General features: G+C 33.8%; 1 long non-coding RNA gene and 1 pseudogene across 1 annotated transcript; both read right to left on the reverse strand.

The window, feature by feature from the left end:
* Nucleotides 1–30,885: 30,885 nt before the first annotated feature.
* LOC115208888 lies at nucleotides 30,886–31,004 on the reverse strand (annotated as a pseudogene).
* Nucleotides 31,005–35,486: 4,482 nt separating this feature from the next.
* Nucleotides 35,487–60,367, reverse strand: LOC118762318. Its single transcript, XR_004998069.1, has 3 exons — nucleotides 60,335–60,367; nucleotides 51,269–51,271; nucleotides 35,487–35,605 (listed from the first exon to the last, which is right to left on the reverse strand). It is a non-coding gene; the product is annotated as an uncharacterized LOC118762318 (long non-coding RNA).
* Between the last annotated feature and the right edge of the window lie 3,275 nt (nucleotides 60,368–63,642).

Below are 63,642 nucleotides of genomic sequence, written 5' to 3' on the forward strand. Positions count from 1 at the left end.
TGTTCCTCTATGTTTGCATTTGGGCATTAGTCGTGTATGAATAGATAATTGATAAAATTGGTGTCAAATAGAAGGAGTAAGGCTGGACATTTATTTTTTAATCACTACAATTGTTTCTACGCAGCGTAGTTCTCCAGGTGTGCAGGTACTTGATTATGCAACCGTTTCCCTCGTTTATGATATTTAATTGTATTTCCTCAAGTGATAAGTAAATATTCTCTACACATGTTAAAAACCCTCGGCTGAATTTAATGGTAATCACTGAGCTTATCAGGGTCTTCTGTTGCTGCAGGGCCTTTGGCAAACTCCTTTGAATGTGTAGATGTAGTGGGATGGTGATTCTGCTACTGTTAAATTGGATGCCGTTCTAAAAGAATTTGCATTTGATTTCTTTGTACTGTTGATTTGTTCTTCTTGGCTGGTTACACGTGCGATTGTCCTTAGCTGACCTTTAAGATTCGGCCTATATTTACAGATACGTGTTGGTTCACATATACTTCCATATACGTACTAACACTCGGACACATACACACACGCCCACACACACACATATATATATATATAAACATTCACATAATATACGTATATACACACACACACACACACACGTATATATATATATATATATATATATATATGTGTGTGTGTGTGTGTGTATGCTTATATATATATATATACACATGAATATATATGCGTTTATGCACACACGCTCACATATAGGGATTTGTACGCGCACTCACATACATATGTATATAAACATAGATATACTCGAACGCATATATACACATATACTTGTTGTGAATACACATGCAGATATAAATATATTCACACATATACATATATACATATATATACATGTGCGTGCGTGTGTGTGTGTAAGTAAATATATATACATATATATATATATATATATATTATATATATATTATATATATATATTATATATATATATATATATATGTATGTGTGTGTGTGTGTGTGTGTGTGTGTGTGTGTGTATAGTGACGTAAATTTGCCATCACGATGTGTTGTAGCTACTGTTTACAACTCGCTCTGATATTTATTATTGCTTATATATATATATATATATATAATTATAACAATAAGGGTTTGCAACAGGTTGCATGACCACATACCGAAAATTTTAGAAATAGCAGCCAAAGGACTAAATTTGTTCATTTTATTAAATTAATCATCTTTCACCCTATATCTGTAATGAATATATATATATGTATATATGGGTGTGTGTGTGTGCGTTTGCACACGTGTATACACACACATACATACATGTATATATACATACATATTTAATTGGTTTTGTTAGTAAATGCTTAAAGGAAAATCTGGATAAACTGGGATTTTCAGAAAGTGAAATCGACCGGCTAATTCGTACATTACAAATGCAAGACTTTTTTCATGTTACAAATGTGGATTTATCAGTGTTAATTACATCCCAAAGATGGAGGCTTTTATCTTCGTTGGAAACCGGCTCTCTCCTCAGTGGAAGATTTATAATAATTAAAATATAGAAGAAACATACATACCTTTCGGTTGCATTCGGACTTAATAAAAACCTTCTGCTGCGAGAAGAGTAACTTGATATAAAAAAAGAAAAATGTCCTCTTTGACATTTTAAAACCTGTTTTCAACTGCAAAAGATATCAATGGATTCTGAAAGAACAAGGATTATTTGTGTAAAGGACAAAAAATACACACTCCTAGGTTATAGCAATTACTCATACTCAGTTAATTCATTTTTGGAAAAAAAAAAAAAAACGTGAAATACAAAATTTACATTCCGCTTAAGTTAATTTAATAGTGCTTAACGTGCTTTATGTTATAACCTTAAATGAAATAAATCTTATCACACAACATCCATAAACGTAAATTTGGTTTTATGTAGCATAAAATTGGAAACTTTAACATTGTGTAACCATTATTCAATTTTGAGAGAAAAAATCCCCTTCTGATAAGCAATAAAAGTTTAATAAGGTGTTATATTCTGTATAACCGAAAAGGTCTGCTGCTTTCACCATATTTTCTGATCCCATTATAAGTATACTGATATCCGTAATGTAATTGGATTTCTCTTTCCGCAAAATGAAACTTCAACGATCTCACTTTTACTAGAAATATACAAAATAAAATAAAGTAAAAATGTTCTCAATGTAACGGCAGGGTACCTGTTCGTATAATTTTCCCTTTAAGAAATGGAATTTTCACATGTTATTCGTAAGTTTGCCATAAGCTTCGTGATTTATATCCAATGACTTATAAATAGGTGTGTCCGTGTGTGTAAATGTGTGTCTGTCTATGTCTGTGTGTGTGCACGCGTGCACATGTTTGTGCGTATGTGTGTGTGCATAAACAGATATATAGATAGAGAGAGACAGACAGACAGATAGACAGACAGACAGATAGATAGATAGATAGATAGATATATTTTTATCATTTACTCTTTTAAGTCATTAGACTGTCGCCATGCTAGGGCACTGCCTATATATATATATATATATATATTATATATATATATATATATATATATATATATATATATATATTATATATATATATATATACATATACAGGCTAAATGTCACTGGTTTATCAAGTTGCCAGTAGGCTTATTCAAAGATATATCTAAGCGACAGAAGCTCTCAGCAGGAATGCTCCAGTATCCAGGGTTCTTATAATATATTCATGTTTACTAGGATATAAATGGTGCCATCATTCCGTGAGCAATGTGCGATATCTGTGACTGAAAAAACACTTTACATATAGTTTGCAGCGACATTTGGGTGGTATGCTTCTTCGGTTTAAAACTGCTTCCGTCGGTAACATATATATCATATATATATGTTTGGTGATACTAGTTGCGGATTCTAGCTCGCTCTGATACTGAGTTGAGTTGGTGCCTTCTAGTATCTAAAAATTCAATATATAATCATTTATGATTATATTATTCTACGCTGAAGAGAAAAGAAGTTTTTGGTAAGATAGAATTATTTAATATTTAATTCTTATGCTTTCCTAAAAACTTGATTTCGAAACGTACGTCCGTAGATAACTTAAAATTGTATGATAGATTGCCGTCAATTCATTCTCTTTTACCTGTTTGTGTCTGCCTTCCAATTGCTGTTTTTACTGAGATCTCCCTTTTTAGTAGAAGAAATAGCTATAACTCTTTGACTGCTATTTCTAAATTCGGTATGTGGTAAGGCAATTCGTTGCTAAACCCTTTATTGCTTAGTATTACTTAAATTTTCCTCGAATGAGGCTTTTACATGCCGAAGACTACTTGGTGTAATTGATAATTATTCCAAATTAATTAATTTCACCCTTCATTATTACGGATAACCATATTTTATCTCAGTAGATGACCACAGCATCTTGTTTTGGCTACACGCGGGTGGGAAGGGGCTGGTGACACAATCTTTTCATTCAAGCATTGAGTTTGGTGATACTAGTTGCGGATTCTAGCTCGCTCTGATACTGAGTTGAGTTGGTGCCTTCTAGTATCTCAAAATTCAATATATAATCATTTATGATTATATTATTCTACGCTGAAGAGAAAAGAAGTTTTTGGTAAGATAGAATTATTTAATATTTAATTCTTATGCTTTCCTAAAAACTTGATTTCGAAACGTACGTCCGTAGATAACTTAAAATTGTATGATAGATTGCCGTCAATTCATTCTCTCTTACCTGTTTGTGTCTGCCTTCCAATTGCTGTTTTTACTGAGATCTCCCTTTTTAGTAGAAGAAATAGCTATAACTCTTTGACTGCTATTTCTAAATTCGGTATGTGGTAAGGCAATTCGTTGCTAAACCCTTTATTGCTTAGTATATATATATACATATATAGATAGATAGATAGATAGATAGATAGATAGATAGATAGATAGATAGATAGATAGATAGATAGATAGATAGATAGATAGATAGATAGATAGATAGATAGATAGATATATGTACACACACAGAGAGGACATGACCCAAGTTTAGAACTGTATTTGTTCTTCAATAATGCGAAACAGAAACATGTGAAGAGAATTCGTTCTATTTAGGCGAAGCTTGTTGCCGCTTATTTTCTATGGTTGTAAACATCACACATTATATATATAAACAATGGGAAGACCTGCGTGTTAATTCAGATATCATCAAGAGAAACTTACCACCATTGCTTTTCTCGAAAAATATATCTGTATGTATGTGCGTGTGTGTGTCCGTGAGTGTAGAAGTATATCTACTTTTCTCTCTCATACATATTGTACTGTATGCTTTTAGCCACACATTGATTTTCTTAATTTTCTAATTAAATATATGTTACTTGTTTCGTGGTTCATGCACAAATATAGTTGTGCGTTTGGATTATGTATAACATCTATTTGCTGAAATACAACGAAAATTATTTGGAAAATGTTATCGATGAATTTACATGCAGTTAATCTATTGTTTGGTAATAATTTACAAATTTCAGTCGAGAAATTGATCAATTCTGGGTTTTCAAAACTGAACAATATGGTCGGAAGTGGAATGAAGAGGGACATTACAGAGATACGAAGATATCTGAAATATGGAAGAAAGCTTCTGAGAATGCAAATATGGCAATTAAGGAGACAATTATTACACAGCAGCATGCAGAGTTTAGAGATGTTGAATTTTCCATGAATATTTCGTTGTATTGCATAAAAATGTAATACCGATAAACCTTGGGTATGAAATCATCTTTGTAAGAAAGTCAAAAAAGATTCCAAAATCTAGTATGACCAAAAGATTCAACTGGAGTGCAGTGTTGGCCGTTAAAAATATGGCCACATGAAAGCAAGTTCCACAAATTTTCCAATTAAATTTAAACATGTGTGTGGTGGGACGACTAAAGTATAAGATGAGGGGCCAACTGTTTGCAGAGAATAGTAAAACATGGATGTTTTGGAGTTATTGTATAGGCGTCAGTTTGCTTGAGAGATAGATAGATATATAGATAGATAGACAGCCAGACAGACACTTAGGTAGATAGAGAGAGAGAGAAGGAGAGAGAGAGAGAAGGAGAGAGAGAGAAGGAGAGAGAGAGAAGGAGAGAGAGAGAGAAGGAGAGAGAGAGAGAGAATTAGAGTATATTTTGATTGAAAATCATTTAAATAGCCTTTAGTACTGTAAAATAGTTGGAAAGTATATATATCACCCACCTGTTTCTATATAGGAAATGATACAAATACCAATCTTTTGCTAGATGAAATGTGATACCATCACCAGTTTTGAAAAGAATTCTCGGAAACAAATCTCTGTGAAAGTTTCTTCAAAACCCTGATAATATTCCAATAGAACAGATATGGGAACATCTTAATAGAAGATTGTGAGCATGCTCATCCAAACGTACATCTGCTACAGTAATGAAAGAAATTTTAAATACAAAGTGGATACAATGGAATCGTTCGTCATTGATTCCACACATAACCTGGTGAGAACCGGAACATTAACTAAAGGACGATTTGCAAAATAGAGCAAAACTACCTTTATTTTGAATAGTATTTCATAATGTTATCACAAGTAAACTTAAGGTTACATTTTGCCACTCTGGCAATAGTTATCGTTTTACACGAGCTTGAGGGACATGCATCCTTGAATAACATTCTACTGGTTATTTTTACTGCTGAATATATACCCACTGTACTCATTTCTCTCTTTACTGCTAAAGAACAACCTAAGTGACACGATGTTGCACTCGAAGGCCGTCTTGACTGATTTTATTCTCCTTCCGGCACTCCTCCATTCAACATACCTCCTGCCGTAGTCACTGTTGGTGTGCAACTTAACGGTTGTCCCGGTTGTCTGCGAGATGGGTCGAGTTGACGTTTGGCTTTCATCCTTTAAGTAATTTTCTTCCTCATTCTCTCTCTTTCTCTCTCCCTCCCATTTCTCCCGCTCCCTCTCGTTCCAAGATCCACCTTGTACCCTTATATCACGGTGATTCGCTCCCAGATGTTTGTAAAATATGCCCGTACCTCTTGAAATAATCAGAGCTTAGGTGTTAATTTACTGAGTAGCTATCCAGGTGTTCGAACAACTGAATGCATAGAATAAAGATGCTAGAAAATATACCACAAACTAATTTCATATTTCTTTAATAATGTGTAGATATGACAAATAAATTTAAGATAATGTTATTTTTTTCATTAGAGATTCTGTAACCAGGGGATATAACATTGTAGACCATGTGATGGTATAATGACGTTAGATAATAGAGTGATATTTCCCTCTCTTGGTAGGTTATAAGACACTTTTAGGTTTTTACCTAGGAAATAATCATGTTCTCAACCATGCAAGCAAACCAATATATCGTCTGCTAATTACATAATGACCAACCATAATTTCTGCTTCAGTAATTCGATAGGGAGCTGTGTCAATGCTTTTACCTTGGATGTGTGTGTCTCCATTTCAATCCCATTTGATTTTAAAAATAATATTTTTTTCATTCCTATACAAATACCTACAATGAATTTAATTCTCTTCATCAATGTCTTGTCTTTGTAATTATATTCGTTTTACGTAAATCGTAATTTTTTTCATTACAATTGCTGTGTAAATAATCTATAACTAACATTGTCGACTTTTTCATTATCTATGTTGGTGCCATCGCATTGTTATAGTTATTATCGCTGCTATCATCGTTATTGTTTCATTGAATACTACCTGCGAGTAGCGTCCTTTCGGAACAGCAACAGACACTAATTGAAATATATGTACGTGAAATTAAAAATTCAGTAATAAATAGAATTACGTTTAAATTAAGTAAGAAAACAGCAAATTATATTAAACTCAGTTGTCATAATGCTAGCTAATTAACCTCACAAGTACGTTTTAATTATACGTGAACATATTGCACATTTAAACTAAGTATTTTATATAAGTTTAACATCTTTATTCTATTGCTTTTTCTATATGTTTATATAAAAGTTTATATAAAAGTTTTCAAAAAGTTTATTTTCTAGACTATCATTCAGAATATAAGCAACTGTCAGTAATGTAATACCATTTGTTTATATATACGGAATATATTTTAACGTATCATTCTATTATTGGTAACTGGTTCTTTTGTTGCCAAGCTCAAGATGTTAACTTCAAAATCATCAAATTTAATTTCAAATCTAAAATTACAATCGTAAAAAAAAGAGGGAGTAAAAACAGAAATTTTATATGCTTTATCAACTTTACATTCATCAATAGAATATAACACTTTTTTGTATGATATTATTCTCTCATATTTTGTTTCTGGCTACGTGCAATATATGCTACATAGGATATACAAAATATAATTACACGCTTTTATATTAAGAATTGAGTGTTTATATCTTTTGTGTTTCCTATGTTCTCCAAAACACAAAGGAATTCAGATAAAAGTAAGCATACAAAAGTTTTATATCGTACTTATCTCATACAGAAAACTTTAATATTTCTATTTCATCGCATTCATGAACTCTCATAGTCACATCAACAGATTCACATATATTAATTTTATTTATTGATATCGTCTCCTGTATCGAATAAATATAAATTCATATACAGATTTATATGTGTATATGCATGAATATATGTATATATGTGTGTATATACACACACACACGTACGCACGTATACATATATATATTCATGTGTGTGTGTGGTAATGTTAAATGTATACATATACATACATATATAAATGTGTGTATATATATCTATATATCTATCTATCTATCTATATATATCTATATATATATATATATCTATATATATATATATATATATATATATATATATACTGTATGCGTTCTGATGCGTTCATGTCTATGTATGTACTTCTGTATACAAACATAAACCATAAACTTAAATAATTTTAACTTTAGCACACACACATACACAGATACACACACATTTACTTAAGCTATAATTACATTCTGTGTTCATTACATTTATAAAGGATAGCCAGTTACTTTTTGAAGGATCTAAAATCGATATCGGATCAGAATATTTATTCATCAGACATTTTAAAAAATATTGCTTTCAACAATAATTGGATGTTTTACGCAAGTATACTCCTGGGTAAGTATTTGTATATGTGCATATATCTGTGTAATTATCTACGTTAAAAAACATTCAGGCGCCCACACTTACACACGTGTTTTGTGTGTGTGTGTGTGTGTGTGTGTGTGTGTGTGTGCGTGTGTGTGCACGCGTGCGGAGACTGAAAGATAGAGAAAGAGAGAGAGAAACAAAGGCTGAATGAGACAATACCATGAAGATATACATATCTTTAGAATATTTGATAGATCAATATATAGTTACATATGCATAGTTGCGTGTGTGTGTGCGCACGCACGCGTATGTACGTGTGTGTGTGTGTGTGTGTGTGTGTGTGTGTGTGTGTGTGTGTGTGTGTGTGTGTGTGTGAAGAACGTAGGAGTGTGTGTGAAGAACGTGTGGGTGTTTGGGAAGAATGCAGGACGAGTCTGCGTTGAATTCCAGGTCGACAAATACAAATAATGAACGTACGTTTGAAAAATGATACTTTCCTATAGCATAGGGTAAGTACGTTGTGTTCAGGGTATGGTATTGATTCGTTGCCTGAAGTATATTCAAAACGTGCGTTTCATGTTGATATAAATTTGACCTCCTTCTCTCCTTTTCTTTTTTCATGATAATACGTGCCACTGAAGCGTTTTCACTAGATTCGTATATCAAAATATTTTATGTTCCTGCTCATGGAGTTGGATGAATTCGGATGAACCTCGGACAGATCATAACGCTATTTTGGATACGTTTTAACGAATAATCCTTTCATTTTTTTACAATTTAATTTCGTGTTTTTATTTATTTATCAGTAATATATATAAATAATTTCTTATCGTTGAAAGCACAGGAAAAAAATTTTCCCTTAGTGACTTTAGTTGTACTATTATTCTCAAAGACTGTAACAAATATGATAAAATTGAATGACAGAAAAATATATAGAAAATATTACTCGTTGTGTATTGTACCATAGATGATTCAGTTCTTTTAATGCCCGTAGTAGTAGTAGTATAGTAGTAGTAGTAGTAGTAGTAGTAGTAGTAGTAATAGTAGTAGTAGTAGCTGTTGTTGTTATTGCTTGTGTTGTCGTTATTGCTGTTGCTGCTGTTTTGCCTTTGGTTGACACAGTTCTATGATCGAGACCGTTCAGTCCATGACCGCCCCGTCTACTTCTCATAGTTATCTATTGCTGCCTTGTCTACTGTATCAGAATGTTATTATTCAATGGAAATTTGGCTACTACTTTTTGTAGGTCAAGTCACAAGTCAGTGGCTCTCTTATAGGCAAGCTCCATGCAGAATAGCTGAGAGTTGTAAAACAAAATTGAGCCACTAACTCTACTTTTCCATATTTTGCCATATTTTTTGGCATATTTTACCATATACTTTGTCATATTTTTTGCCATATAAACGTGTATATTACTCCTCTTTAAAGCAAAAATCTTCTATTCTCATTCCGAATTATACTCTGAAGATGAAGCGACATTAAGTAACAAATTTTGAAGAATTTCATTTATCTTTAATAATTGTTTTAATTTAAACTTTCAGAATAAATAGATTTTTATTAAAAAAATAACGTCAAGTTATATTCAAAATCGGCCTAATTTCGATAACATTTCTTCCTGATTGATTAGCAGCTTGCATTTTTCTTATGCCTTTCCATAAGAGAAGGAATTGATGACAGAAATTGCGATATAAGCACAATAGTGTTACTAATAGTTTCATGCTTTTCATACACAATAATTTGGCAGATTTATATAACTTGCAATGTACCCACAAATGCTCAGGTACAGTGCATGTCGGGAGATGTACTTAAAACCAGGACTCTGGTCCCATGAGTAAACGTGAGCAAAACAAAACGAGGAGAAAAATCGCGAAGAAGGTTGATGCAAAAAGTGGGACGAGAAGAAAGAAAAGACAAGTAAGAAAACTGTGATCTTCATCTTCTTCGTAGAAATCATAATTAATCCAGCGAGAGAAGGATACAGTCTGTGAGATAGCTATTGAATCCGGAGCTGGAGGTGGCTTCCAGTTTGAGGCAACAACACAAGCAATAACAACATCAGCTACTACTACTACTACTACTACTACTACTACTACTACTACTACTACTACTACTACTACTACTACTACTACTACTACTACTATCAACAATTGAGATAGTTTGGTCAATTATTTAAAAATCTGATATCTATTTTGTAAGGCGAGTTAAAATTGTATATATTTTAAGTGTACCGAAAATTAATTTTTAAATTGCATGGTATGGAGCAATTCTCAAAAATCGCCAGTAAGTTTAAAGGCCATATTTTTTTCTAACTTCATCGCATCTGTATCAAATCAACATGTATATATATATATATATATATATATAACGAGTGTTAAATAAGTGGTTGTTCTTTCCTAGGGTTAGTTAGCCAAGCGTACACCGGTTGAGCGCCATACTAAATAACGATACTGGGAATTCTACATGTGCATATGTACTAGTGCTTATCGTTGGCTCTCCGATAATTCGAACCTTTACACTCTTGAAATCAGTTTTCGCTATAAATTTTTTCATATAAGAGAAAAATGTTAACAATGTAAAGAAAATGGAAAATGTGTACACAGAATAATCAATACATTTATAACAGTCAACTCATGATGCCTTCGCGCGTTATGTTTTTAATTACTTACATTCATATTATGCGATTAAATTGCATTATGAATTTTAAAAATCAAAAACACCTTTGTCGAGGTAAGTGTTTACCAAAATAAGTTTTTTTTCCATACATCCTCAACAGATGGAGAGTTGATTCTAACTGAATTGTAGTCATGCATCTTGAATTACGTTCTAAAAATAGCCAGAGGCTGATTTTGACCACTGGACATGGGATAGGGATAGTTCAAAACCAAGTCATGTTAATATTCACCCTTTTAGTGGCGTAAAAAAGACAGCTTTTTTCACAAGCTGGTCATTTATCATTATCTCTAAAACACATTCCTCAATATAAGTTTATATACCTCCCATTACGACTTTGTACTAGTTATCATGTACACAATATATTTAAAGGTTCTTATTTATTGGTAAAATATAAATCTAGGTATCTACATATTTGTTATCTTTTACTTATTCATTTTTGTTTATTCTTATTCTAAGGAGTTATATTAGTTGTTACTAATATAAATTATTTATTTAGATATATTACTTGATAGTTTAGGTTCGTACCTATACTTGTCTCTTTAATTAATAGTATAGATGCATGACTCTTTTTTACAATGTACACAGTGCTTATTTTTATCCATATTTATTTAATTAAAAAAGAGGTATATTTAACTTTAGGAACTTAGGTATTATATTATTCATACAGTAGTTATTTAGATTAAATTTATTTAAGTTCAATAAATACAAATATAAATATAAATTTCTATATAAATGTTTTAACCTTAGGAATAGACAAAAATCCCTTTCCTTCTTATTAATATCATAATTTATTTAGATATCCTGAGTGTGTGGTTGTTACTTTCTGTTGATTCCTTTATGTTTCTTATCGCCACATTCTCCCTCTTTGTTTCTCTCTCCTTTCTCTCTCACTTTCTCACTCTCTTACTCTTCCTTTCTCTCGGACTCTCCCTTGCTTTCTCTTACTCTCTATCTTTCTCTATCTATCTCTCTCCCATTTATAAAAAACAAAAGATCTTGAGTAAGTTGAGAAAGAAAATATTTTGAAAGATCAGTCTTAAATATCAGGCAGTGACAACGGAAAGCACACTTGCCTTTTGTACGTGCCACTATTTGAGCGACTAAAAATAAGGAAAAAAGGATTTCTTTGTTAAATTTAGTACTTATTTGGGGAATTTTTCGACGATTGACCACGCAAATGAAAGCTCTAAACACGGGCCACATGCAGGTGTAAATTTCTTTCAGAAAAAATGAAAACTGTAAACAATAAAAAATAAAAGGCAAGAAATAGTAAAAATGACATATTTTTTCAACTTCAAAAACCTTGCCTTAATTTTCAAAATTTTGAACCCATTTTCCGCGCTTAAATTACAAATCCGCTCCCACTTTACCATGTTGAAAATTTGATTGAAATCGCGCAAAAGGTATCCCCCGAAATCTATATAATCCCCGGTTTCACAGCAAAGCATCCACTGTAAGCGCCTCAACACGTCTCCCAATCAATTTCTCACCTCAAGTTACCCCCTCCTGTAAATTTTAATCCCCTTCCAGTCCCATTTAGACCCCTTTTTACCTAAAAATCCAATTTGTATCAACGGTCGCCTTCTTCATTTTATAGATTAGATTAGATGCCAATCGCGCCAATCTGGAGGGGCTTAGAATCGATAAAATAATCACTATTCTCACCATGGCAACTGCATCTTTCAAGATGGCGAGTTTTAACCTACTCAACACTCTGTCTCGTCATGCCTTCTATGCCTGTATCAATTTTCAGCTCGATCCGACCACTGGTCTGACGGCCAACCTCTGACGTAGCAAAATGTGCACGCAATTTTGACCCAAAGCCTCTTTATATATATAGATTGGTTGATTGTTTGGGTTCTTACAGTATTCGTCAATTTAATTAATAGTATAGAGGTACAACTCTTTGGTAGCATATACATCGTATTTAATTCTTTAACAGAAACTATTTAAAAATAGTGAAAGTATATTTGACTTTAATAATTATTCCTATGTATGATTTATTATTCACTCAGTTTCTATTTAATTATATTTATTTATGCATACAATAAAAACCTCTTTTCCTCTTATTGTTTAAAAATTTGTCTTTTGATGTACATTCGTATGTAACACCTTTTTCTCTATAAATATCCCTTAATGCACATCGATTCTCCTTGGTACAATCACAGGTTATATTTCTAGGAACAGCTTGTACAAAAAGCTGTCTTTTTGCGTCACCCTAAAGGGTGAATAGTAATATGAACTAGCTCTTCTGAACTATGCCTATCCCATGTCCAGTGATCAGAATTAGTTTCTAGCTATTTTTAGAACGGAATCCAAGACGTAGAGACTAAAATTCAATTAGTATCAACTCTCCATCCGTTAAAGATATATGGAAAAAATTACTTCGATGAACTCTTGCCCTGGTGAAGGTTTTTTGTTTTTTAAATTCATAATGCAATTTAATTGCATTATATGGATTTAAGTAATTAAAAGCGAAATGCGTATAGGCAACATGAATTGATTGTTATTATAATAACTACATAGATTAACTATATAGATTATTCTTCATTTTCTTTGCATTATATATATATATATATATATATGATATTAGTTGAGTCTAAATATATTCTCTCACTCTATTTTATTTTAATCTGATCTATCAGATTATTAATATTACTAATAAGTTTGTGATGTAATAATGAATGCGTTTGCAATACAGCGATAGGTGTTTGTCTATATTTCCCTTTTGCTTTTCCCTACATTTGTTGTTCATATATATTATTATAATTTTAGTATTCTGAAATAAATAATATAGACAGACAACAACGAGTAGGTGTATTTATGCCTTTATTAATTATGATGTTTTTGAAGTATAACAATATTGATTATAAATATCTTAAAATGAAAGCTCAGATTTCGTTCTATTTATTGTTAATCTAAACCCAACTTCATAGCAGATAATTTTATTATAAATTTTCCCAACAAATTACAACAGTTTAATTATATAGGTGCATTTAGAGTGTGTGTGTTTGTGTGTGTGTGTGTGTGTGTGTGTGTGTGTGTGTGTTGTGTGTGTGCGTGTGTGCGTGTGTTTGTACATTAAAGGGTATATACGGAATTACCGGTTGAAGTGCAAAGTCTTCATTTTTGAAAATTCTTCTCTGTCTTGGAGACAGCAAGTCAAAACAAGCAGCAATTATTAGCTACATTGAAGGTCGAAGGAAAATAATTTCAAGAAATAAAAATTAAATTCTTCAGTCAATTTTCATGCAAGTCATGAGGTAGCCTAATCCTTTCTGGAATCATAGGAGAAATATTTACATATTTCTGTCTAATCTGCAGCGTTAGTAGAATGCAGTCCCACCATGCTTGCAGAAAATATGTCTCATTCCCGATTCAAAATCTGGCAAATTTTTGCCGACTACTATTTGTATAATGCAAAATAAAAAGAGCTAAGAGAAATATATAAAAAATGATAGAGACTTCATTCGAAGTGAGCGTTACTGAATGCCATACAGAATGAATTTGTTTTGTGCTTTTTTTTTAATTTGCCTGTGAATGAAATTTACTCACAAGGAGAAATGTAGATAATTTCACTAAATTAAAAATGAATTTTCATGTGAATGTACAAGGTAGGAAAGCGACATAAAGTGCAATTTCAGGGATTTCAATAATTAAATGAAAAAATGTTCATGTAGGATATTCTAGAATTAAGTTAATGTTAGGGAAAGAATCGTCAGATCTTTTGTGCCAGCAAAAGAGAATTATATGTATTTCAGTGTTTTATATCTGCTTAGTCTTGCACAATTTTAATTCTTTTCTCCGTACTACGTGCATTCAGGTGAGAATTTGTTCTTGGTGAATTAAACCTAATTCTCTTCGCATTGAGTAACTCACATGACATAAATTTCAATAGATTAAGATTTTATTGTGCATTTGACTGTTTCAGTACACTGCGCAGTAAATTACCCATTTCTTGACAGCAGCTTCCTTGATTTGTTTCTCAAAGCATTTCTTTTACAACGTGCAAATACCCTATGGCATAAGTTTGCCAAACAGAAGAAAGAAACACTCAGGACATTTAAAAGGACTTATGTTATTAATAGCATTTTGACTCAGATCCGTACAACTTAAAATTGTGTAGGTTTGTAGAATGAACGCAACTTGTGCATATAGAAAGTGTAACAGGACATGAGGCAATTCCAAGACGGCTTTTAGATATTAAGCCATTATTTACCAACTCAGTTATTCTGTTATTTTGCTCTGGAAGCGACACCAATTATATTCTTTGTTCTTAGGTTCACGTGGTCTGAGATGTCGTCACAATCTGGAAGTTAGGGTATAGTTTATTTAGCAACATAAGTAGCATTTGGTGCTCCACATGGCAGGGGGAAATGTTGTCTATTGTTAGAGAAATACTAATGCGTAAAGGACAACAGACTTTCCTGGGAGTAACCAGTTTGGGTGCTGCTGTATTAAAATTTTATAGTACTACATTTGATTATCAGGATGGATGGAGCCATAGTCTATAGATGCTGCTGGAATTGAGCTATGCTCTTGTGTATGTGGCAGTAAGACGTCAGTTGGATACCTGGATTGTCAGCTGCTAGTGGATTGAAGTTCATCAGTAGGCCATACCTCTGGTGGCAACAAGAGAGTACATTCCTCCTGTTTGAGAGATACTGCAGTTTGGTAATTGCGAGTTCAATGTGATGATGGAGGGGTCCTATCAATGATACTCTATTTGATGTTGGGAACTTATTCCGATGGCCGTGAATTCTCTTCAAAAACGGAAAAGGGAGGTAAGCTTTCCCCTGTTTCTGCACCTGAAGAATTGCATATGTTTTGCATGCCTTCACATTCAAATCATTGCCTGTTATGCACCTTCAGTATCTATAATGCCATTGGCTGGTGTGATGGTTGCTTTATAACCTACAGCTTTTGAGAAACACGATCCTCCAAGTGATCAGTTGATATGTTTTCGACCGCTACAGGTTGGGGGTATACTAGAGGCTGTTTAGATGTGTGCTAGCATCTATTGTAGCATGCGACGTTAAAAACGATGTTTTGTTAGAAGGAGTAACTGACTTTGGCGAAGTGGGGTTTGAAAAATTTATAATACTTATTTGTTCCAAGGAAATGTGCTATTGGTAGCTCATGAAAAATATATATTCTGTTCATTAAGCAATACATACATATATGTGTGGTGTGTATGTGTGTGTGCGTGCGCGCGTGCGTGTGTGTGTGTGTGTGTGTGTGTGCGTAGCTTTCAGCAGTGTTTTGAAATTGAGTGTTTATATATATATATATATATATATATATATATAATATATATATATGTGTGTGTGTATATATATATATATACGTAGATATATGTATGTATAGGGATACATTTATGTAATTATATATATGCTTTATACATTATTCTTTTTCTCGTAGGTGTAGAGAATTAGAAGCGAACAAATAGACCTGAAACGTATGAATTATGTTGTATGTACATGGTCATGGAACTAGATACAGTAATTCTAGGCTTTGCCCTTTTACGATTCAATGCATAAATAAAGATAGAGCTGCTTTTACAGATCGGCTTAAGGTTGACAAAATAAGATAAGGATTTGCCGAAAACATTTAGTTATGAATTAGAGCCAAATATGTCGTATTACAAGATGTTATATAGAAAGTCTAATATATATATTTATATAAACGTATAGTTTACTTCTCATTTAAATTACCTAGATAATAAGGAATAAGGCAGGAAATCGTTGTGGTTACGTATCTGAGTCAAATGTAACTGCGCCTGATAATTATTGTTAGTTTATAATACAATATTAATTACCTACTGGAAATAGCGAATAAAAATGCGAATTTATGTGCGCATGCACGCTCACGTGTGATGCATGTGTACGTATTTATATATACATATATAAATATATATATGAAAATATATGCATACATATACAAGCAGATATACACACAGAGAGTAACAATGAAAGACTGAAAGTTATATATATATATATATATATATGCGTGTGTGTATGCGTGTGCGTGTGTACCTATGTATATATGTTACAGACTAATTTTGGGAGGAAGAATTTCATCGGATTCATAAGATAAGACCTATGTTAAATCTGCAGGTGGTTAAGTCATGATATATTATGTATATATTAGAAAAGGAAACGAAATAGAAATATTGTTTGATGTGTGTGTGTGTGTGTGTGTGTGTGTGTGTGTGTGTGTGTGGTGTGTGTGTGTGTGTGTGTGCGTGTGTGTGTGTGTGTATTAGCATGTGTGTACTGACACATTTGAAAAAGACGGACGCCAACTGAAACAATGAAACAAACATTATACGAACGGAAAATACAAGGTATGTAAAAATAAAATATAAGGTAGAATAAAGTTTTCAACCTTAGATGTGATTCTAAATTGCTGTTAGAACTTACTGGATGAGAATACACGATGAAATATCTAGATGCGTCAGTAAATATTATTGATTGTTCCAATTAGGAAATTAGTGTACATATGTACGGAAATTTTGAAAATCAAACGAATATTTCGAGAGGAATTGTTCAAACACATTTTCTCTGGCAATGAATTATTAAAGAAATTTAATTCTATGTTATCAAAATATCTATCATATTTTGGAAGAACCTGCATGTTTCATGTTGTAATGTGTGTATGCTAATTATAAGGTAACACTTTTATCAAAAACTGTGACTATGAATAGAAGTTAAAAAGTTACATAAGGTCAATATGTTTAATCTGTTTATTTGTGGAAGCTAGTTATAAGTAAGTGGCTATTGCTGTGAAGGTTTGATTACATTTAGTAGGTGACAGGTAAAAATTAATACGTGTAAAAGTAGCATACAGCTAAAAAAATTTATTTTTAGTGTTCTAAACGTAAATCAGGAAAGTGTTAATTTTTTCTATACAATAGGAATATCCCATACCGAACGTTCGAGTTACTGGTCCAAGATAAATAATTAACGATCAAGGTATGGATTTGTCAAGAAATGAATATATATTTAAACTTGTAATAACTGAAATATTCAGTTTGATAGACTTGGTTAACTAAATTGGAGGTTATAAACAAAGCAACTTATTGCCGTGTGTTGAAACGAATGCATTTAGCGTCATAGCGACATAAATATAAAGTAAAACAAAAAAAAGAGTAGGAAACATTTTTCTTTGTAAATATAAGGACAAGACTTGACTTTTAGGAAGACAGGGTTGCTCGTCGATTATATCGACCGAAGTGTTTGGCTGGCATTTATTCCATTGACGTCGAAGGGAGGACAGGCGAGGTCGATCTTGCTGTAATTTTGGCAAAGAATGTAAAGCCGGAAGAAATGCCACTAAGGGAAGGCACGTGACTTACTGCTTAGGGGGATTTTACTCAAATCCTATGGTCGTGAGTTCGATTCCCTGTTGAGCGTTTGGGCAACACACCTTATTTCACGTTGCTCCAGTTGACTCAGGCTGGCAAAAATGAGTAGTACCGATATTTCAGTGGCGAGCCTTGCCACATTTTGTGCCACGCTGAATCAGCCTGAGAACAACGTTAAGGGTACGCATATCTGTGGTGTTAATTTCATGAGTAGGTTGTTAAGTTGACCGGATCAACTGAAACACTCGTGGCCGTAATCCATGGAGTTCCATCTAGATTATATATAGACTACATCAGTTACATAATACATAAATACAAATACACAATGTAAATCAAGAGCCATATATAATATATATATATATATATATACATATATATATATATATATACATATATACATACATATATATATATATATATATATATATATAGTAAGCAATTAAGGGTTTAGCAACGAATTGCCTTACCACACACCGAATTTAGAAATAGCAGTCAAAGAGATTATAGCTATTTCTTCTACTAAAAGGGAGATCACAGTAAAGGCACAGCATTTGAAAGGCAAACACAAACAGGCAAGAAAGAATGAATTAACGGCAATCTATCATACAGTTTTAAGTCACCTACGGACGTACGTTTCGAGATCAAGTCATAGGAAAGCGTAAGAATTAGATAACTCTACCTTACCCAGACTTCTTCTTTCATCAGCGCAGGATACAAACAATCATGAATGATTGAATATTGAATTTTGAGATACTAGAAGGCACCAACTCAACTCAGTATCAGAGCGAGCTATATATATATATAGGCGCAGGAGTGACTGTGTGGTAAGTAGCTTGCTAACCAACCACATGGCATCTTGAGCATGTGTCTTCTGCTATAGCCCCGGGCCGACCAATGCCTTGTGAGTGGATTTGGTAGACGGAAACTGAAAGAAGCCTGTCGTATATATGTATATATATGTGTGTGTGACTGTGTTTGTCCCCCTAGCATTGCTTGACAACCGATGCTGGTGTGTTTACGTTCCCGTTACTTAGCGGTTCGGCAAAAGAGACCGATAGAATAAGTACTGGGCTTACAAAGAATAAGTCCTGGGTTCGAGTTGCTCGATTAAAGGCGGTGCTCCAGCATGGCCGCAGTCAAATGACTGAAACACGTAAAAATATAAAAAATAAAAATTAAAAAATATGTATATATATATATATGTATATATAATATATATATATATATATATAAATGGACATACGTATATATATAATATATATATATATATATATATATATATATATATAAGAAATCAAAGAAGGAACATGCACATTCTTTACATAGTTTTCATACAATTTTTAACATATCTTGTATTGTGTTTGTTGACCGCTTTCGCTTTCGCTATTCATGACATGAAAATTTTTTAAATACGCATTTTCTTATGAATAGTATTTTTGTCCGTGTTGCGTGTGGGGTTTATGAATGAACAATTCAACAATTAGAAGAATCTAAGGAGGTAATTGCTTATCGCTATTTTTGTGGACAGGGGAGATAATTGATCAGTTTCCGGCAGGGGGTGGATATATATATATATATATATATATATATATATATATATATATATATATATATATACACACACGCAAAAATTCAAAAACTAGAGTGGTGGGAAGAAATAGTTACAATGATGATTCTGTAATCGTGAATTAAAATATGTTTAGAGATCACAGTTAATTATGCGTGTATATTTAGACGTGTTCTGCATGTTTCGATGAAAAAATTTTCTTTATTTAAGCATTCTTGTAAAGAAATTATCTCTTTGCACTGGTAGAAGGGGAAAACTGTGACATTTGGTTTGATGTTACCTACACATTTCTCTATGTGTTCACATAAGGGATTTGTCTGTATTGCGGGAATCGGATCTGCTCTATATGTAGAGTGATTCTCCATCTCAATGTCATACCCGTCTGTCCTATATAGTGATGTCCACAACCCGAGCAGGTTCTCAAGGGCACTGGTGAAGTTAGTCTTAATTGTGAACCTTTCTCCTTGTGTGAAAAGGAAATCCGCACCTTCAAGTAGGTTGGGGCATGTTCCACAGTTTGGGCGTCCTCATTGTTTAACTGTTTGTTTCGTGGTTGTTGCGTAAAGCTTCGCATTTGTTAGAAGTCTCTTTGGCGATTTGAGTTGCTTTTTGCATTTGATGAGTTTATGCGATTTCAGGATGTTGTTTATTTTTGGGTCTCTAGTTAGTAATGGGAGAGTTTGCACAATAATGTTGTACGCTCATTGTTTCTAGGGCTGTGGGTGGATGTATATAGTAGTGTTTTGAGATGAGGTGTGGTGTTATGTTTTGTTGTCCTTAGTGTTTTTATGTCTAATTTCTTGGCACGCTTAATTACATCGCCTATAAGTGAGGGCAGTGGGTTTCACAGATTCAGCCAGCTATAATGGGCCTTAACGTTAAGTCTTCTAGCGCTTGGATGTTTATGTATTTGCCTGGTGATTCTTTGCAGGCTTCATTAATTATCTTGCTCTTGCGCATTTTAGGTAGGCCGTAAAAAAGACTAGGTTTACATTTAAAGTTCGTGATGTTGTGTTTCTTTTTGTGTCAGGACTTTTCCATGTAGAAGTATTAAGGATGCAAGATTTTTTTTGTTTTTTGCTGTTTATAGTTTACAACTATTTCGTAGAAGGTATCGTTTTCTAGCATGAGTAATAGTATTCTGTGTCCATCAGAAGTACACCACTTCCTTTGTCTGCTTCTTTAATTGTCAGGACTTTGTCGTTTCAATTAGATTTTTCCATTCTAGATTGTTGAGGTTTGAATTAATTTTTCGTTTATGGAAAGTATATGGGAAGCTTTGGATAAGGTCGCAGACGTCATCTAGTGTTTTATTCCTACCTTTATGTGGAAGGTAATTACTTCTGTTTTTAACCAATCACTCATTGTTGTAGTCAGTTATTGCTTCTGCGAGTCGTAGTTTTCTGCAGAATTCCGAAATATTGTCTTTAGTTTTATTACGGTTAGATCTTCGGGGGCTGGAATAAACTTTAATCCTTTAGCTAGTATACTGATTTTTGTTGCAGATAGAGTTTTTGTTTATACATTTATTACTTTGGGGTTCTCCTGTAAATTTTGTTCCAAAGCGTGCCCCTGTTTCTTTCCACTCGGTCTAAAAATGTTTACTGTAATTTTGTTGGTGAAAGTTATTAGGATCATTATTTTTATTAATTAAATCAGTATTATTGTTGTTATTTATTATATCGGGAATTCCTGGAAGGTTGATTTTGCTATCTTGGCAAGCTGGTTGGAAGTAAGCAGTTCGTGTTTCTTCGTTGGAATAAATTGTTGAGGTCCTCAATTATGTTTGGGATGCTGGGGAGTTGGTTGTGCTATCTGGGTAAATAGGTTGAGAATCCCTAGGCTCAGTTTCCTCGTTGAAAGATAAAGGAAGTCTCTACGACGTGTCTAGTTGGTGGGGAGAAAACAATACTCCTAATCCTAGGTTGGTTTCTTTTAGCATTTCTTATTTGTGCAGGTAACATCAAAACAAATTTCAGTTTTCCCCTTCTACCAGTACAAAGATACAATTTCTTTACAAGAACGTTTTAAAAAGACACCCATCACTGTATATACTTCTCCCATCACTTTGTAAAAAACATTTGTGTGTATACACACACATACACACACACACACACACACACATATATATATATATATATATATATATATATATATATATATATATATATATTCACCCACTGCCGAAAACTGAACAATTATCTCCCGTGTCCACAATAATAGCGATGACCAATTATCTCCACTTACATTCTTCTAATTGTTGAGTCGTTCGTTCATAAACCCCACACGCAACATGGAGAAAAAACTCTTCATAAGAAAATACGTATTTCAATAAATTTTAATGTCATGAATAACGAAAGCGAAACCGGTCGACAGACACAATACAAAATATATTAAATATATGAAAACTATGTAGATAGTACATTTTCCTTCTTTAATTTGTTATATATATACGTATATGCAATTATATATATTATATATAGTATATTTTTATTTGTTATATAAGTTGTCGAGATACTAGTATTACCTTATATAAGCTGAGCTCAAATTAATAGGGGTACAAATATTAGATTTATTGAGGCTACTATAAAATAATAACAATAACAATAATAATCAAATGATCAGTTACGGTAGAGCATCATAGAAAAGGAATAAAAACAGCCTAATTACTAAAAACCATGATAAAATATCCATACCTTATTGATTTCAATAGCAAGAATTTATAGAAAATGTATGATAATTTAAGTATTATGAACTAAAAATTGTTAACTTATTTAGCTTATTATAATCAGGACTGAAACCCGGTATTGGTTAAAAGAATAATTTCTGTTAAATGGACATGCTAATTATATCTCGATATTAAATTAGGAGGTATAATATAGATTTTAAAAGTTATTTATGTTAATCCATAAATGATATTCCCACATATACTGGAATGTAGAATAATGTGCAGAATGTGTGTTTGCGTTCTCGAATTTTCATTCTATTCCAATTTTTAATTTGTAGTGGTTTTTAAGGTATTTTAACCTTAAATATAACTTATTATTTCAGTCTCTCTCTCTTTCTCTCTCTCTCGCTCTCTGTCTCTCTCTTATACTCCTCTCTAGATATATACGCGTATATGATCATAGAGATAGATATATATAGATATATAACCCTATATCTCTCTATATATATAAACGGCAGTTTGTCTGTCTGTGTGTCTGTGTGTCTGTCAGGTTGTACCCTCACCCTGACCACGGCTTTCAACCGATTCTAATGAAACTTGACACACACATAGCCCAATGTCATAATTCAAAACTAACGCAGAGAAAATTTTGAAAAGTTCCCCCAGTTCTGAAACCAATCGATAAAATTCGACATGGGGTCGAGAATCTAAGCTTTTTATATGCAACACATTTTCTGTTGTAGTTTTCGCAACTTGCAATCGATTTTCACTAAACTCATGGTGAAGCTTAATGTTACCCTAAGGAACTTAATTCTGACGGTAGTTTTCCATGCAATACCTTGCCATCAGAAAAAATCGATAAAATCATGCTATTTTGGGAAATCGCGTTCAAATTCAAGATGACATATTTTCGACAATATTTTCGACAAATTGGCAGGAATTTTTTTAAATTTACAGCGAGCATCATGTCTGCTCCAAGGAGCTATATGGCCCTTTTTATTCCAATAGAATACATTATTACTGGAAAAAATCGGTTAATTAAATCATATGTGGCACACATAGCAAACCGATTTGTGTATTAAACACAAAACCACAGACTGTCTAGGGGACGTAACTCGACCTTTTTAACTCTCGGAACACGTGGGGTAAGTATCCCAAAATGTATAAAAATGTACAAAAACGGCAAAAAAGCTGGCAGCAATGTGAGTGACGACAACGAAAAAGTCAGAAGTGACCAAACTGAACAAACGAATGGAAAAGGTTTTTGGTGCACACGACAAAAGCGGTTTATAATAAACCAAGAGTTTGCAAGTAGCGTCCGAGGACCCTTAGGGTACGTCAAAAATTTAAGGTAAAACGTTTGGGGTGGTAGTTATAAAGAAAGTTTAAACAAAAAAAGTATTCGAATAACTTGCGGCTGCAGCAGCTATTAGCAGAAGTGGCGGTGTTGGGGGTAAAATCTCGAATGTAATTTCTTCCTGGTAGGAATTGGTTGGGTTGAATTATCGATAGCTGTTTGATAGTTATTCGGGAGTGAAGAGAAGACATTGCAACCTACACATGCGCCTTCGTTCCCTAGATGGAAAGGACTAGATTGGGATTAGTCGTTGCCTACTAGGGGCTCTTACATACCCGGGCAACGCCAGGCTATGCTGCTAGTAGCTATATATACGCACTCGGGCAACGCTGGGCTATGCTGCTAGTAGGTGTATATACGCGTGTATGTGTGTATGTGTAGTGTGTGGTGTGTGTGTGTGTGTGCATGTGTGTGTGTGTGCGTGTGCGTGTGTGTGTGTGTGTGTGTGTGTGTATGATGAAATACGTACATTATTAAGAGTTTTATTCAGAATCAAACATTTAAAATGTCGTAAGATGTACTTATTCTTTCTGAACAAGAAAGTATATGATATATGTTAGTATTATTTAAAAAAAAAAAACGTATATATGAACAAAAGTATTTCAAAATAGAGCTTAATTTTTTTCATTATTTTGTAAGCAATATGTTCCACTCTTTTGAAACTGGAAACAAAATGTATTTATTTACAGAGATTAAAATCTCCGGTGTGAATGGGACAAAATCTTGCTTTCTTTGAGAATAATGGACAGAACATTCTGAAGGCTGTTGAGGTTGATCATTTGAACCAGTCGGAAGATCTATATTACTTGATGTATAAAGTGTACATTGTGATGAGTATGGTGTATAATGTTTGCATTGTGATGAGTATGGAACTTGATAACATTGCCTGAGGTTTATTTAATATGTTATATGTGACGGTGGATGCAAAACGAGCGGCAGGTGTGGAGTTTTTCAACTGAAAGTAATATCAACAAATGATCATTGTTTTGATCTGAAATGAAAACATTTCGCAAGGTCGCTAGATTTTGTTTGGGGAATATAATATAAAAATAGGCTTCAGTTTCGAAGGCAAAAGGTCTTATCGGTCTACAATACACGCAGTCATTCTCCACGGTTTGGTTATTGTTTTCTATGAAGAACATTTACCCACCAAAAATCTGATCAATCATCTGATTTGTGCACTATATTTGGGAGACGGAATTTGTGCATTGCATGATGATTTGTGACGTTAAATTAGCTGAGTGATGATTGAAAGACTAAACATACCAGATCCGGATGTGTGTGGAAGCCAAGGTGAGGTGCATTCGTGGAATTCACGAAAGGTGGTAACTGCCGAGTGGTCAGAAATAAGACACACCAAATGCAGGTCGAAGATTTTTTTAATTGTTTTATATTCACGGTGTTATTATATAGTAATTAGATTACGATGATGTAGCCAATACCACATTGTCATAGAAACAATTTGAGCTTTATTACCTAATATAGAACACTGCTGAATTTATTAATTTATTAATTACATAAAATACTGCAAATACTATTTATTCGTGAGAGTAAATATTGTTTTCTTTCCAAATAAAGATCGATATTTCAGCTCTGTGATACAGATACGGTTCATAATAATTATGCACTTGGAAGGAACATTAAACATCTGCTGTATCTAGTTGACGCATTGAAATCAAGAATGTATGACAACTGCACTAATTATATCTGATAGAAAAAACATTTTGCGTTGTAGATCTATATAAATGCCAGAATAATGGCTTCATCTGACATATATTATTATTTTATTATCAAGGGATTTTACTACAAGTACAAAATAATGTATTTTAGATATACGACCAAATGTCTTTGATAATACAAGTATTGTATTAAGAAATGTCACGTAAATGTATTTAGAATTTGTAGCAAGATTTATACCAGAGAGTCTCAGCTATCGAATACAATTTATTGATAGCAGAAAGCAATTTCTGGAACTCTGCAAAATTGTGTTTCATTATTTCTTTCAAAATCTCAGATCAATTGAAATTTTACCTTCTGCCAAATAACTACAGATGTTATATGAAATGTTCAAATGAAATTATCAAGTATGGAAGTCTATGTTGAGAATATTTGTAGTCGTGGTTTTATGACATGGAATGCTTCACCAATCTCGATGTTGAACCATCTATTCACTGGGAAACGAGCACGATATTAAAAAGAAGGAATTGCACAAAAAAGCTTTCAATCTTATATGAAAAGCTTCCATTTGACGTCTATAATTAATCCAACATATTACTAGATTTGTAAAATAGAGTTAGAGGTTGAAGTATTGAAATATTACTCTGCCATTTCGCCAAAGATGAAATTTAAAAAATGTTTTAAAAGCGTTAAATCTTTCATTGTGCTAGCTGAGGAATGTTGCCAAAATTTTAGCTTGTATCTTTACTGACAATATGATTAAACAATTAAAATAAAACTATATTAATATAATTTCAGAAACATTTTTGATTAATTACTAATGATGAAGAAATAAAGTAATATTTCATTTACTGTTTAGATACTGAACACAATAACTGATTTGATTTTAATAAAACACTGTTAAAAATGGAAAGAAAAACATGTAATTATGTTTTCTTTTAATCACAGTTACGCAAGTTAGATTTCTGTTTCGTTTCACGTTCCTTAATGTATGGCAATTTTAGTGCAACCTTTGAGGTTTATAACACAATGAATTTTATTTAGATTCCTATGATATTCTTAGCTCTTTATTTTATAGTAATATATTTCTATATATGGAATTATTTATTGAATATCACTGAGAGAACTAAATTTACATCATACGCTGGTTCCCAACTCCTCTTCGGGAAATTCAATTATCAACAACTTAGAAACAATGACACATACTTTACTGTAAAGAGAACAAAACAAGAGATCGGGCATTGTTTTATATTTGGAGTTCTTCCAATAACCTTCGTTTGCTGGAATCATTGATAGTAAGTGCTTCTCATTTCTTATACACTCGTACACATATAACATAAACGAACATTCATGCACGCGCACACACGCGCGCAGTCATGTACACCTATAGCTAGCAAGCTAGCTAGCTAGATAGATAGGGAGACAGACAGACAGACAGACAGACAGACAGACAGACAGACAGACAGACAGACAGACAGATAGATAGATAGATAGATAGATAGATAGATAGATAGATAGATAGATAGATAGATAGATAGATACTGAATCCTACCTAATTTAACTTAATCTAATATTGAAAGTTAACTTTAATGAAAATAGTAATTAAAATTGGTGAACTTCGATTCCCTTAACATTACAGTAGCAAAAAATTGATTTTTAATTAAAAATACTTTAAAATAGTATCTCATTGGATCTTTATCGAATTGTATTCTACTCGTGCATATATGACGTCAATTTTACGCTTTATCATTCTGAAAACAAGTTGCTCTATAATTTTCAAACTTTTGTGTTTATTGATGCACATTTTCGTTGTACTAACAAAAGAGTAAAGTGGTAGAATGATAATACATCATTTTACCATTCATATATACTCTTTTCAAGAGGAAAGAGGACATTAGACCACAGAATATTTAATTTAATTACTCTTTCAATTTATAAAGTACAAAATTATAATATAATTGATTTACTAATTTTACTTTCCGCTCTGCGATGTACTAAAACATTTCTGAAATGTATTGTATTACTGACATTTTACTGAATATTAACGAGTAAAACCAATTTAATTATAGTTCATTATTTAACTCCTAACGTTAGATTTGATAAAAGCTTAACAGATTTAATAAAATACATCTAATATCAAAATCATTTCAATTTCAATAAATGCAGCATATAACGGAGAAATCTACAAAATTAAAGCATGAGGCAAACACTTTGAATAAAGCTAGTATTTAGCGCGTTGAAAACAGAATAATGCATTAAAACTGATTTATTATCTTATGCTAAAATATTTATTCGTATTCCTTTGTGAAATCTACTTACGCTTCATAAAAGTTTAGTGTTTCAGAGAATATAAACATGTAATGTGAATCATTTTGTGTAAGAACTTTGATATGTTGTCTACACTATCAAATGATCAAATATTTCCACGTATATATATATATATATATATATATTATATATATATATACGTGGAAATATTTGATCGTTTGATAGTGTAGACACTATCAAATGATCAAATATTTCGACGTATATATATATATATATACGTGGAAATATTTGATCATTTGATAGTGTAGACAACATATCAAAGTATGTATATGTATATATATATATATATATATATATAATATATATATATATATATATATATATATATATATTATATATATATATATATATATATATATATATATATATATATATATATATATATATATATATACATATATATATATATATATACATATATATACAATTTAAAAATAGGATAAAATCTTCATAAGAACTTATGAAATAGTTAGCGCGAAAAACCTCATAAGGGAAAAATTTATTAATTATTCCCTGTAAATATATTTATTTATATCAAGGGGATTACTATACATACATGCCACACGCTAAGGGGGACTCTTAAAGGAAAAAAATTCCATAATAAACATGGTAGTTCTGACTTTAAGATTCCCTCCTAGAGCGAGGCATTTATGTATAGTAATCACCTTGATATAAATATATATATACATATATATATATATATGTGTGTGTGTGTGTGTGTGTGTGTGTGTGTGTGTGTGTGTGTGTGTGTGTGTGTGTGTGTGTGTGTGTGTGTGTGTGTATGTGTGTGTGTGTTCATAATAGAGGTGAAGTGGTTGACCAAGCGAATGACGGGTGATGAATTTGTTCGTACGTTGCCGAACATCACGTAGATGTTTGGTGAACTGCTCTAAACAACGTAGATTTTATTGCAGAGATTACATCTAATACAATTATAAGGCTGAAAGAAGTGCAGGAGAAGGAGTTTCTAATGTCGAGTGTGTGCTGGTTGGATCCAGTGAGGGAGGTGGTGTCAGTGGTGAAAGGAAGGTGTGGCAGCGGGATCTAGAGCAAGGGAAGGATCCGTATGGGGCCTGGATGGAAGAGGGGAAGGTGCTACCAGCAGATAGCTTAGGTTACGGGCGCATTTAAGGGAGAGCAAGAGTGAGTTGGGGAAAATGGGGGTGGGGAAAGGGGGTGCAGCCGGGAATTGGTGTGGGGAAGGAGAGGGGCGGTGGTGCGATCGATTAGATGAGCGCGGGCAAGGGCGGTTTGGACAAGGGTTGATGGGTTTCCTCGATGCATGATAGGTCGGCACGGTAATGGGACAGAGTTTCGAAATCCTGGTCCCGGCTACCCAAGCGTCGGAGGTGAAGGAACTGGGAGTATGGGTGGCCCGTTTGGTGTGGAAGGCATGGAGGAAGTAGAAGTTGAGGTGGGGATCCGCGGCTTTAAAGAAGGAGGTGGTGGTGAGCGAGTGAGTGGGGAGGTCAATGGTGAGAGATATCTAGTAAGTTTACAGAGGTGTTGGAGATGGTAGAGGTAAATTGGAGAAAAGGGTGTAGGTTAGAGAGGAAAGAGATGAAGTGGTGAGAGAGGGAGGTGGGGTCCTATACAGTCGTCTATGTAGCAGCCGTATAGCTCTGGGGTTGGTCCGAAGAATTAGAATACTTAGGCCCTTAATATGACCAACAAATAGGTTGACGAAATTGGGGCCCATTCTCGTTCTCATAGCGACCCCAGACACCTATTGGTAGATCTACCCGATGGAAGTAAATCGATGGACGAGATCTGCCAGACGGAGAAGGGTGGGGGTGCTGGGTTCAAGGTCGGGGCGACGGTCGAAGAGGTATTGGAGGACTAAGAGATCGTCGCTATGGGGAATCACCGTTTATAGGGATTTGATGTCCAAGGTGAAGAGGTGTAAGGTGCCGGATGGAAGGAGAGGAAATTGAAAAGGCGAAGGGTGTGATTTGTGTCTTGTATATGGGATGGGAGGATGCAGTCAAGGTGGCATCAGGCATGTTACAGAGGCGCAAGGTATGAAATTTGGAGGTGGAAATGAGTCGATTAAATCAATCCCAGCACCATTACTTGACTGGTACTTCATTTTATCGACCAAGAGATAAGAGGACATAACGAAAACTTGCTCTCTACGTAATCTGAAGTTAGAACATGCAGACCAAAAACCGTAAGGCACCTTTTTCGATGCTCTAACAATTTTGCCAATCCACCTGCCATATAAATATATATATTCTCTTTGATTCATTTATCTGTTTCAGGCCTGGTGGGACACAGTTGTCACAGATTTATTCGATTGAATCTATCATACTATTTGCATTATTTTAAGTCTGGTTCTTATTTTAGTATTCTCTTTTAGCTGAACCACAATGTTTACAGAAATGTAGTTTCGAGCAATATCATTCCTGGGTTAATCAAAGAATCTATACGATTCCGTTCTTATCTTAAAGATAATGTGGTTCTTTATCACGTCATTTCAAGTCCTCCGACGTATATTCATATATAATATATATATATATATATAATATTAGGGAGTAAATACAAACTTACAGGGAAAAAATAGATTTAGGATTAAATCCAATTTCACAGTATAAATATAAATTAAATTAGAGATAAAACCACTATTAGGCAAATCAAACAGTGAAAAACATAAAACAAAACATAAAAATAAAAATAATTAATATAATATACAAAATATATTTTGTATATTATATTAATTATTTTAATTATCTCTAAATTAATTTATATATATGTATATATACATGTATACACACATATAGAAATATATAAATTTGTATTCATGTGCATTTATCTATCTATATCTGTGTGTATATGTCTGTGCGTGTGTGTGTGTGAGTTATTTGTGTATGTATGTGTGCGTGCGCGTGCGTGTGGCTGTGTATGTGTGCGTTAGTACGTCATTATTTATGTCGTTCAAAGTAACTTAAAGATAATCACTATGAATTTGTGTGGGAAGTGCTTAGATTTATATATTTATAAACTACTCTGTAATTTTTCACCAACACTGCAGTTCATTTTGTTTGATCCTACACGTCAACTGGTTTGACTATAACATCGCATCATTTGAAGATACCTGAGATACAGGATGTGTAAGTAAACCAAGCGTAAGCAATTGCACACCGACCGTGTGATCTCGCGTATATTTATATGGGGAACCGCCATTAAACAATGTGTTATGCTTACTGCACCTAGGTTTCCCAAACGGTTACCCATCTAAGTACTGAGTAGGTTCGACGTTGTTTAACTTCGGTGATCGGACGAGAACCAGTGCTTTCAACGTGATATGGACATATATATATATATATATATATATATAATATATATATATATATATATATATACATATATATATATATATATATTATATATATATATATATACGTATATATATATATATTTGCCATGTCCTATGAATGTTGAATACAGTCACAAAGTCATGTGCTTTGTGGAAATGTACGTAGCAATGAATTAAAGTATTTACGAATATCTATCCAAAAGTTCTCGCTGTTACTATATTTATCCTACGCTATGGCAGTACCCATACAATACACTGGAAGATGGAGGTAACTGGGAGAAATAGCATGAGCTTCACACACTCACACACACACACATACACACACACACACACATATATATATATATATTATATATATATATATATATATATAAAGTAAATAAGTAACAAGGATGTCAAGGAATTAGTGCATTACGGCCGTTTCAGGCGGCTCCACTTAAGCGATCAATGCAAGCATTACATCAATTTGAAGCACACCGCATTTCTTATAACTACAATAATAGCAACAGACATGTAATTCTTTTATTCTCTAGTTCTGATGAAAAGTTTGCTAAAAATTTATAAAGGAGTATCCTGTATGTTAAACACCTATATGGTCTTATGCGTCCGAGGAAGGCGGTGTATTTCAAATTGACGTAATGCGTGCATTTATCGATTAAATGGAGCTGCTGGAAACAGCCGTAATGCCCTAATACCTTGACATCCTTGTTTCCTCAACTTAAGTACCTAATTTAACTGAAACTTAATCGTATATATATATATATATATATATATATATATATAGAGAGAGAGAGAGAGAGAGAGAGAGAGAGAGAGAGAGAGAGGGAGAAATAATGACAACTTTTGGATGGAATTTCATAAATACTTTAATGCATTACTACGTGTTTTCACAAAGTATATACCTTTTGAGGCTACGTTTCCCATCCACAGAACATTACAAATATGCTTTGCGATATCCGTTCATTTTAATGGGAATCATTATTACATGTGTTCGTTTCTTCAGACAAAACTGCATTTATGTTCTAGCTGTATCGAATATTTAGCCATGGAATACTTACCAATTTACAACGATGGGAATTTTCTGTAAATTTTATGGCTGGTTCCTATGAGTATTTTGAAGACCTCCAGCATAAACCATGTGCATAAATGCTTCTTACTATCATATTATTGAACTTACTACAAAAATAATACTAGACAAATATGCTGTCTCTACAGAAAAAATTAACACCACCATAGAACGAATAGTAGCATCTCTAACAAAAACACAACCCTTTAAGCAACAATATTTGACAGCACAGCAGGGAGCCGTGTAAAATAATATAGGATACCAAGGTAATCCAAATCTCCAACAAAACCAGCGCCGGAGTAGAAATCTCAAGCTGTTAATATCTAAGTAAAAATTTATTCCCTTGCTCTTACAGCTTGTAAAATCAATAATGTAGTATCATGGTGAGGTTTACGCTAAATCAAATGCTCGCGCTCCCCCTCTCACAGTACATAAACACTGAAATCAAGACAAGGAAAATCATTACCATCTTCTTTTCCCACCCACCCCTTATATTATCTATGTTATCTCTGATCTTCTTCCTATCCACACACGCCTACTTGTAAAAATCTAGATACAAAGTAAAATTCTACCTATGTCCGCTTTCCCGTACTGTTTCTATATCTGTTTATATCATAAGTCAAAATATTCAGATCAACAAGAACATTAATGCAATTTTTCCCTGAAGGAATGAATGCATGTAATAATAGCTCTCCTTAAAATCTATGGATATTGCAAATCATATTTGCCGTGTCCTATAAATGGGGAATACACCACAGGAAACGTGCTTTGTGGAAACGTACGTAGCAATGCATTAAAGTATTTAGGAATTTCCATCCGAAAGTTTTCGTTATTACTATACTTACCCTACGCTACAGCGGTACCCATATAATGACTCTGGAAGATGGGAATAACGGTAGCCTGAAGAAATAGCATGAGAATTTTTTATGAGTACACGCAAAAACGTTTAGCATAAACGAACTTAAAGTGTATATGTATGTGTGTGTATGTGTGTGTGTTAGTGTGTGTATATGTGTATGTATGTATGTATTTTTCCCATAGTAAGTCATAAAGCTCCAACACTGCAATTTAGATAACATTGTTAGAGATTCTCACGTGGCATTTTCTGACAGTCTGATACAAATGTCATAAAAAATACACGTTAGAATTCATTATTCTTTACCCAACCCTGTACATCTTTGATCTTGGTGGAAAATGTAAATTACTAGTTAAGATCAAGTTTTCAAATTAATTGTGTGCACTTATGCATGTTATGTATTATTGGTGAATACATGACCATGTTTGCTTATCTCGAGCGTTGTATTTTAGGTCTTCAAGTATGTTGCATGCCCAATCTGCAAATCAATGCTACTTGCAGATTATAGATACTTTGCTTACGTTTCAAAAACATACACATTAATACATGTGATCGCTTAATATTGATGAATTTAATAAAATAACTTAAGTTATTGATTAGTTACCTCCCTTTGGTGATAGACTTAAGCTCTCGTTTTGTTTAACATTACCACCTGGCGGTTAGTTACATTTGATGGACTCCACTCTGCTGTAAGCATTCGAACAAAGTCCCCAGTTTGGATATATATTCTAACCTACATAACACCGGACTCTAAGGTTCTGCCGTGAGTAATGGGTACTTCTCTCTTTACTCACTGAGCGACAAACAATTTAGCTATGTAAATATTATTTTCTGTCTGATATTTCCAGTGATAATTTCCAAAATGTTTTAATTGAATTTATTTGCTCTGCATTTATGCTTGTTTTCATTTAAGGAACTAGATTAGAATTAACTTTTACAAAGTTAGAGTTGTGATAGTTGCAGAGATAGTGATATATCAATCATTACTAAGTGAAATATAAACACTGTATTTAACTAATTCAGACAAATAGAATCTCTTCAAAAGCATGTCTCTTAGGCGCCACTGCACGAAAACCAATTTTTGCGGCAATGTTAACATGTTGAATATGCATAATATAAATAAGAAAATAAACTCGAAGTATATTAAACAGAGATGAAAAGAAGCAATACTTTTCAATGACTTATAGTATTTTAATTTTTTTGTCTTAGACAATTACAAGAAGCAACATAGGATATACTTGGATTTCTTTCTTTCCCAATGAAACAACTTTCTGTCTTAGCAATAAAATGAACTTTGAGTGAACCTACAAGAATATACACTGGTTGTATATAGAAATGTTTATAAAAGAAATAAAGTAGTTATGTCATCCATATTGAAGTCTTTTTTAACGCTAGATTTCAATTTATGTATCAGGTTGATTAAAACGTAAGCAATATTTTGAACCATGAAGAATTTGTAACGGATGTTTACAGAGTTTTTGATTTTTTAAAAACTTTTTTGGCAATTGTCTGATAATACAGACATAGACTTGCCCAAATGCATCAATAAATTAACATTGATATTTTTCTTACTGTTGTTACAATCATCTCAAATGGAACTGTGAATGCGCGATATTAGAATAATTTTGCTATTCAACTTCAAAAAAGGGCGTAAAGCAGCTGAAACTGCTCGCAATATCAACGAAAAATTTGGTGAGGAAATGACCAGTAAGTGGTCAGCTCGAAAATGGTTTAAACGATTTCGTAATGGAAAGCTGAGCCTTGAAGATCGTGAGCGTAGTGGAAACCCATCTGTCATTGATGAAGGCTATTTAAAGACCGTCATTGAGAAAGATCCACGTAAAACCATCCGAGAAATGGCAAAAGAGCTTAGCCAGAAAACTGCCTGCAACCATTTGCATGCGATCGGAAAAATCCAAAAAGCTTGATAAATGGGTACCACACGATTTGAATGAAATTTAGAGAATGCGCAGGTATGGACTTTGTTCGTAGCTTCTTCTCCGTAACCAGACCGATCAATTTCTCGACCGTATTGTAACTTGCGATAAAAGCGAATTCTGTACAATAGTAAAAACGTTCCTCGCAGTGGTTGGACAAAAATGAAGCGCAGAAAACTTTCCCTAAATCATAGGTCTTCAAAAAGAAGGTTATGGTAACTGTATGGTGGTGTACTGCTGGACCCATCCACTATAGCTTCTTAAAACGAGGAAAAACCATTTTGCTTCTTAAAACCAGGAAAAAACATATTGCTATGAAATTGCCAAAATGAACGAAAAACTACTACTCCTCCCTCCCAGACTGGTCAACAGAAGAGTGTCAATCATTTTTCGTGACAATGCTAGATCATATGTTTCACTAATGACGCTCCAGAAGTTGAGGGAACTTGGCTACGAAGTTCATTCCCACCCAGCTTATTCCCCAGACCTTTCTCCTACTGACTACAACGTTTTCAAACACCTTGATGGTTTTCTGCGAGAGTAGGAGTTCAAAAATCAAAAGTGCATTCAAAGAGTTCATCTGTTCTAGAACACCAGACATTTATGTTACAATAACTTGTAACTCGTTGGCAAAAGTGTGTTGATTGTAATGGTACGTACTTTGCTGAATAAAATTTCCGCATTGTTGAAATATATTGTGGTGAAGTTCATGTTTCAAATCGTTGCTTACGTTTTACTCAACCTGATACATACTAAGCCACCACCATGCACAATTGTCAAGACTCTCTCACGAAACAACTCGCGTATATCTACTCAACATCCCATATGTAAGCAAGAAATATTCAGCGAAAATTCAAATATTTGTGGCAAGTTAAAAATGGTCATTCTCATTCACATAAATGTGGTTATGATCTCAAGCTTTTTATCGATTCACTTCGTACCATTCTCTCTCTCTCTCTCTCTCTCTCTCTCTCTCTCTCTCGCTCTCTCTCTCTCTCTGTGTCTCTCTCTCTCTCTTTCTTTCTTTCTATATATATATAACAGTTTCATGTGATGGAAACGACTTAGCATTTTATAACACATCTGGTGCTTTCACGCAATTTTCGTGCACACACATACATATATGTGTGTGTGTGTGTGTGTGTGTATGTGTGCACATATGCATACACACGCACAGACAGACTAAAATATATCTTTTACCTCTTACCTGTTTCAGCTATTAGACTGCGGTCATGCTGGTGCACTGTTTTGAAGAATTTTAGCTGAAAGAATGTGGTAGTGATGGGAAGACAGAACCACATACACACACACACACACAAATATAAGCGCGCACACACACACACTCACAGGTATATATATTCTTTTATTCTTTTACTTGCTTCAGTTATTTGACTGTGACCATGCTGTAGCACCACCTTAAATGTTTTCAGTCGAAGAAATCAACTCTAGGCCACATATATATGACGGGCTTCTTTCGGTCCGTCTATCAAATTCGCTCACAAGGCTTGGTCGGCTCGATGCTATAGTAGAAGAGACTTGCTCAAGGTACCGCACAGAGGGACAGAACCTGAGACCATATGGTGGGGAAGCAAGCTTCTTACCTCACAGTTACGCCTGTGCTATATATATATATATATATAATATATATATATATATATATATATATATACTAGCAGTATCGCCCGGCGTTGCTCGGGTTTGTAAGGGAAATAACTATATAAGCATTTTTAGAGAGTTACTTCCCTTATAGATGCCAATTCGGGCTTTCTTAGCCATTTCTGTTTTGGTGTCTTCAAGCCATGAAGTCGTTGTCTCCTTGACAACGCTGGTCTCCTTGACAACGCTTTACGACGTTGATTTCCTTACACTCCCTTCCCCACAGCTTCACGAGGGAGGGAAGAAGAGGGAGAAGCAAACAGGTGCAGATGTGAGCGTGGACGATAACTCCGCCGCCATCGACACACTATGCATTAAAATGGAATAAAAAATGATGTTAAATTATTTTTAAAATCGTAGACTCATCGTAGATGCGCGCTAATACCCAGACGGGCTCGATATGAATCACGACTATAAGATACCCGAATTTGGTTAAACTGCACCGCAAAATGTGGGAGTAGTTAGGAATCTAAATCGAAGGGGACAGACACTCACACAACTACAGTTTTATATATATAGATATAGGTATCTAGAAGACCCAAAGAGTGGCGGGTAACGCTTACTAAGTGCTATAGATGGTTAAATTCTTGGTTCGATAGTGATACGAGTGAGGAGTCTAATGTGTGTTTGTGTGTGTGTGTGTGTGTGTGTATATATGTGTGTGTGTTTGTGTGTGTGTTGTGTGTGTGTGTGTGTGTGTATGTGTGTGTGTGTGTGTATACAGAAATACATATTTTACGCTGTCTCTATATTCTGCGGAAATAGTAAACATTACTGCTCTTCTCAACATTTTACAAGTTTACTTCTTCCTTCTCACGATCCTTACCCACTCCGTTGGTCTCTGAAACACATTTCTGTCTTATGTTATCTCTCTGAAGGCCATGGCGTTTAATCCTATGTCGCTCCAAATTAAAAAGACTGACTGAAGAGATCATCTCTTGAAAATTCCATCTTTAATTTAGATATTGTGTATCAAGGACCACATTGTTTAATACGTTTGTTTCTTCTTTCAGCATTGTAGATTCCAATTTAAGAGCGTCTGGGTCGCTATTTCTACCAGGTCGAGTCACCAAATGGAATATCTTTTAATTTGCTCCTCAACCGTACCAACTTCATTAATCAGGAACAGCTGAAAATTTCGAAGGGATTGTCATTCCTACTCCAAATAAATAACATTATTTTAAGAAAATTATTTCCCCATCCAATCGATACGGAACAAACATTATTTTGCAGAAAAATAGCACTTCCACACCTCTCTATATATAACAGTCAACGGGTTTATTGTGCTTTGTTACAATCAACAAATGTTATTCTCGTGACGATCTGACTCCACACATTATATATCAAACAAATTTGAGAATAATAAACGCAAAATTTTGATTTGTTTTACTCTTGTGGCAAAAATCGATAAATTTATATATATCAAAATATAGTTTGGTCGCGTAATACATTTATTTGTTCCATGTAGTAATATAAGATTTTTATTTATTCTAGGAATTTTTTAAAGTAAGGCGTTTCATATGCATGTATAAATAGAAAGAAAGAAAGATAGATAGATAGAAAGAAAGATAGATAGATAGATAGATAGATAGATAGATAGATAGATAGATAGATAGATAGATAGATAGATAGAGGCACACACAGACGCACACACGCATACATACACATACACACGCATACACACCACAACAAACTATGACTTTGAACACTATAATGTTACGTTCTGGTATTATCATTTTATAAACAGCTCGCTTTGTGGTGTAGTCTTAACGCCATGTGTTGTTAAATCGTTAAAGAAAACCATCATTTGCCATTATTTCATATTCAAAATAAAGGGAAATAAATAGCCGAGACAATAGATCAATTAATTTATGTTCTATACCGGAAATTATGTGTCTGTCTTGCTAATGTAGCCTTTTGACCGGTGAAAATTGTCTGAATGATAACGAATTTCTCTATGAACTGCAACAGTTTCTTAGAAACGGTATTTTAGTTCATAATGTTTAATGTTGATCTGATGAGAGGTGATGGACTGATGAGATAAGACAAATATGTACGCGAATATCAGTCACAGAATATGTGGTAATTATTATTGAACTAAGTGTATAATAAGCTTTAAATAAAATTAAAACACTCTTCCTAGGTATACAGCAGAATGAATTTAAGCCAGAGATCATAGTCTGAAATCATACAATAGAGTAGCTCTTGCTTCCGCAGGCTCTACCTATTACTAAGGCAACTTTTTTCTTTGTTATACTTGCTCGGGTACATTTTACACATAACTCCTTCCTAGTGACATTCACTGCAATTTTTTTCTCTGAGGAACGTTCCATATTTCGAATTTTTTTCTGATATCATAACACTGCCCACGGTCATTTTGAAAACTGTAAGATGCATGAAAGTTTATAAAGAACAATAAAATATATAATGTATTTGAAAATTCATCTTATTTTTACTTTAGATAGTATAAAACTTTACATAAGTAGTAGTATTGGATGGACAGCCTGAAGAAACCGCTTTTCTGAAAGTTGTACTCATGCCTCTTCTACCTTTAAAATTGTTATATTCTGTATTTTATTTACATCAACAACTAAACAATGCAACGAAACCTAACACATAATCTGTCTATAGTATTATCCTGTTACTGTGCAACTCCGTCGGTAAATCTTTAACAAAACTTGATATATACTTGATGTGTGTATGTATGAATGTGTTATGTATGTATGTATGTATGTATGTATGTATGTATGTATGTATGTATGGCATGTGGCATCTCTACAAGTTTGTGCCTTTCAATTCTTTCAATAGTTTTTACTCGACTGCCTTGCGAATAATCTAACTTTTACATCATCCATTTCGTTCCAAAGTTAGAGCAGTATATACCTAGACAAAAGCTGGATATATTTTCGACATAATCAAATGTGAAATAATCGAATAAAGCAGGCAACAATTAATTGTATTAAAGCGCATGCTTTCAGTGATTGACTATTTGAAAAATTTGTCAATAAAATATACTCTTTGTGTGTCCTCACTTCCATTAACCAATATCCCGACCGATGTAACTATCACAACTATAAAATCTACTACAGTTCTCAGTATTATAGCAATGTATGTTAGAGCGTGTGCGTGTGTGTGTGTCATATATCTGTACCTTCTCCTACTCTCACCCCAAAATGTTCTTCTCTAACTCTCCTGACTGTCTCTCACTTTATCTCTCTCTCTCTCTTTATCTATCTATCAATTTATCTGTCTATCCGTCTATCTATCTATATATATATATATTATATATATATATATATATATATATATATATATATATATATATATATATTGTTATACATATATATATATATTGTTTCTCTCTCACACTTTCTGTCACTATTCTTATGAGTAACAAACCTCAATCTAAGTTATTTGCCAATCAAGATTATTTTCACTTTTCATTTGATTTTTATATGTATATATATTGATATATCTATCTCTCTGCATATCTGCTGCTATATTTGTACACCTGTCGACCTGCCTATCTATCTATCATGTCTAAATAAATAACCATTGAAACCTACAAAAAAAACCAGCTGAATAATGGTAGAGCCCCAGCATGACCACAGACTTTGAACTGGAACATGCAAAAGAGTTAAAAAGAGGAACATCCAGAGCTATTTCATATCTAAGATTATTTCACATTGCTTTAACTATCTAGCGATATAATAATCCATCCATCTTTCTATATTCTATCTGCAGATGCAGCTATCTATGTGAACAGACAGATATATCTACAACGCGTCCCTGCTATAAACAGGCATTCACTACTAACTCTTTCACACACACACACTTTCCCTTTTTAACTATACCACAAATTCATATGCTAAATTAGTTCTACTTCTCTCCCTAACTCGTCTTTCGTCTAAATATTTCCTCACATAATATATACCAATTCTTATTGGTAGCTCATAGCACTAATGATATTCTCTTACCCTCTCTATCTTCCTTCACCTATCTATACAACATTGTCATACATTTGGCCTGGAGGTATTAATATATAGATATTTATACTAGAAATAAACTAAAGGTGGGCGTTCGGAGATCTAATCGGTTAAAAATAATGTAATGGTAATAAAAATATCGTAAACAGGATATATATTCTCGTTAACAACCGCAAGAACAATGAACTCGCACTATCATTATTTACTAATGGTCCTTTATGTTCTATCATCAAATCCCAACAATGTTCACTTTATCTTCATCGTACGGAGTCGATAAACATCTTTCAGCGTAATAAATACCATTTAAATAAATGTAAATAACAAATCATTACAATAGGAAAAGCTATTGAAGATAGGAATTTTATCTGAAATTAACTGACACTGACAAAACGACATTGCTGAGCTATAATAGGATGTCCGTCTAACACCAACAAAAATTTGATCATGTGTATGTGGATACCTTAAATTATCGAAATATTATTTAGATATTGGCTCTGCTTGTCCGCACTGGTACCTGGTTATGCTATAAAAACAACTCTTCCAAGACATTTGAAGGGAACAAAGAAGAGGAAATAAACTAGAGATATTTTTCATCCTGATATGAATGATGGCATTATGTCATCTTTCAGTAGAGGTGAATTAATGAAAACACTGTCTGTACTATTTGCTGATAAAAGAGACTATTATATAAACTAATACTACTCAAAAATAGCAATATATTTATTATACACTGAATTTCACACTAGCAAGAACGGAAGTAATGCAGTATCTCTGGAAATTTTTATGCTACTTCCAGAGTGTTAAGCAGTGGCATTTCCTTGTACAAATCAATACGCATACATGCAATAAGTAATGGCTCTTAGCCCCGTAATTGCAGGGAATGGGCATATCTAAGTTTAATATATTTTTTCCCTCGCAGATATATGTTTGCCAACGAGTTATAATTCCTATTGTTCATCTGCATTGTCGGAAAATAGTGAGGGGATCTAAGTAGAAAATCTGAGACAATGAGTAACATATTTATATGAAAAGTGAAGTACAAACAATGTAAGTTCAGGAATGTTTTTTATTGCATAAGAATTATAGCCTAGCCTCAGGATAATTGACTTTCGAAAGAAAGAATTGATTAACCGTGGTCAAGATATTAACGGATAAAGTAATTTATAATGCCCATAGAAATTTAGAAGTTTCTTTATTGGCTTTGCATAGGGTCTGTTTTCGTGCATACTAATAGTGATATATTAAGAATAGCCTCTGAGATCATTTATCCGGAAATATTAATCAATTAATATTGATGTATTTAATGCAGGGGCATTGAAAGTCAATTTGTGAACATACTAACTATGCGTTAAGAAAAATATATTGCCATAGGCAATATATTATCAAATATATTGGCAACAAATGAAGAAACTCGGAACATGTTTCGGTATTTTTATGATATCATCAGCGAATTATAGATTCTCTTCGTGCGGAGCAACGAAATTTTGAAAGAACCACGGAGTAAATGCATAAGAGTGTACACTGTTTGGAGTAGAATATTAAATTGTATAGAGAATGATTAACTAACTACGCCACTTTTGCGAAAACCAGGTAAGTTAGATATAAAATATTTAATAAAAGAAGAATGCAAAATCTAACTAAAAATAATCATATTATTGGTCATTAGATAATATTGCTTTCACTTTGTTGCTCACAATAAAACATTATTGGTCATTATTACTTTGACCATTATTATTGGTCAATGTTACTTTCACTTTGTTGCTCTCAGGGAAATCGAGAAAGAACAAAACAAGAGAAAATTATAAAGAATTATAAAGGAGATTAAAATATTCATAAATGTTATTACTTATTACTCTAAAGTAAACGGTCCTTTTAAGCATTTATGCCGTATATTAGATATGCCAGAAATACTAGCCACACATCTCCCAAAATACACCCTAAAAATCATACAAAAGGAGAGCTGGATAATGAGAAGCTGGGTTCAAGGTACCTACGGAAAAGCTAAAATGTTTACGGCTTGAATAGCTTACTCATGGACCTGTTCGATGAGATGTGACATACGTGAAGCTGCAATAACAGCAAGTATTCAGAAAAAAACGTTCTCATCACTTTAAACATGTTGAACAGCAATGCGTCATTCAGAATTGCCCAAATATAGGGGTAGTGAGTAAAATAACCTCAACAGAGAATGGAGCTGGTAACAATAACGTGGTTCAGCAGTTACCATTTATACATGGAAGAAGATACCTTTGAATGTAGAAATATACTATTCAAACGCTTCACAATCAGAAACAGAAATCATACAAAAATATATTATATGGACAAAGGATTTCGTACTGTAGAATCGGATTCAAAGAAAAACGCAGTGATAAATAACAAAGAATAATAGTGACGTTAAGAACTATAGAAAATAGGAATGTTGTTCAAAAATAACTGACAAAAAGCCATAGGTGAGAAAGATTATTGATAAGCTTTATTATTTTCTTTTTTATTATTCGCTTATTTATTAGCAACGTCAAGAGCCATTGATAAAAGGGGACATGTTCATTGGCTGAGCAAAAACATCAAATTTAATAAAACAGTTTTGATACCGAATACGCAATTTGCAGGAATAGTGAATATACCTAAGCTAAAAACTGACCATACATCACGCAATAATCCATAAAAGCAGGTCTATTTATGTACACTGTCGTTTATTGTTATGTAAATCATATTCTTCCAGCTATGAAGATATACTTTAAATGAATGTCTCTTCTCTCTTCTTGTATTCCCCTCTTCCTATATTTCAGTATCTAATATATATACATATCTTTCTCAAATGACATTGAAGGTGACGTGACTTTTGAATATCAGCGAAGAACGTCTATTCTCATTACAGATTTGGCCATTGTGTGTGCAATGTCTACAAAAGTAGTTATGAGAATTCCAAACGGAATAATTGCATTACTGTAAAATATTAAAATACAAAGCTTATTTCATTGATTTATTTAAATTTCATTCGTATATTTGCCAATGCTGTCCAAACTAATTTTTTTCTCTTTTCCTTTATACTACAATTTTTAACTATTCTATTTTCCATTACATTATACATGGAAAAATACTTCGAAGGATTCAGCTATTAATTCAATTTATTGTATTCAGTCATTTATATGAAGAAACTCAAAAATATTTCATTTATGGTTTTTAAAATCTTTGCCCTTTTCAAATTATTTATTTTTCGTAATAGTCTTTATATTATTATAAACGGTGGACTGTGAGTTAGAATTTTATAGTCTTTAGATGTTTAATACTTATGGTCAACTTGACCCATTGAAACAGTATGTGTGTATGAGAATGAGTGTGCGTACACATGAACACACAAATACATACACAGATGCGCGCGCTCACATACACTCACACATACACATTGCATACATACATACATACATACATACATACATACATACATACATACATACATACATACATACATACATACATACATCAACTCGGAAATTGGAGAGGCAAAGTCATGTGTGGCAGTAATGTGGGCCTCTGCAATGATGGTCCTTGGTTTGAGCCAGACCTCCAGAGTTAGGAGCTTGGACGAGGTAAATTGATTGGGGAGTTATATTTTAATGCTCGAGATAATTCTACTGAAGATAAAGTAAAAGCTTAAGTCACGTTCATTTGAACCTTTTCACACTCACTCAGTGTGTGAGTACGCCGACATATGGAGCTTGCTGAACAGCTGTTGTCGCATGTAGAATGTATCCGAATTTATTGTAAGAACGGTCTTGCCACATTCATTAGTCTGTGAAAAACATGAAATTTTCTTGTTCTGTTGTTCACAATTTCTAAGGACATACAGCTTGTTCCTCGAGCAAGCCCTTATTAATTTAATGTGGAAGGTGGCGGTACAGGGAGAGATGGTGCTCTGCAGTAAATTTCCTGACAAGTAAATGGGTTATTTTCACCTGGGATGAATAGACATATTTATGCAAGATAGCCTGCATAAAGATGTCTATTCTCAGTATGAGCATTTAGGCCGGAGAACACAACAGTCAGAAGGCACCATTCCATGCTAGTCAGGATAACATTAGGTCTCTGAGTCTCTTTTAATTATGGGCTTTGTTTTAATTTCGATAGTCTTAATTAGTACTATATTCTTTCTAATAAAGATGCTTTATGTGAGTTGTATTATTATGTTATGTGGTGATTGCATTTCGTATGCGTTGCATGTTCTATTGCGTGTGAAGGGTAATGATTATGTAGATAATAGTCTATGTGGATTGTGGCGGGAGGGATGAGAGTTCTGTAAGCCAGTGTTGTGTAAATTTCTTATAGTTTTGGGTGTCACTTCTTTTTAAGCTTGATGATTTTTTACAGTTTTGTGGTATGATCTCGAATATTTTTCTTCTCGCACTATTGCTACAGTAAATATTGATTCTATGAGATTTTATTTGATCTTTTGACAGGTGCTTTTGTTGTAGTCAATTTCTAGAAACGTTTCACACCAAGGCTGCTTCGTGGTGATACCGGTTGAATTACTTGCAACTCGACTATGTAACAGGTTGTACCGGATTCAAACATACTAGTACTAAACTAAAGTTTTTTCAACAGTTGAATTTATGAGTGACCTTACTTAAAGGGTAACATAAGGCCGGAATGAACTCACCAGCACAGAACTACTGGTATTCCAGTACTATACTCCTTTTGTTTTATATGAGTACCATACTGAGATACCAGTGCTGTCGTAGTGATGCACTCATTCAGGTCCTTATCGCTAACATATAACATTATACATACATGCATACATATACATGTATATGTGTGTGTTTGTGTATATATGTGTGCGTGTGTATACACAGGAGAGAGATAAAGAAAGAGAGAGAGAGGCATTCAGTTCTATTTAAACTTTTAATACGAAGCATCTTTTCGTTTGTTGAGCACGTTCAACAGCTTTGCCTCTCTGAATGTCTCCCTTGTTTGCTGTTCTCAAACGACTATGCCTTTGTTTTCACAGATGATTTGATGGTGTTCTCAGTCTCTTTGTAATTATTGATTCGCCAGCAATTCTATCGCAATTGCTCTGCTAATTAACACCGTCTATTATGTAGCTTTTACAATTGGCTTTGTCTTCCTACATTGCTTGCCATCTCCGCAGTAACACATCTCGAGGTTTCTAACTTCTTCCTTTCCAATTTAATCCCTTTCTTTCGTCGCTCTGTTGGATAGCATTCAATTGCTGTGGTTTACATGGTAACACAAGCCAATTCCTGTTTAAAACCCTTTGGAGCTGTGAATGTATAATTGCATTGTTTTACACATTTAATCACGTTGATGTCTTTTGGAATTAAATTTTCTTCCTGCTTATGAAATAAAACGCAAGTGAAGAATATCCTGTTATGCTAATTCAACTTCATTCCTTATGACACCTGGCAGGTATTCCTCCCATCCTTTTAAAACTGAAAGTGTGTTTTAAAGAATAAATGTGTTAATTATGGGGTAAAATGGAGACTTATTTTAATAAATAAGCATTTATAAATGTATGCATCGAAAAAATAAGAATATTTTATATAAATGCATTATCTTCAAACGTCCTGCTTATACACAAATCAATTATGAGCAATGCATGGTTTTAAAAGTTAGGCATTTACAGATAACCAAGACCACGTCCTCCTAGCTTCGGCGTTTTAACAATGCATCCACGTCAAGTTGAAATATAAAGATTGCCTTTTTGTAATGATACTGCTGCTGTTGCTATTGATTTTTTTTCAGTAACCCTGTTTGATATTTGCGATATCAGTGCATAAACGATCACTAAAAATATCCATATATCGCTGGCAGTGAAATTTGATTGCATGCGGCTACCGGACGTCTGTCACTGAAGAGACAAGGCACGTCGAAATCCCGTGATCTGGCATCTCCGGCAGCGCCCATAACGGAAGATTTTCGTCTGCCAGTGATATAAATGAATATGCTCTTTGCCCCACGAGTTCATATAAAAGGTTCTCTCAAGATAAATGACGCAAAGTTCGGTGCTCTTAGAACACGTCCACGTTAAGTTGGATATAAATATTTTTTGTATTAGTAGTCCACGGTATACACCTCGCTCGGATATTAACCACTTCCGAGTTTCCGCTCGCTATGAAACATATGTAGTCCGGATCTTATATATTCTTTTCCTTAACTCTTGTATTCTTATTCGCATACCCGATAGCCCTGGTTGCCTACCGTGAAATATAAATAGAACTCTTTTCAATTTATCGAACTTCGACAAGAAGAAAATCCGCAACCTTTCGTCTCAATAAACCATTATTGTCCCTGAAAAGCGTTTTTTTTAAATTTACTACGGTTTGCTTGAAGCTAACTGTCTTCCTGCACCTCGATTCTTGGATCTTATATATATATATATATATATATATATATATATATATATGTACGCATGTATGTATGTATGTATGTATGTATATACCAAGAATCTTTATCTACCTTTGGAAACGCTCTTTCCCAATATATAAAAGAAAATTGGAAAACATTCATAGACGACTGTGTCGTACTCTGGAATGAAAACACGGATAAACTCCTGAAATTCAAAAGACTATTGAACAGCGTCAACCCAAACATACAGTTCACAATGGAATGCAACCAAAGGTAGCTCCCATTCTTGGATATACTAATTAAACAAAATGAACATAAAACTAGAAACAGACATATTCTACAAAACCACAGACGCCAAACAATATCTATTATTTAATTCATGCCTCCCAAGACACGCCAAAACAAACATCCCCTTCAACCTTGCAAGAAGGATATATGCAATAGTGTCAGAAAAAATACCAGAAACTTTAGACTGCAAGGATTCAAAAACACCCTGATTGACAGACACTACCCAGTTCAAGTCATAGAGGATGGAATCAGACGTGCGACATAAATCGACCTTAAGAAAAGTTCAACTTAGCAACACACCTTCCCCTAAAATACTGCCATACATATCCACATACAACCCCAGAAACAAAGAAGCCTTCACCATCATCATCCAAAATATATCAATGCTACATAAGGACCCCAAATTAAAGGAAATTTTACACACACATAAGCTCATTTAAAGCCACAAACAAACGAAATCACTAAAAAAAGGTCCTCACAAAGGCAAAATTATTTTCTAAAATAACTGACGCAAAAGTGAAGAAATGTGGTCGACCAAATTGCGCAACATGTCCAAACCTTCTAGAAGGATCTGAATTCCTTTTCAAAGAGGGACAAAAATTCAAAATCAAATCTGACTGTATTTGTGCCTCAGAAAACCTGATTTATGTTATAAGATGCTCAGGCTGCCACCAAATCCACATAGGGTCCACGGGATTATGGCTCAGACGCAGATGCACTCCGAGAATACAGAATGATAACCTTTAATGAACACATTGAGAAATGCGCAAAGTAGCTGCTATCATAATTTTTAATCTTTCCATTCTATCAATGTGCCATTGGGACACCAAGACAAGTTAGATTAAACAAGGAAATCTACTTCATTGAAAAATATAAGCCAAAACTTAATCATTTCTAGCAATTTTAAATAACGACACTTACCTCATTCTTTCTAAACCAAATCATGTTAAATTAATAAAACCTAGTCATTCCCAACATTTTTTATTATTTCCCTTATACCGAAAAAATCCTTGACCACCTCCCCCTGTCCGGAACTCTCATACTTCACTTCTTAGCGAAGAGGTGACACAATATCGGTAAAGAAATTTGAGAAATTTGAAAAGAAAATACGAAACCGGTTATTTCTCCAAAAACAATGTTAGTTTACACAAAATTTTATAACATTTTCCTAACATAACGATTTAAATATATTCTTTAACCATATAACACAAGTCTTCTGTAGTTTTTTCACTCAATTTTGTCTTTTATACATCCAACAACGTGTTTTCACATACCAACTCTCTCACCTATATATATATATAAGTTTAAAGGCTGACAAGATACTCACACACACACACACAGACATGAACACACACACACACACACCACACACACACACACATACATACACATATATATATATATATATATATATATATATATATGTGTGTGTGTGTGTGTGTGGTGTGTGTGTGTGTGTGTGTGTTCATGTCTGTGTGTGTGTGTGTGAGTATCTTGTCAGCCTTTAAACTTTTCAGCCCGTCCTTTTACTTAATTTGCTTGAATGAAATTAGCAATAGCTAATCAGGCCTATTCGCAACTGAATGAGCAGGCAAACGTATTCGATGCCAAAGAGGAGTGCATCTAGGAGAAGAGTGAAGCGGGCTGTACGCGACACCGGTAGCTGACCCATGCAGTGACATTCACAACATTTTTTCCAGCATATCACATTGATCACTACGCTGACTGCACAAGTCCTCGCCTTTTTGAAGTCATAAGTTTAAGTTTTAAAATGTTATTACAAGTGTTATGGTGGCCGCCTTGTAAACGCCGTTTTGTGCCTAGCTTCCTCTATAATACATCCTTTGTTATTCTATTGACATCCATTCTAACAATATATGCATCTTGATGAAGTGATTTTTAATCCTTATTGTTTCACACTGCTTAAACACAGCTCTGTTAGGAACGTTGTCCTTCTGTGAGATGTTATAAATTTTTCCGATATATCTTAAATGGAAATGGATATAAGATTTTGAACATCAGATCGCACACAACAAAAAACGATCAGACTGGAAGATATTTTACTTTATTAGAAGATGAAAATAGCCGCCTCAAGTGAAACAGCTACCGCTAAATACCACACAAAATTCAAATTGCAATACGACGTACTATATTTCAGTTCTGAGTTGTCTCAAAATTCCTGTATCGTGATAAAATTAGTAGTGTCTCAGAGTTAAGTATTTCAAAATTTTAGGGGCAAAAATTTGTAATTCCTTGAACATTTTCTGAGTATTTTAATATACAATATCTTCTACCTCTTAGTTTTTTGTTTCAGTGGTTGGCGTTAGGAAGGGCATCCAACCGTAGAAACTCTGGCAATTCGGATTATAACTTGGTGCAGCTTTTCAGCCTACCAGTTTCAGCCAAACCGTATAACCCGTGCGAGGAAGGAAAGCAAACGTTAAATTATGATGGTGATAATGATGCAGTCTGTGTGTGTTTGTATTTGTTTGTGCGTGCATGTGAGTGTCTGCGTATGTATACATACTGCTGTTAACACCAGCAATAGACAAAGAATATTTTTGACCTGGCTTTCACTTATACCTGAAGCGAGGAAGCTAATGATGAGATGGCGCCGAAACTTGCTGGCTGACTCACTGTCTGGCTAAGTGACGTTCGTCAGAGACGAACATAAAAATCATGGCTGCAAGGCAACATTATAAGTTAGAATAAAGTTCAAAGCAAATATCTAAAGTATTAGAATTCAAACGAATCTTGGTGGTAATTTTCGCCGAAATGTATTGTTTTCTATAACCATATAGTTTAGATGAACGTTGGTGAAATGATTCATTCATTTAATAAAATGTTCAAAAATTCTTTTTTGTACTCAATTCTCAATAATTCAAGCAAAATGTTTCAAAATAAATCTTTAATGTTTAAATAATGTGTGCGCATGTAAATGTGTGTGCATGAGTTTGACTGTGTATGCGTGTGTAGATGCGTGGATGTGTGTATATGTATATCTATCTATCTATCTATCTATCTATCTATCTATCTATCTATCTATCTATCTATCCATCTCTCTCTCTCTCTCTCTCTCTCTCTATATATATATATATATATATATATTATATATATATATATATATATATATATATATATATATATATAAATAGATATAGATATAGATATAGATAGATTCAGATGAATATGGTACTTAAGTTGAGGCACCAGAATTTGGTACGGTATTATCCATACAATTTCAAAATAAGGTGGTTAAAATCAGAATAAGCAACAAGGATATCCAGAGGTAATGCAGTACGATCGTTTCATGCAATTCCATTTAATTGAACAATGCAATCATTACATCAATTTAAAATGTAGAGCAATCTTCAGCTGCACAAAGACATAAAACTTAATTAAATTAGAACAGATGGACACATTAGGTATAATTATGCTAATGCGAGTGTGTGAGTGTGTGTATGTGTGTGTGTGTGTGTATACTAGCTGCAATGTCACCTCCGAATCCAATACTAATACAGCTTGCATTTCAGATTTTCTCCCACTAACAGTGAACGAACGGGGCTCAACCGCTCTAGCAGTAAACTGCAACCATGGAGTATTTAGGAAAATTTGCAAATGTCGGATTTCTTAACCACGCCCTCTTGGAGGATTCTGTCTACGTAAAAATGCAGTCTACACGTGCCGTGTTATAACACCGCACTCCCAACAGGCAAATGTATATATCGGCGTTACTGTAGATTTCAAGCGCCGCTACCGTGCATACATGAATTCTTTCTCTAATGCAAATTCTAAATTATCATCCTCTTTAGCAACTTATATACACGACATTAAATCTCAAAACATTCCTTACACCCGATCCTAGTCCATAGTAAGGGAGGACCCTCCATGCAATGCAAATATCAATGAGTCTGAGATATGTCAGAAAGAATCATTAACCATTCTTCGCCTTCATACTTCCTCATTACTTAATCGATTCTGTGGTGTAATTTATGCTTGTAAACATAAGAACTAGTCATCTTTCACGCACTTTACTAAATCTATATAATCCCATAACTTTAAGTATCTATACCCCAAATAACCTTAAACTAAGACAAAGTCAGCCTAGCAACCTACTACTTAAAAAATACTAACCTCTCATTCTTTCTCGTACACTCATTTCCAAATTCTTCTAATCCACTACTTCCCACTTTCCTTTTAGCCTCGCCACCCTCCCCAACTTCAAAGGTGCTTAACACTACCCAACCCCTTTGAAAACTAATCAGTTTACATCTTCCCCTCCTTATACATATCCCTCTATTCAATTTAATACACCTCTTCATACCATAACAGACTCCTCCAATACCAACCCAATTCCTTTGCCCCACTAGCAACTGCTATTGTGACCACTTACTCAACCCCCATTCTATCCCCCATCTATCTTCACTCATACCTCTCTACATGCCTTACTAATCTCCTTCAACCACTGAACCCATCAACATATTTCCCTCAAATAATGACCATTCCCATTTTCACAATTTCAACCTTTAAATCTATAGTCTTCATACAAACTAACACAAAGGTTACCATTCACATACTACCTAAACCACCCTTCCTTCCTCCTTCCACCTTCAACCTCTACCACTATGACTTTCTACTAGCCTCATTACCAACCCCTAACCCTGAAATTTATTTTCTCCTCTCGTTACTCTGCCTAAAACACTTAATTCTCCACAAAATCATACCATCTTTAATCTCCTTTCTGTCAACACCACAGATGTAAAACTTCTTCCCTGAAGATGGAGCCTGGTATTATCCGATGATGGAATCAATTTAATATTATTATTTTGGATCACCAGGCCCCAGGAACAGCTGTTGGACTCGTAAAACTTTTATTCAACCCTTTTAATTCCTGATATTATTTCTATTCTGTAATAGTCGAACTTTCTTATATGTAAACACATGTACATTTTTTTGTTTTAAATGTATCTAATATTTTTTGTATGTCAACTTGCCAAACTTGCTTAACATTACATTTACTCATATATACATATATATGTGTGTATGTATGTGTGTGTGTATGTATTCATTTATGTATGTATGTATGTATGTGTGTGTGTCTGTCTGTCTGTCTCTCTCTGTGTTTTTACGTGTACATGCTTATATAATTGACTTCAAATTTTGGTATAAGGCCAGCAATTTTGAGAGAGGGGATAAATCGATTAGATCGTCGTCAGTGTTCAACTGGTATTCATTTTTTATCTACGCCAAAACGATGAACGGCAAAGTCAACCGCAGTGGAATTTAAACTCAGAAAGTGAAGACGGACAAAATGCCGCTAGGTATTTTGCCTGACGTACTAACGATCCTGCCTTACGTGCAGAATCGTTAGCAACGCAACCACCTCTTGAATGTGTAAATTTAAGGCTATTTACCGCATCTGAGGCTAATCTAGTCTACTCCGGAGTCTGTTCTATCTTTGGTTGTCAACAGCTATATCATTTCTTTGTGTGGGTGGGTGTATATGAGCAACTGGATAAGTTTGAGATCAGGTTCCTGTTATCAAACTTGATTGGATTTATACGCACACCAACAAATACAATCAAACGGGCGTTAACATAATTGATGTAGTTAACCAATAAATGTTAATTAATTAAATCTACCTAGTGAGACGTATTAGTCGTTATTTAAACAATTATGGTAAAAACGGACAGAATCTAAATTCATTAAGATTAATACGATATGGCATCAAGGAGAAATGTATAGAACTCTTGCACTTCGGTAACTATTCCAGACATAATTTGGTGTTATTGAAATCAAGTGAAACGAAGTCTAAACTTTAGTGCACTATCTTTAATACCTGGTGACTGGTGGTCAAACGTTTGGAACGTAGCGTAGTTGCAAGTATTTGAAAAAAACTTCAACTCTAAAGAGATGAGATTAATTGCCTGAAAATTCATAATTATATACGCATTTTTTACTTCTGATTTTTAATAAATTTTGTTGATAAATTGACAAATGTAGTCATGGTGAAAAGTCACAGATATGAGGCATGTATGCATATTCATTAGTTACAAGTAATATTAAGCTGAAACATTTCTCATGATCTTGAAATAATTATGTTCCACTATTTGCAGAAGGAAACACAGCGGCTGATGAAGAGATTATTCTTAGATAATGTTTTCATTAATAATGAATGTCAGAAAAGCTATTCACTTAAACAATTATCTAGAAAATCGGTAATAAATTGTGGTTAAGAATCTTAAATTTAGCCCATGCAAATATTGTTTACTATTCCTTGCTTGGGCTGAATTTCGAAGTAAATTGATAATCGTTAGAGTTAATGTACTTAAAGTTAGCACAAAGTAATTATGTGGAAGAATAATAGCAAAGGATTAACAGTACTTTAATTATTTCTTCCAGTATGAGAGACATCTAAGGCCATATTTTGGAATTTATGACCATATCAGCGAAATGTAGTATCGAACGTAACATAGCAAGGTAGTGAAGAGTGAACCATTAAGTGATATAATAAAATTAACTAGGAAACAAATAATTTAACATTCACAGTATATTTGCAATCTAGTGGGTCGCATTACACGCATAGCGATGAGCAAAAAGGACCCAATCACAAACGAATGATTCTAATCGTGAATCAATTGAAACTGGATTTGGGTATGAAGGCCACAAATACTTTTACTCCCAACTACATGGTTCCCGTTTCAGTCGCACTGTTTGACATCTTCGGCACTCTAGCCTCGGGCTGACCCAAGGCTTTGAAGGAGATTCGGTAGACGGAAGCTAAAAGAACCCCGTCGCGTGTGTGTGTGTATGTGTGTGTGCGCGCGTGTATGTGCATGTGTGTGCGTATGTGTGCTGATGCATTGTCGTGGTGAAAAAGACCCCTTGCGTCAGTCTTCCTGGGAGTTTGGTCTTCATAGCCTGTCATAGTTGGTATAATATTGTCCATTGATTTTATGGCCTATGTCAAGATTGTCAATAAGCACAACGCCTTTCGCATCCCACCAAAATTGACGCTATCACCTTCCCTGCTACGAACTGATGTTAGCTTTCTTTGGACTCCAAAATCAGATGAAGAGGGATATACCACTGCATGGATTGCCTTTTTGTCTCTGGCTGAAATTGATGAACCCAGCCTCATCCTGACGTGGAAAATGTTCGACGAAATCAACTGGACCAGCATCGAACAATGTCAGGGGTTCCCGTGATGTGATCAGCTTGGTTCACTTTGGATTAGGTGAGAGAAGACGTGGCACCCAGCGAGCAGAAAACTTCGTCATTACAAGTTCATTGAGCAGAATATTCTCAACTCTCTCACGGGTTATGCTAATAGGCTGTTTGATTTTATAGTCAATTTCCTGTCAATTATCACCATGTGAAAAACACGATCAATATTTTTCTCGGTAGTAGCAGTAGCATAACGTCCAGACCGTGCACTATTTTCAAGACTCTCCCTTCCCCTCCTTAATTCAGCCGCCCACTTTTGCACTGTTGATAAAGCTGGAGCGTCATCCTTTACTGTAGTAAGCATGGTAGCATGAATGACCTTAAGGGCTAAATCCTTTCTTTCCTGCAGGTACTTGTTAACACTACGATACCAAATTTTGTCGATTTTCAAGGGATGTCGCTACTAGTTACCTTTAAATTCTTCTTTGAGCAATCAGATTACCTTGAATAAAACAATAGTTTTAATAAGAAGTGATGAAATACATGCAAGATTTCATAGCTCGAGCATCCCTCTTTCATAGTCACCCAGGAACGTTTCGGCCTATCTTCATATTTAGCAACAACATAAGATGTTAGCTAATGCTGCACTGTACTCAATGCTCTCATACGATTCCCTCGTCAACTCTTCCACCCGTCTCTCCCTTTATCCTGACACGCTTCCCTCTTAACATCTCTAAAAAGTTCAGCTCTCTCTACTCCTACATACCTCCTTCTCATTGCTTTCGTCTTCATTCTCATTCTTCCCACTCAGAATCATATTTCTTTCACATTCGACCCTAGTATTCGACTATCCAAATATACGTATTTACACCAAGACTGCAACGCAAAGACATGTAAATTTTATATCAATTCAGTTTCTTGCTCAACTAAGATCTATTTTATTTTTTACATATGAACCACTACTACATTTTCTCAGTTATTCCAGCATTAATTTTCAATTCTTGACTTTTACAGCGTTATTTACCTATATGTTTCTAATACTTGTTCTACGTTTCTAAATTCATATATTGTTATATTTGCTGCTGCCTGTCCAAATGAATTCGGTTTTCTTTCCTTGTGTGATGCGTGTGAGTGTGTGTGTGTGTATAAATGCATAAGCATTTGCGTATGAAAGCATATATGTGTGTATATACATAAATATATATATATACTCACCTACACACACACACACACACACACACACACACATACACATATATATATATATACATATACAGATACATATATACACATACATACATTCATACATACATATATACATACATACCAGTGAAATGTAGACTATATTCATCACAAGTAAATGTCGTTTGCTCATACTGTTTAACCAAATGTCATTATTTAGTGAAAGTATGCTAATCTCTTAGCTTATAGCACGGTGGTGCTCCAGCATGACTGTAGTTGCACGGTAAACGAATAAAAGAATATAACGGTAGTGTCCCAACATGACGCAGCTTTAAAGCAGAAACAGTTTAAAGAATTATATATATATATATATATATATATATTTATATATATATATAATATATATATATATATATATATAATATATATATATATACATACATACATACATACATACATACATACATACTACATACATACATACATACATACATACATACATACACACACACATGCATATACATATATATATATATATGAATATGTGTGTGTTTAAAGTAAATTCTTTATAGTCGAGACTTGAAACATAAACAACATCTGCGAAATATTATAGATGTAAATATACTTTGTTACTTCGCCTCTAAAATCGTTGCAACATATTGTCCTTACATATAAGTTTATTGACTAATCACCACTTGACGAACACCCCTCGTTCTCATATATACGTGTGCTCGTGTGCGTTTGATGTGTGTTTGTATGTTTGTATATGTGTGTCTGTGAGTGTATGCGTGCTTTTGTCTGCATCTATATTTGTGGTTATGTTTATCGGTGTAAAACTTTTCCTGTGCTATAAAGCATAATTTCACGAATCAACAAACCCATATCATAAAATTAAATAGCAGATTGATATACGTAAGCGGTCAGTATGATTTATTAGGTCCCTTTAACTGGTTACACTTGGAAATGTGCAGTTCAATGCAAGAAACACGCGAAGATAAAGAAAAACAGAAGGCTTAAATGCATAAACATCTTCACAAAATATTCAGTGAGAATAAGCAGTTGTTACAAATTGTACATTCTCTGAAAACTTAATTAAGATAGATGTGATTTATCCTTGATTAAATCGTCATTAGCTCGACCTTTGGAAGAATAAGGCGGTGGAGAAGTTTTGTAGAAGCCATCTACAATATCCGATGAAATGGTTGAAGGAAGAGTGTTGAGTTAATTCTAGATGTAACGCCAGATTGAATAGGGAGAATCATACATGGGATAGGTTGCATACAGGGTTTTCTAGCGCAGGCCGTTGTAATATGTATGGAATGACAGAAATGTTCGGAATAGTACATCTTATAGCTAGTAATTAAAGTATCTTAGCCAGTGTAACATTTAAAGTAAGCCGAAACGTATAATTTTGCATGCCTGTTTTTTAGCAATGTCGTGTCAAATATGTATTACTCGGGTATTTTTTCCCCTTTTCTTTCAAGTAATAATGTAGCTATGAGGTCTTCGTGATTAATCCCCTGGGACTGTGTTTTTTATTATTTTATGGATAATTCGAAAGTTATTTTTTCAATCAAAATTGACCGCGTGCTAAACATTGAGAACAACATTGATGGTTGTGGTGATGATTTAATACAAGATTATTGTCATGATATTTTTTACAGATTATTTTGCTGTCCTCATTCAGTTATAAATAATATACATTAAAGATGAAGCAGCAGAAAACTAGTGGGTATTATTAAGCAAGAAATATTCAATTTAATTAAGTGCGTACAGATAAAAATTAAATTTAATATCAACACCTGAAGGGATACATAATCCAACAAACTATATAAAAATAGAAAGGACGTTAAAACTGATACAAGAATTATGCTTCTACATCTATGTACATACTAATTGTCGACATGAGATATTTTTGACTTTTGGTATTAACAAATTAAGAGATAAAATTATTAGGTAAATTATTTCATTTTAATCAATAAATTTAGTCTATGTAACATCAATATAAACTAATTTCGAATTCATATTGTTTCGTTCGTCTCCCCAAACTGAACAGCATCCATTAACACCAATTTTATGAGCTGCATATATATTTCATGAATTGTCCTAGATACAACACTGATTATTTTGAATAAAAGCTAACGAAACAAGTATGTATGTCTCACATAAGATAATTTATTGCTTTGATAAACAGTAATAATCTATAAACTTGCATAGGAACTGCCATTAAATTATGCTTCCCTTCTGTCGTTTGTTGTCGTTTCTGAAGAGTGTTATATTTCAAACATGAATATTAAACATATACAACAAAATAGCGCCGAATTAACTGCCTTCATTATAACAAGTACTACACAAAGTTTAGTTTATTACAAAGCTATTGAATAAATATTTTAAAAAAATATCTCAGCGGGTTCTGTTTTCTGTTGAGTTACGGAAGACACAATGTCTCTCAAATCTAATATCTACTGTTCCTGCTCCTCACAGGTATACTATGGTCATTAGCGTTTATACACACACTTGTTTTTTTTTAATGTGAAAGCAGTACTAAACAGTTTCGTTTCGGATTCCACACCGCAGGGTCTAATTTGGAGAAATCTGGGAGGTACTAGCAGAAATTAATTAAAGCGAATTCAGTGCTTGACTCAATATTTAAACCTAAACAATGTACAAAACTTGATTGCAGTAGGTTAGAATCTTCAAAGTGTAGTGTCTTATATTCAATACTTTGAGGGTTATATTTTGCAGAATTCTGCTCAAGTCCAGGCGATTCTGTTGGTTAGACAAAAGTAGATAGCTACACATTTTCATCAATATTTTGAATTCTACCAATTCATTTGAGTATTTAATTTTCTTATATCTCTTTTCTCTGTTTAAATGTAGCTGTCAGCTCAATAAACCGCTTAGTAAGATACTATCAAGTTATTACTATATGACATAGTATGGAAGAATTCGTTTATGAATTTCCCGAAATAATTATATTATTTCTCCAAGAAAATAAATTGTTAGACAAATTCGATATATTAATAAGTAAATTGTGAATAATAAATAAAGCTATACTTGCGATGAGTTTCAGGGAATCTATAAGTTGGCTAATAATCAACGTGTTTATTACTTTATATAAAGAAAGTAAATAGCTTAATAGCGAGAAACTGGTATCTCAAGAGAATTGAGCAACTAGATGTGGTAACACACGAAACATAATGTTTTATTGATATGCTTCATTAATATGTTGCTTTTAGCTGTGTACATGAATTACACACACACACAGACAAAGGCACCAATGTATGTGTGGTGTGTGTGTGCGCGCGCGTGTATGTGTGTGTGTGTGTGTGTGTGTGTGTGTGTGTGTGTGTGTGTGTGTGTGTGTGTGTGTGTGTGTGTGATACTGAGTCATTCTTTTAGACGTCTCAGTAATTGGACTGCCAGCAGTTTTAATCGGTTTTATAGACTTTAGTAGATATTTCTCGCTAACACTTATTTTATCGACCTAGTAGTCACTGAATGATGGCTCGGTCTTACATTTTTGGCAAGCAGCGATGTAACACGTTACACAGATCTGCATTGGTATTCATAAGCATATATATATATATATATATATATATATATATTATATATATATATATATATATATATTCATAAACACACATACATACATACGTACATATATATATATATATATATATATATATGTACGTATGTATGTATGTGTGTTTATGAATATATATATATATATATATATGTTGTGTGTATTTGTACGCACATGCATACACATGCCGCACTTCTGTTCGTGTTTCTGCGTACCAAGTTTCTCTCAATATTGAAAGGTGGCATTCACAAACAAATGGAAGACATCGAGAGCAAGAGGCTGACAAACTTGATATGCAACGTTTTCGATTTAATGGAGAGTAGAAAAAGGGGTTTTTATGATGCCAAACAAGACGAGGCAAAATGTTCTTATCGAAAGCGAAAATTATGTAAATACAGTCGATAAAAAGGAGAAAATTAGGGAAAATGAAGGAGAATAAGAAGTATATCTAGGAGATAAAATAGTGTAGATGCTGAAAGCATTCAAAGTGTTGAACGAAAATGGATGTAATAATCAACATGGAGCCCTGCCATGGTAACATTCACCAGAAGGATGCTGACAGTGATTCTAGATCTAGCAAAAGATGTAAAATGAGGACGAAAGTGAAGCTGATAAAAAGTAAATGGATCCCGTTGAATGGAGAAAAAAGAGAAAGATAAAAACCAAAAAGACAACAGAAAGAAAGTATCTGTAAGTGAAGCATCTACTGAAGTGCAGCAAATAGAAATAGCATAAGATATAAAAGAAAAGTTTTCAATACAGGATGCATAATGATGCAATTTCTAAGAAAACGCTGAATATAAGCAATGAGAATTTCATAGTAAGGGTTTACAAGCTTCCAGCATCCAATAAAGTTATAGATTACTCACACAAACATACATTACACGCACACAGATGTACATACATGCATATAGCCAAACACATATCTATGTTCATTTCTTACCCAGCGTCTGTATGCGTATGTTTTCAAATATCTTATTTTTAATCTTTTGCTTGTTTCAGTCAATGCGGCGATGCTGGAGCACCGCCTTGAAGGATTTTTTATCGAACGAATGGACCCCAGTAATTATTTTCCCTTAAAGCCAGGCGCTTACTCTATCAGTGTCTTTGACCGAACCACTAAGTTACGGAGACGGAAATACTTCAATATTGGTTGTCAAGCGGTGATTGGGGACATATGCAGACACCAAGCCACACACTCACACATACGCGCGCGCACACACACTAACAAATACACATGCACATATGTGTGTGCGTGTGTGTGTGTGTGTGTGTGCGCGTGTGTGTGTGCGTGTGTGTGTGCGTGTGTGTGTGTGCACGTGTGTGTGTGCGTGTGTGTGTGCGTGTGTGTGTGTGTGTGAACATGAAAAGCACTTTATTTGAGAAAATTACATTTTCAGACCATACAGGCATTATGAGTGAAAAAGTTAATGATGCCTATGAAAAAATCTGTCCAAATGTAGAAATAAGTATGCAAATATACGCATGCGCTTATAGCAGAATGAAATAACAGGAAAGAAATTTCACGCAGACATCCAGTTGGACGGTTGGCGGGCCAGGTTAATGAAGCAGTTCTCTTCATTAGATGCAAGTGCGTGTTGTGGAATTGTGTATGTAGCCTAACGCAGCGTACAAGCTATGAACATCAGCACTGATCTGAAACATCGTTACTGCATGGAGTGGGTGGAATGAAGTGCAGACCCTTACTGAGAAGAGAGCGCTCCACCAGAGCCTGGTACATACTCTGTCGGTGTCTTTGACCAAACCACTAACTTACGGAGACGGAAATACTTCAATTCTGGTTGTCAAGCGGTGATGGGGGACAATACAGACACCAAGACAGAGAGGACAGAGATGTATGGGTAGACGCACACACACACACACATATATATATATATATATATATATATATATAATATATATATATATACACACGCACGCCCCACATATATATATGCACCCCAGCAGAGATAAAGAATATGTGTTATATATATAGTTAATCCAAACAAGAAAACACAAAAAAAACACAACAACGTGAGGACGTGGAACAAATATAGTATTATTGGACGCTCAGGGAAGAACGAAGAAGAGGGTTTAACGTTTCGAGCGGAGCTCTTCGTCGGAAACATAGGAGAAGGAAAGATCCAGAGAAGGAAAGATCCAGGGAAGGGACGACAGAGGAAATATATATATATGTATATATATAGATATACATATACACAGTCACACATAATGTATGTGGTTTTGATAAGTATATATAGTGACAAACACTTTTGTGAAAGCTGGGTTGGAGAAAGGACGAAATATTTGTATGGTCATTAAGGTGGTATAAGGGATAGAATAATCATAAGGCAATCCACTACGATCATTTAAGTGCATGTGTGTGTCTGTAGGTGTGCGTCCATGCGTGCCGCTGTGTACAGATATAGTTTAATCACTATTCTATCTATCTCTCTCTCTCACACGCACACTCTCTCTTTCTCTCTCTCTCTCTCTCTCTCTCTCTATATATATATATATATATATATATATATATATATATATATATATATATATATATATATAGGGTAAGCAACAGGTTGCTTAGCCACATACCGAAAATTTAGAAATAGCAGTCAAAGACCGCTTATTTCTATTTTCTACAAACATAACTCCACATATAACATATACATGTAACTCACATATGTAAAATCAGAAGGAAAAATAACGAAAACAAAGTCTTCGGTCAGTTACGGACGCGATTCTGTGTTAGAATTATAAATAAATTCATTCCCGTCTTCAGCGTAGCATTCCATTAGATAAATTTGCAAATGTTATTTACATACATTTTGCTTCCCGACTTCGCGCCATCGGAGATAGCAGGAGATAGTAAACACAAGCCAAATCCATATAGACGAATAAATTCGTATTTTCCCCCCAAAATTTGCCATGTGTGTTACAAAACTAATTCCTCAGGAGAACTCTGGTTTGTTATAAGGGAGTGAACAATTCCATTATTAATAATATAAGGATAAATAATTACCCATATATATTATTTACCATTATCTTATTAATATGTATATATATATATATATATATATATATATATATATATATATATATATATATATATATATATATACATATATACATATATGTATGTATGTATGTATGTATGTATGTATGTATGTATGTATGTATGTATATATATATATATATATATATATAAAAATAATAATAATATTAGTTAGTAAATCCAAACTTACAGGGAAAAATTAGATTTAGGATTAAATCAAATTTCTCAGTGTAAATATATATTTAAATTAAATTAGAAATAAAACCACTATAATGCAAATTAAACAGTGAAAAACATAATCCAAAACATAAAAATAAATATAATTAATATAATATACAAAATACATAAAATATAAAATTTTAAATTTAGATTAAATTAAATTTAAAACTTTTAATTTATATTTATAAACATTTATATTTTTTAAATTTTAAATTTATAAAATTTTTAACTTTTAATTTTTTAATTCTTTAATTTATTATTATTATTTTTATTTTTATTTTTTATCTTTATTTTTATTATTATTTTTTTTATAACTATCAAAAAGTATTAAAAAGTTTAATATAATATTAGAAGTAAAACCACTACGTACCTTTCATGGCCATAACCCAATTCGAATTACCATTAATTTTAAAAATAGAGTAAAATTACAATTTTCACCTGTAGCTCATCCGCTGCTCTGTTTCAGTCTTTTAGTGTAGTGGCGTTGAACTGCTTCAAGCTCCACTATCAGTTTGGCACCATGTGGTGACAATAACTGGGAGAAATTGTCCAGGCGGCTGTGAACAAAGGTTCTCTACGAGGTCAACATAGTTTCTTGGACTCTAGTGTTGAATAACCTCAGTAGCCATCCTGCTAGCTGTCTTCACTTTGTTGCCATCTTAGTAATATGCATATAACATAATGCATCATTGCACATACTGATTCCCAAGTCTTTCACTGCCTGTAACTTCGGGATTGTAGTACTTCCGGGTGCTGTATATGCAGGATGTAGTGCATTCGTGAGTTGAAATTTTTCGGCATTAAACTGCATGTTGTCTATTTCGACCCACTTGTATATCGAATTCAGGTCCCGCTGCAAGCTTGCGACGTCATCTTGGTATTTTATTGCATGTGATAATTTTGTATCATCGGCATAGCAAGTGACAGTAGCTGTCTGGATGACCGTGGGCATGTCTAAGAGGGATATTATGAACAGTAATGACCCCAGAACAGTTCTCTCGGGGAAACCACTTAAGATTTGAGTTTCTTAAAAAAAGGGTAACATTGGTTGCAACTACCTGACTTCTGATATTAAGGAAGTCATGCAGCCACTCTCCCAGTTTACCAGTAATGCCAAGGTCTCGTAGTTTATGACACATCATGCCGTGATCTGCTTTATCTTTACTAAGTGAAGGTATGTAGACACAATTCTACATATGTGTACGTATGGCTCAACGACAATTGAATTCGGTTTTGGATTCACTTTCAAGGAGTTAACTCTCTGATTAGTTGCATCG

Source organism: Octopus sinensis, linkage group LG2 (genome assembly GCF_006345805.1).
Source record: "Octopus sinensis linkage group LG2, ASM634580v1, whole genome shotgun sequence".
In the NCBI taxonomy this organism is placed as follows: Eukaryota; Metazoa; Mollusca; class Cephalopoda; order Octopoda; family Octopodidae; genus Octopus; species Octopus sinensis.